The sequence below is a fragment of the Genypterus blacodes genome, unplaced genomic scaffold (assembly GCF_046128005.1).
Source record: "Genypterus blacodes isolate CSIRO-AG114 ecotype Tasmania unplaced genomic scaffold, CSIRO-AGI_Gbla_v1 ptg000036l_1, whole genome shotgun sequence".
NCBI lineage: Eukaryota > Metazoa > Chordata > Actinopteri > Ophidiiformes > Ophidiidae > Genypterus > Genypterus blacodes.
In genome coordinates this window covers 2,814,295-2,886,383 of record NW_027466849.1, presented here as the reverse complement: position 1 = coordinate 2,886,383, position 72,089 = coordinate 2,814,295, and positions in this window count along the sequence as shown.

Genomic DNA, 72,089 nt, shown 5'->3' with positions numbered 1-72,089 from the left:
ATGGATGCCTTTAAAGGAAGGTGTAATAATGTTATAAAAATTCTGTAATCTAATTACGAAACCCAAAATGGAGATGCAGAGTTCTACAGAGGGTGCAGAACCTTGAGTCGATCTCTTCAGAGCATTTTCATCGCAACCCTGTTTCCTCTCTAAAACTATTGAGATAATGTCCAAGAAGAAGCTCTTGAAAATGATCGAAACTGAAAACTAGATAGAGAGAGAGAGAGAGAGAGACAGAGAAAGAGAGAGAGAGACAGGAAAACCAGGCAAGTTAAACACACACACATAATAGGATATTAAACTTTAACTACCCCATATTCATTCCAATCATCCAGGAGAGAAACGGCCCAAACTTCGGGCTCCAAATTTCATTTGTGTCTCACTGGAAAGGTTGAATTTATGAGGCCTTTTTGTTAACAGAGAGGTATGTGCTGGATTAAAAAGTTCTCCAGGCCGTTTCGCCTCTCTCTCTCTCTCTCTCTCTCTCTCTCTCTCTCTCTCTCTCTCTCTCTCTCTCTCCCTTAGTGACATATGTCTTCATTTGTGAGGGCTCAGCTCATGCCAGGGTGGAACTTTTATTGGCAAGAGCCTGTTTCCCCCAGGAGAACTGTTAAGCATTGCACAGGAAATAAAAAGAAATGCCAAGTTACTTCCTAATGTCGTGAGTGATTTCATTACCTCAGACACTGGACTAATTTAGGGCGAGCAAAGGAATGGGATTTCAACATGCAAAACAGCTCAGCAGCTCTCACCAGACACTTACCCACCAGCAGACGGCCAAAGAAAAAAGACTTCCTGCAAAACGGCGTTCATAAATGAAAACAAATGGAGGATCTTAAACTGCGGCAGGGTACAATGGAAAAGCCGCTTCAACCAGCTCACATCCTGAAGGCGATGTTTGAAGCTGAAAGGGCCCAGTGTTACAAACCGACGCCGTTAAGAGGAAGGAGAGGAGGAAGGGGAGGAGGAAGAGTGACACGAAGCTTTGACTATACCGGCTGAGGTTTTGTCAGGAAGGTGAGGTCGTCGTCATCGTAGATCTCCCTCCTCCCCTTAACTAACCTGCATCTCTGACAAGCCAATCGAGTCCGTCCCCGAGCATAATTAACTGATAAGTTCATATTTGAGGGACGATTGCGAGGCAGCCTGGTCAGAGAGCGAACTGTCATGGTGTGCCGCTGGCGTGACGAATACCCTTATTAACAGCCACACTGCAACCTGTCAAGAAGAAGGCTAACCGTGTGTGTGTGTGTGTGTGTGGTTGCGTGTGGTTGCGTGTGAAGGTACATTCTTGCGCACACGTTGTCCATCACGCCAGTAGCAGCATAGGCACTGAAAACACGTCGTTGCACAATCAGACTAGTCGCACGCACACACGCACGCACGCACGCTATAACAAACACACACTGGCGCGCCATTGCCACAGCCGCCGGTGATCATTTAAGATATGCCCACAAAGGGCAGATGGAGGTAAAGGGGACATGCACTCCAGCGTGTCAGCGCAACATGCATCTCCCTGTAAATCAATGAAAGATGATGTGAGCTCTGCGTCCCAGCTGTTTGATATGCAAACGGCTTTTCTATGCAAATCCGTGGCGACAGCTTTAGACGCATAGGAGCGAGCGAGCGGGCGAGTGGCTTGGAGGCCCAGGTGTACCGCAGGAAAGAGGAAAAAGAAGAAAGACAAAAAGCATCTCGTATAGAGACAACATTTTGTTTTTTTAGTTTAGTTTAAGCAGAAACCTTCAGCGCTTTGCTCCAAACTTGCTTTTCTAACCTTCCATTCACGCTCATACTGGGATCATCTCTCAAAAAGCTCTTCAGACACAATACACCCACAGCTATTATGAAAGGGCAAACGTTGCACTACTCGCAAAAAATAAGCCTTTGTCACACACACACACACACACACACACACACACACACACACACGGCAGCGGTAGCTTTTGTGTTCTATTCTCTCTCTTGGTGTCTTGATGTGCTTTGCATAAGTGTTTGTATGTGTAAGTGTTCCCTCCCTTCCCTCTTGTGGGGCGGATCTTGGAAGTGTGTGCTCACAGTAATCCTGCGTGCTTGTGTGTGTGTGTGTGTGTGTGTGCATGTGCATGTGTGTGTGTACGCTGCTCGTGTAGTTGTGGGCCCCGGCCTCGGCAGGACTCCCATTGTGGCGTTGGCTCATTGTGTCTGTGGAATAAAGCTGCCTCTGTTGTCTCGCCAGCTTCCTGCTTCAAAACGCCGCCCGGCTGCTCGCTGGATATCTCCCTCCTCCCATCTTCTCTCTCGCTCTCTTGCCCTCTCTCGCTTTCTTCTTCCTTCATCTTTCACTCACTCTCTCATTTCAATTGTTTACCTCCGTTTGCCGTGATCGCCCCTCCCCCATCTTAAGAAAACAAACCGACTCTTTAGAGATCAAGCGCTACAGTGGAAGGAAAGAAGGGGGAGGAAAGAGGGGGGAGGGCAGTGGGGAGAGAGAGAGAGAGAGAGAGAGAGAGAGAGAGAGACACAGCCAGAGTGAGAGTTGGTTCAGAGGTGAGGGGGATGAAATGACACCGACAGCCAATGAAAACCAAACACCAAAGTGGAGAAAAATGGACTGACACACAGACACACACACACACACACACACATACACACACACACACACATACACATACACACACAAGCATGACTCACTTCCCATGATTGCTTTTCAAGCAGTTTTTCGGAGCTGCCACTCGACGCTAAAGTAAGAGCATTAATGTTCATCTGGGGAATTGTGGAGACAAAACACATAACACACACCTATAGAAACTTGTATGAACGTCTCTCTCTCGCCCGCTCCCTCTCTCTCTCCCCCTCTCCCTCTCGCTTGCTCGCTACAGGTGTTACTTTTCGCCTCCCTCTTGCATAAAACCAAGTGGCACAGCAATAAAGAAATCGGCCCCACTTTAGATTTCAGGTTAATAAATCACAGAGAGGGGGGGCTTGTTAAATTGAACTTTATATAACTTCTGTGTAAAGGTCAGCACTCTCTTTTTCAGAGGTAATTTAAAGATCAGAGGAGTCACTCTTTCCATCACAGGTATGCGCGCACGCACAGGCGGACACACACACACACACACACACACACACACACACACACACACACAGACGCACACACACACACACTTCCACATATGCACACACGTGGCATTCACATTACGCAGCAGGACTTTGGCGAAACAGACCCAAGGTGAGAATTTTTAATTATTTCTCCTCCGGTGTAAAATAAGCTGGACACATTTTCTTATGTACCCGAGGAGCAAAGTTCAAATCTAATTCCCACAGCAGCTAATGATTAGAAAATGTGCTTCCTTTCTTTTTAAATCAAATCCTTGTTTCACAGCTATCAAAACTCCAACCTGCACAATGATGTCATCACAGGCTGATCTGTTGAAAAGTTTAACTTATCAATTTACTTTATTGAGTCATTTGCCAAAGCTCAAAGTTCTCTCCCTTCAACTGCACTTTGTCATTCTAAAATGAAAAAGACAAACACCAACAGAGCATTGTATCATCTTGTTTTACATGAAACAATAGGTCTCTTCTTCAGGACATAATCATGATATGTTATAGTTTCACAGATATAAGCAGAGATGTTATGCTCTGAATCGTGAAACCTTTTGTCAATGCTGAAGAAGCAATTCATAAATCTGATCAAAATTGATGAACTGATTTCCTTTCATGCCAGTCATTCTTCATACTGCTCAATTGTTGTACTGGGAAGCTTTTTGTCCATTTGATGTCTTCATAAGGGACAGCGTTGGGCTATTTCTTCATCTCCTGAGACTCTTTTACTCCATGGACCCACTGTGCTCCCCATGCAGTGTGTTATCATCTTCATGATGGACCAAACGGGAAACAAACCCTGGCCTCCTCCCAGGTGTTATCCAGGTGCTCTACCCACAGTTTGGTCCATCATGAAGCGAGTTGGCGGCAAACAAGAAGCTGGAGAAAGCAGGCAAGTAAGCTGGGTCCCAGGAGAGGACACACAGTGGGCAGAACACCAAGATGAGACATAGGAGGCTGAGGGTTGGGCAGCATTTATGGAACAGGAATCCAACCCAGGCCTCCCATGAGCACTCACATGAGGGGGATTGGGAGAATTGCATTTACATCTAACACTTTTAATTTCATTTTGTAAAACTAAATCTAAACTGAGCAGAAAATTACATGTCAGCATAAGCTAGTACATGGAACATCCTGTTTGTAAGCCAGACACTTGAACCAGTGCACTTTTGTGGCTTCGGAAAGGGTCAACAATAGCATAACAGAATGTGAACCATGACCACAGGCGGATGAGCCAAATGGAGTTCTGTAATTGTTGTTTGACCACATTTGGGGCTCAAGCTCACTCTGCTTGGCCCGTCGACAGATCCACAGCACCATACATGCAGATACAGAATACACACCAGCACACACAAGCTCACAATAACAAACAGTGGCACCCTCAACTGAGCGAGAGAGAGAGAGAGAAGAGAGAGAGAGAGAGAGAGAGAGAGAGAGAGAGAGAGAGAGAGAGAGAGAGAGACTTTATAATACAACAAACACAATCATGCAAAATCATATAATAATAAAGTAACCTCAGGGTCGTGGGCTATACAGAGTAAGACAGATTTGGTGGTGAAACTCATCCAGGCCCCGTTTGACCCCAGAAATGAGAGGAATAAAATAGACCAAATTCATATTTTAGGTTCAGATGCAGCATGCATTTTGGTCTTCATGCCCCAACCTGTTAATTAACTCTGTTCTCCTGGCGTACCAGGTGTAAATCAGACACTGATTGCTAGAATTAAAACCAGACACCAGAGAGTTAGAGCTCAAACGTCCATCAGAGTAATACTTTATACTCAAAGTACCTCTCCTCATGTCTCTCTCTCTCTCTCTCTCTCTCTCTCTCTCTCTCTCTCTCTCTCTCTCTCTCTCTCTCGTCTCTCGTCTCTCAGAGAGGCTTGTCACATACACTTTGTGCTGACGGCTGACGGATCGGGCCAAGACACTCGTCTCAGGGCACTCCTCTATATATCGTTAATATAATGCATGATGACGTGGCCAATTACAGAGGGCCTGCACACTCAAATAGCATGTCAAAACCTGTGTATCAATCTATTAGGTCTTGTCTCCTTGCACTTTACAAGGCACCTTAAAGCCCATCCCCCGCTGCTGCAGGAAAGTGCTGACCTCATGGGAAATGGGCCTCCAATCCTCTCTTTGGCCTGTTAAAATTTATATATTTATATATATATATATATACATATGGCATGAAAGCGAGTTCCTGAGTTACAGTGAGGTATCACTCTGTGTATGTATGGATATACCACATATGCATATATTTAAAGAGCAGTGATGCTGTCGCACCAGAGGCTTTTTACCTCTTAGTATTTGCAGCCTGCGACGCCAGCTTAGTCTGTGGTAATGAGGATGGGGTGGTTGGCGTTTGCTGCACTGATGGGATGAGCCGGTTTTCCTCCTTCAAAAGTTCCCTTTTGTCTCTGCTTCTTTCCCTCTCTCTTTCCTTTCCTCCGTCCTTATGGGAATCTCTGGCTGACAGGACTAGCTTAGCTCAGGCTTTGATGCTATCACTTCCCATTCACTCAGAGGGTTCAAGGCCATCAAGGTCTTGCAAATGAGGGGGGAAAGTGTGCTGAGTGGTGGAGCCAGGGGCATCTTGGTCCATCATCGCCTTATCTGAAATGTTGTCTCAACAAAGTAAGAATGGTATACTAGCAGCCATCTACACCCTAACCCTAACACCCTGCAACACAACAACGTTTACTTTCATAATCATTTTATGTGCAGATTCCTAGAATTGCTATTTTGAGCAGCTTTTCATCTGATGATAAACTACTAGGAGGTTGATATTGTTGTGTTACAGTTCACCAGAAAACTTTTAACTTCAAACATGTCCATCCTTTTTCCAAGTCAATCAGTGAATTACTAAATAGTTTAGCAAATACCTTTTGATTAGTTCTTGTATGTTGTTGGGTAGGGTCTGAGTGTATGTTCAGCACTGGCTAGTTCTCTATTAGTGGTAGATGCATCTAATTATCAATCAACCACTCATCTGCCTGCTCTCTCCTGCTGTGAGGCTGAGGTTCCCTGCTGAGGCACTCAGACAGACGTAAGGACTGAGTGGCCTGAACTTTTAAGTGGCATTATCCTCGTGTGACGTCTGTATCTGCAGGCTCCTTGGTTTTCCTGGAGGCTTCAGTGTCGTCAGGGAGATGAGGTTTACCTGCTCTGATTGACTGATGAGCTTTATAAGCTGCAGCCAGTCAGTCAGTCTGTCAGTCTCTCTCTCTCCCTGGCAGCCATTTGGGAGCATTGCTGCGAATGATTTGAGTGATCAGTGTTCTAAGGCAACAAACAGGAAATCTTCTCTGAATACTGTGAACAGGCCTAAATAAGATTTGATGAGTTCATGTGGATAACAATTTCCTGAATGCTGCATTTATGACACATCACTCAGCTCACCCATACTCCCCTGTAGCCTCAAAGGTAGCCATAGGCCGTACACAATAATGTGCGCGTGTGTCTGCAAGTGTGTGCACTTGCAAGCTACACTGACGAGTGCCGATCTCTGGAGTGACAGGGCTAATCTCTCCAGTTACTGTCCCGCTCTCCTCGTCCTGTCGTGCTCCAAGTGGCTCTCTGATCAGCTCATATTAGAGTTAAACACTTTGACTGATTTGAAAGAAAATCAAAATCAATTTGCACCACGGCCCTCTATTCAGAGCCGTCCCCCCGGGCCCTCGGGCTTGTCACATCCCTTTGGTACAGAATTGACATTTTGACATGCAAAGTTAGATTAATAAAGAGGCGCAGAAAGAGGAGGGGGGCTGCGGGGGCGGGAGAAAGAGAGAGAAAGTTACCCCCACTGCTCTTTTCCATCATTTCCTAAACCATCCCTGAGATCGAGTCTCACACATCCGTCATTGTGTTACTGCTGAACAGGTTCATCATATGATGTCAATCAACACTGTCAAGCTTTGAGCTCCTCGGCAGTTCAATGTGGCAATCGTACTATTGGTGTCGGCATATGGTGGCATGCGAGTAGATCCCACGATACCGAGAGGAAACCCACGTTAGGCTCTCAAACAGACAAATTAACCCGCTGGCGTGATGGATCAGCACAACCCCCATGACGACAAAATGACTGACAGGTTGATTGACGGCAAGGCAGAGGACCACAGAGGAACAACAGGGCTGACATGAAGACGGTGTGTGAAAAAGCTGGTGTGTGTGTGTGTGTGTGTGTGTGTGTGTGTGTGTGTGTGAACCTGAACATCGTCAGACATACGGCAACAGCGGTGGGACAAGTGTAGTGTTTTGACAGACAGAAGGATGTCACAGGGAGTAAAAGTAGTGATGGGTGATTGGCACGGCGAGTCTTCATCGTGTGTGTGTGTGTGGGTGTGTGTGTGCGCAAGAGCAACAGTGTGGAGCGAAAGAGGAAAGAAGGCAAATTGAATTTAGGTGACAAAAGCAGAGATGTGGGATAAGAGAGAATGAAAGAGATACAAGAGAGAGAGAGTGAGATCAGGTCATATAGAGGTGAGTGCCCTTATCACACACACACACACACACACACACATACACACACACACACACACTTAAACCCACACACAGAGGATGTGGTCCATTTGCAGTGACACGCGTGGTGATATCTCAGCTGGCGGCTTGGAGGAGACAAGCTGTTTGTTGGCCTTGACAGTTTTGGGTGGGCCCAGCGCATCACACCAGCTCCTCCGTCGTGAACTCTGCCGAACGGACGTCAATCTCCCGCTGCCTTATGGGGATTTTAAACTTAAACAAAACAGCGAAAGACAGGGCTAGAAACAAACGGATAGAAAAAATGGAATGAAATTATGCTTTCTATGTTTTTTTGCTCCATCTGTAGTGGAGGAGCTGCAAATCCTAGCACTTGCCAAACGTATATGAAGGTGTGTGTGTGTCCTGATCCTATCTGCTTTGTCAGCGTATCGCCTGCGCTCATGCTGAATTGTGACACGGTCGTGACTCGTGTGTAAAACAAGCTGTTTTGCGTGTTTGTGCATAAACTCATGGATCAACTTGATTTTCAGGCATCAGCGACTCTTGATAACTGCGGGGTTTCCGACCACCCCCTTTTAATTAGCTTGATTATATTGTTCAGCTTTTTTTTCCCTCACTTGCCGACATAACCGTAGCTCTTTTAATTAGAATTAATTGCGCTCTAAGTGGAGGTCTTTCAATGTACATTAATATAAATTGTTAACTAATTAATCATCCTGTTGCTGACTCTTCCCTCACATTAAAGCTTCTGCTGACCTCACGCCACCTCTGGTTCCTGCCGAGCGTATGCTAAACCGTCCACGTCTCCTCAGTGATTAATTCAAAACAGAGCAATGACTCCGATTTGGCACAAAGGGGATGCGCATTAAACCGTTTCCCTATAGGTATTCATTAGAGCAACTCCTCCTTGACCTCTTGACTGATATGATATCATGGTCATCCTGTGAGCGAGCAGATCGGGGCAGTCATGGCGGGCGAGAATGGTACAAACCAGTCACAGCCGCTAATGGCAAACGGCTGTGATGTCCACCACCGTCACATGGTTTGACCCGGCAATGTCACGGCGCTGACAAGCCTATTAGCTGCGATAGGATGGGGGCGCAGACACAGATAGCCCCAGACAGAGAGTGCCAGTGTAGGGTCTGCTGACAGAGATCCCCGCTGATAGGAACAGCATGGATGGGGGGGCCCACATGTAAGTGCAACGTTAATTTCAAAAGATGTAGGTGATCACAGGGTAGGTGAGTCACTTTTCCCTGCCAAATAAGATAAGATAAGATAAGATAAAAGTTTATTATCCCGAGGGAAATTACTGTGCAACAGTTACAGTACAGTGCAGATTGAAACAAGAACGAGAAATCACCTATACTGATGCAATAAAAAACGTGCAAGAATGCATGCAGATAATGAAGTACACATCATAAGGGGTGCAAAGTACATACAATAGGGGAACAAAATACATAAATGGAGGAGGACAAGGGTACAAAGTTGGGGCAAGGCCTCAGATCCCTATGTCCCAACTGTCCATCCCCAACCCGAGGTAGATTTATTATAAAGTCTGATGGCCACAGGGAGAAAGGATTTCCTGTTGCGTTCAGTAGTACACCTGGGACGAATGAGTCTGTTACTGAAGGTGCTTTTGTATGAGGCCAGCACCTGGTGGTGATGCTATGTGGCTTGCGCAACATCCTCCTCTCCAACACTAGCGCCAACAAATCAAGTTCAAACCCCAGGACGGAACCAGCCTTCCTGACGATCTTATTGAGCCTGTTGGCGTCTGCTGACCTCACCCTGCTGCCCCAGCACACCACAGCAGAGAATATGGCACTGGCTACCACCGACTGGTAGAAAATCCTCAGCATGGTGTTGCATACATTGAAGGACCGGAGCTTCCTCAGGAGTCAACTCTGTCCCTTCGTGTACACTGCCTCAGCTTTCCTAGACCAGTCCAGTTTGTTTTCCGATTGGACTCCCAGTTAATTGTATACCTGCCAGTCCACAGACACCCCATTGATGGACACAGGTGTGGGGGGTGACTTCTTCTTGCGGGGGTCCACTGCCAGCTCCTTAGTTTTGTCAGTGTTGAGCTGCAGGTGATTCAGCTCACAACACTCAATGACGCCCCTGTGCTCCTCATCCTTCCCCTCGGTAATACAGCCCACTATTGCAGAGTCATCTGAGAATTTCTGCAGGTGGCAGGATTCAGAGCAGAATTGGAAGTCAAAGGTGTACAGGGTGAACAGGAATGGTGATAGGACCGTACCTTGGGGGGCCCCAGTATTGCACACCAAAGTGTCAGACACACATCCCTGCAGTCTGACAAACTGTGGCCAACCAGTCAGATAGTCCACTATCCAGGAAACCAGGGGAAAGTCAACCTGCATCACCAACAGCTTACTCCCGAGAAGAAGAAGTTGATGTAGTCTGTTACACAGTCCGTGAGATCATCAATGTCCTCTCCATGCAAGTCACAGAGCACATCCCAGTCTGTAACCTCAAAGCAACCCTGCAAAGCCTCGTCAGCCTCCTATGACCATCTCCTCACTGTCCTTGTAGTCACAGGCTGCCGCTGGACAAGAGCCTTGTACAGGGGCTGCAGGTGGATCAGGTTATGATCAGACCTTCCCCGTGGAGGAAGGGCCACGGAGCTGTATGCCAATACAGCCTATACACAATCTATTGACAACTCTGAACTCTCTCTATCTCTCCCTCTCTCTCTACTTCAACTACATTGAATTTGTTATGAACATTTCCAGGGCCTGAGCGTGTTCACTTTTCCTGTGTGTTATCATGGCATCCACTCTACATGCAATCAGCTGTGATTGCAGACACCTGTTGCTCATTGCCTGGTTTCTATTAACATCACACCTCTTAATCCATAGATGTATACTTTATATGTGCACCTAGGACTCAATCAGTTTCTGTTGTGTTCTGAGTTGTAGTCTATTAACGCTCAATTGCCTTTTATACCTTCTACCAAGAGGAGGTATAAGCTGTCAAAAGCTCTCTTTAGGAGCCCTGCACAGTGTTTTTGCTCTGAAAAGTTATAATATGAAGTATAGTTGTGCCCGTGAGAGGCTGATCACCAATGTAGAGGGAAGACAAGGGGTCAGAGTTTAGGTCACCTCGAATTAAAGGTGCAAGAGTAAGTAAAGGATCAGAGCTGTCAGAGGCACACGGAGGAGACGCTGGTGATTTAAGGAAGAAGAGCGGCATGTTGAAACGGAAAGTTCTCAAGCAGTAACATATGAACTGTTCAGGGCGGAGAGAAAAATGGAGAGGAGGTAGCGTTTGGTTGCAGATATACCAAATGTCTATGATAATGGTGAGACATACCCATAATGCACTCGGAGCTCTAGGCTAGGCGAGATGACACGATCTCAATCATGCTCCGCCGACACAAACACTGTCATGTTTCCCAGCTGGCCTAGAAAGACAGCAAGGTTAGATTACAGACACACAGACAGAGAAAACAGGATGCTTATAGCTCAGATTCAGTCCCTTCCCCCTCTTGGTTCATTTAGATGCCTTGCACTGCAGGTAATGGTGATTATAGGAAACGACCAGCACCTAATAAGAGCAGCAGCTAAATGACACACTTCATCTCTGTAGCTCATCTCCAACATCGCTTTTCTGCCCTCAAATTGAGCTGTTCGACTGCAGTCTTTCCTCTGATCTGTGTAGTGGGCCATGTCCAGTGGGTTCTAAGGCATTTTTACCAGCTTAAGTTTTATGCAGAGCCTTTAAATAGGAATCCATCATTTTGAAGAGGTGATATTATAGTTCAGTTTATATAAAAATGCTACTTTAGTCAGTACTTTGAGAAAGTATAGCTTGCCTTCATTTTAGAGAATTTCATTTACCTTGTTGTAGTAATAATACACACCAATATCAAATGTGATGATGTCACACACACGGCGTGTTACAGGAGCCTATTTCAAGCATAGGTGCAGTGTGCGGAACAGGTATGGGAGCTCTCTTAGATATACACATTTCATCAACACTTGCTACAACATATTTTCACCCTGCAGCTCTGAGCTCTAATCAGTGAGCAGATGCAGTTCTCAGGATAATACACTGCTTGGGCAAAAAAAAAGTTGCCACCTAAAAAAAAAGGTCACACACTAATTTTGTTGGACCGCCTTTAGCTTTGATTATGGCACTCATTCGATGTGGCATTGTTTCGATAAGCTTCTGCAATGTCACAAGATTAATTTCCGTCCAGTGTTTTAATTTGTCCATTATTTTTTCACCAAGATCTTGTATTGATGAGGGGAGAGTCGGAGCACTGTGCAAAGCCTTCTCCAGCACATCCCAAAGATTCTCAATGGGGTTAAGGTCTGGACTCTGTGGTGGCCAATCCATGTGTGAAAATGATGTCTCATGCTCCCTGAACCACTCTTTCACAATGTGAGCCCGATGAATCCTGGCATTGTCATCTTGGAATATGTCTGTGCCATCTGGGAAGAAAAAAATCCATTGATGGAATAATCTGGTCATTCAGTATATTCAGGTAGTCAGCTGACCTCATTCTTTGGGCACATAATGTTGCTGAACCTAGACCTGACCAACTGCAGCAGCCCCAGATCATAGCACTGCCCCCACAGGCTTGTACAGTAGGCGTGATGGGTGCATCACTTCATTTGCCTCTCTTACCCTGATGCGCCCATCATTACATTACATTACATTACGGTCATTTAGCAGACGCTTTTATCCAAAGCGACTTACAATAAGTGTGTTCAACAAAGGTAGATAAAAGAACTTCAGGTCACAAGAAATCGTAAGCGCATTTCCTTCCTAAACCAACAGCTAAGAGCATAACTAGAGCTAGAGTAGAAGTGCAATAAGTTAGGTACTATGATGAATGAGAAAAAACAAAAAACAAAAGGACAGATTAGAAATGAAAGATTAGAAAACAAGAGCATCAGAAGAGCTAGGACAGAGTAGGTGATGTCCTAAGAGGGAGGATCCGGGTAGTGTTTCTTGAAGAGATGGGTCTTCAGCCTGCGGCGAAAGATGGGCAGCGACTCCGCTGTCCTGACATCAGTCGGGAGAGCATTCCACCACTGAGGTGCCAGAACAGAGAAAAGCCGTGACCGCATCGATCGCAAGCAGGGGCCGCTGAGCGCCGGGGCAGCCAGTTGCCTGGAGGCAGCAGAGCGAAGTGGTCGGCCGGGGGTGTAGGGCTTGACCATAGCCTGGAGGTATGAAGGAGCTGTTCCTTTCACTGCCCTGTAGGCTAGCACCAGAGTTTTAAACTGGATGCGAGCAGCTATGGGGAGCCAGTGTAGAGAACGGAGAAGGCAAGTTGTGTGGGAGAACTTGGGAAGGTTGAACACCAGACGAGCAGCAGCTTTCTGGACGAGCTCCAGAGGTCTGATGGCGGAAGCCGGGGCGCCAGCAAGGAGGGAGTTGCAGTAGTCCAGGCGGGAGATGACAAGAGCCTGGATCAGCACCTGCGCTGCCTTGTCGGTGAGGAAGGGACGGATCCTCCGGATGTTGTAGAGGAGGAATCTGCAGGAACGCGTCACCGAAGCGATGTTTGCCGCGAACGACAGTTGGTCGTCCAGGGTCACACCCAGATTCCTCGCGGTCCGAGTAGACGTCACCACGGAGTCATCTATGGTGATGGCCAGGTCTCGGTGCGGGCAGCCCTTCCCTGGGAGAAACACCATCTCAGTCTTGTCCAGGTTGAGCTTCAGGTGGTGCTTCGACATCCACCCCGAGATGTCTGCCAGGCAAGCAGCGATGCGCGTCTCCACTTGGGCGTCAGAAGGAGGAAACGACAGAATCAGCTGGGTGTCATCAGCATAGCAGTGGTAGGAGAAGTTATGGGAGTGGATAACCGAACCAAGAGATGTTGTGTAGAGGGAGAAAAGAAGAGGGCCCAAGACCGAACCTTGCGGAACCCCAGTGGTGAGCCTACGTGGCTTCGAAACAGAACCTCTCAGTGTTACCTGGTAGGAGCGACCTGTCAGGTAGGACGCGAACATGGAGAGCGCAGAGCCAGAGACACCCATTCCCTCAAGGGTAGAGAGAAGGATCTGGTGGTTCACCGTGTCGAATGCTGCAGACAGGTCCAGGAGAATCAGGACAGAGGAGAGAGAGTTCGCTCTAGCAGTTTGGAGTGACTCGGTCACTGCCAGGAGGGCCGTCTCGGTCGAGTGGCCCACCTTGAAGCCGGACTGGTGGGGGTCCAAAAGGTTGTTCTGGTGGAGGTACAGGGACAGTTGATTGAAGACAGCACGTTCAAGAGTTTTAGATAGGAAGGGTAGAAGGGATACCGGTCTGTAGTTCTTGATGTCTGAAGGGTCAAGAGTTGGTTTCTTTAGAAGCGGAGTGACTCTAGCAGTCTTGAAAGCAGAGGGGAAAGAGCCAGAGGCCAGAGACGTGTTGATGACGTGGGTCAGGTAGGGAAGAAGATCCGGTGCAGCAGACTGAAGGAGAGAGGAGGGGACAGAGTCAAGAGAGCAGGTGGTGGGGCGGCTAGATGTGATGAGCTGGAGGACCTCCTGGGCAGAGAGGGGAGAGAATTGGGACAGAGAGGGAGATGATGGAGAGGGTGGTAGAGACAGGACTGCTGGCGGATGATGGAAGGAGGATCGGATGTCGTTGACCTTCTTGTCGAAGAAGTTGGCGAAATCGTCTGGGAGGAGAAAGGAGGAAGGAGGAGGGGGTGGGGGTTGGAGAAGGGATGAGAAAGTTTGAAAGAGTTTTTTGGGGTTGGAAGCAGAGGTTTGAATTTTCGTGCAGAAGAAGGCAGCTTTAGCAGCAGAGAGAGAGGAGGAGAAAGAGGAAAGTAGCGATTGGAATGCATGAAGGTCCTCCAGGAGTTTGCCGTTCCTCCATTTGCGCTCAGCCGCTCTCAAGCTCCGTCTCTGAGTGCGCACCGAGTCCGACAACCAAGGGGCCGGTGGAGTTGGGCGTGCAGGCCTAGAGATAAGGGGGCAGAGATTGTCCAGAGAGGAGGACAAGGTAGAGAGTGGTGAAGATGAGGTCCAGTTGGTTGCCATCACTCACACTAAATCTGGACTCATCAGACCACATGACCTTCTTGCATTGCTAGTCCAATCTTTATGCTCCCTAGCAAATTGAAGCCTTTTTTTCCGATTAGCCTCACTGATTAGTGGTTTTGTTAGGGCTACACAGCTGTTCAGTCCCACTCCCTTGAGTTCCCTTCGCATTGTGCGTGTGGAAATGCCTTACCTATTTGCTTAGTTAAATCCAGGTGGCCAGGCAGTGTAGAAAGTATTGATCCCCCAGCATTCAGCTTAAGCCTTAGAGCAGGCGTGGAGAACCTCGGGCCTGTGGGCCTTGCGGGAGAGACTGGCAGATCGCAGCGCTAATTTCGAAGCAAACATCAAAATGGCCAGGGATAGGAAAAAGGTTCCCCACCCCTGCCTTAGAGCAATACACACACCAGTCTTCAAGGATTTGGAGATTTGGCAGTACCTTAGTGGGGAGACGGGCACAGAAATGGGTGAGTCAGATCGAGCAGCGCGGGTCAGATAGGCTGAGCAGCATTAGTATGATTTGAGCTCTTGCTTGCCTGCTTGCAGTCGTAGTGTGTTTTATTTTTGCACCTTTTCGCCATGATGTGCGCGGGAATTTTAGCTTTTCAATATTTCAATATATCTTTTATATTTCATCAAGCCTTTGGGTGATGGGCGATGAGTTTTTCAAGAGGGAAACCGTAAAATAAAGCAAACTGGTAGGCACTACCTGGCTAAATGCCTTATCCAAACAAACAGACGTACCTAAGAGATATAAGAGATTGTTATAAGAGATAGTAAAAGTATGTGGTCTAAGGGTGGTTACTTCGCGTTTTAGTTCTTTATGACCCAAAACATAACAAAAGTAGAAGTATTTCTCCCTCCGTAGCTTTGTCTTGAATAGAGAAAACATAAACGAGACGCAAGCCAAAGAAATCAGTTCCTTTTATTGTAACAAAAGTAGGTGACGGAATTTCTGAAGGCACCAAGTATTTCTGTATTTAAAGCTTGTCATAAAAATATTTAGCTTGTTATGGCTGATGTTACTGCCATGACCATCTGTTCCAGGAGTTGGGTTTGTTTTAATGCAGTTGATGACCATCTTGCAACAGAAAAATGAATGAACTTCAAGTTGACACGCTGATGTGAGCTGGATAACACGAAGGCTGTGGGAACACTTAAGCAATGTTTGTGCTGGAGAAACAGTGGCGTCCTTCTTTGTCATTGTTGAAATATATATATATAAATATATATATTTATATATATATATCTTTTTTTATGAAGTAATTTGGCAGATTCCTCTAAAAAACACACAAGACCACAACATAACAAATCATATCCTAATCTCATTTAGTCTCATTTGTTCTCAGCAGCAGTTTCTCAAAATGTACTTTGTAAACACTGGCAGCAGTCACTCACGTTGCTTTTTCTGCCTGTGTATTTTCCACCAAGTCAGGCCAGGTTGACGTTTTTGTGCATTGTGGGTATTTTTAACCATTATCTGCCATATTTGCCATCCCACTGCTGGTTTGTCTACCTACTTTCCATCTCTCTGCCGTCGAATGCCTTCTGTCTGCTGTAACCACCCATCGTCAGTTTCTCCCCTCAGTGCTCGGAGCATACAGGCAGACTCCCTCCACTCACCAGGGTGTAATCTCTCTTTGTTTACACTGCCAAGGGGTTATTTGGCTGTCTGTTAGAGTGTGACACAGACAGCACTACACTGTCAAAGACAGCCCCAACATGCCGAAGACAAGCTGATTCTGCATTCGGCGTATCTAACGTGTCAGCCTGCACTGACAGTACGTGATGGCCTACAATCACACAATACATGCTGAACGACAGGATCCATCATATGCAAGAAAATGAACGGAGAGGAGTCATTGGTTGTGGTTACACTTGTCAGAGTTTTGGGGAACCTGATGTTCAGATGGGATTTTGTGAGATCGAAATTGCTGTTTGCCCACATTTGGACTGATCAAAGCTGTCATGGAGCTGTGGCATGTGGATTTATTTAAATCTCTGTTTGCATTATTGTACCACTCTGTCCCTTGTGTGTACATGATTGTATGTATCTTCATTGTGGCTGTATTGTAACCAGACTCAACTGAGCTCATATCAAAATGAATTCCTGGTGTGTAAGGGCACACTGATGATGCAGTGTGTGTACACAGGTTTGTAGTCCTTCTGTCAGAGATCTGATTCTCCACAGGTTCAGATTTACACTCATCTTACAAAAAAACAAGATAACATGTTTCACATTGGTTCAGGAATTATTCTCTTTGAAATTCAAAAGCACACTCGGAATCAGCTTTTATTGCTAAATCAACAAACCTTTTAATATATCGACACATACTTGAGAGAAACTTAATATCTTCTATTAATGTTTTCTTATGCTGTAAAAAGATACATTAGCATCAGTATTATGTGCATAGAGCTGTAATTTATACTGCAAATATACTGAATGGTCCTTTAAGTTCACATTCAGTCTGCAAGACGTGTGACTTGACAAATCATACATTTGCGCAATTACTGGAAAAGTAGCTGTAATTCAAGAATGCGTGATCCCTCCACCATGACAGCTCAATGGACATCCTCAAAGAGATATGAAAGGTGTGCGTGTAATAGCCATTCAACAAAAACAATGAAGGTTGTTTTTGCTGGAGGAGGAAGGTGAACAATTTGGAAAAGCGTTCACACAGTAATGAGTCACACTTAAAAAGAAGTGGCGAGCAACGTTATTTTTTTCCCCCAGAAGAAATCGCCCGTGAAGAATGAACTCCCACTAAGGACACCGCAGAGAGAGGAAAGAGGGATGTCCCGTCTTCCACGGGCCACACCGCCAGTTGACTAATAGGATATGATAAGATAACGTTCAATAAAGCTTCAATGTCACACTGACTTTATCTGTTTGCTGTGGGACTCTGCAGCATCATACAGCAGATAGGTAAACAGCCATATGTCTGTCTGTGTCTGGGTGCTGTGTGCGCTCATGTCTCTGCGCTTCCAGTGTGTGCATGCATGTGTGTGTGTGTCTTCCTGTGTGCACTTGTTGGGTTACAGGAGATTTGCTATTCATTAAGGATTCTGGTACATGGTGTGTATTTTCATTATTCACACAAAGGTGTGTGCCAGCTAATCAGACTGAAGTGATCAGGCATGTCTGTGTATGTGTGTCTCTGTGTGTGCGTGTGTCTAAAAAAGCTCAGAGACAGATTTCAACCATTACGTCAATTATGAATTAGCACCTCCCTGCCATCTCTCAGCTCCCTCTCTCTGTCGACTGCTGTCTTAATTAGCCAAACACAGGGCATCAAGTTGTTCTTCCTGCTGCAGGAGCTGTCCTAACACACTCTCTCTCACACACACACACACACACACACACACACACACACACACACACACTCACACTAACTTTGACAACGACAGGTGCACATATTCATACAAGTACATGGTGTACATATGCACATGCTCCCTATGCAAGATGCAAATTTGAGCAATTTGAGTTACCACACATTAGCAAGTGAGCAGGGAAACACACACACACACACACACACACACACACACACACACACATACACACACTCCGGGGAAGATGCTGGTTTTAAATGGTGTGCGGGGACCCATAATGAGACAGTCCTTCACATAATGTCATGGTTTGACGATCTGTTACCAGTCTCCTTTCTGGCCTGTTTGAGGTGTAATATGAATCAGGCCCCGGCCAGCTGACAGGGCTTTAGCACATAGACCTGTCAACCCTCAAATTGCTGCGCTGCTAAAAAAGTAAGCAAAGTTGAAATATGGTCTCCTCAGCTGAACACGATCTAATGTGACTGACAAATCAAATGGGGCCTAAGAAAAGCCACGGTTTGTTTATAAATGGACGTTTTGAATGTTTAGTTTTTAAAGTTTGAGATTATTTTTGCCCATTAAGTAAAGCACAACCAAATTATCTTGAGGGCGTAGATACTAAGGCACTTTAAAGAGGCTTTAAACGGGTTTGAAGAGGCACAGCTCCAAGATGTAAACCTTCCATTTAAATAAACTGAATAATCAACTGAATGGGCCTAGATATGTCATTGAATTACAATTGTTATCCACATACAGTTAAAATATCCTCCAGATATTGTTCCACTATAATCTACCAGAGGACGGAAAAGGTCTTCATTTTTATGACGGCTTTCAAGGAAAACTTTATTAAATATGTTTCTGTGGCTGAATAGCTCCTGCTGTGTCACACCAGCTAGTTGTACATCCATTGTCCATTAAAAGCAAAATGATGGTGATATGGTCGTCACTTGCACGTGGCTCACCAGCATGTTTGAGTTTTGTGACTGCAGCCAGATTACAAACCATGAGGGATTGCAGTTCCACCCCCCACCACACGCACACGCACACGCACACGCACACGCACAACCACGCACACACGCACACAATATGACAGTAACCTTCCGATGATTAAGATTTTGAAGTGTGATAGCCACCGTACCCACTTTGGCTGGTTAACGTCCACTGTCCAGCCTCAAACGTCGCCTCAGAAGATGCCTGGTGACTCATTTGATTGTCATCCGACCCAGGAGAGGGAGAGAACAGGAGAGGTGCAAGAGAGAGAGAGAGAGAGAGAGAGAGAGAGAGAGAGAGAGAGAGAGAGAGAGGGGAGAGAAGGGAATAGAAGAGAAAAAGCAATTGGATTGGAACAGTGTAAGGGTAGGTGTGAATGTGTGTGTTGGGGGGTGGTTGTCAGATAGTGGAGATGAGGGAATTACTTCATTTGATAAGGAAAGTATAGAGAGAAGAGATGTGCAGAGGTGGAAAGGTCAAGGGTCAATTTAAAAATTAGAAAAAAATTATAAATCTATTTAAAGTGTTCTCAGCACCGTTTCATATTGAAGGTATTTACAAATTAAATATCAATTCAGTTTCCAAATATCAGCTTTGTTGTGGGCAGACAATCAAGCAGAATCCATGGCAGCTTCATTTGAATCTGTCAGATCCAGATCAGTGTATTAAACAACACAGAGCAAAGCCTTTATGTAATCAACTTTCAAATGTCACCATTTTAAAATACAGAAAACTGAACACACTTAAGGAAAATGAGTGTAAGTTTAACCTATTACATTACATTACGAGCATTTGGCAGACGCTTTTATCCAAAGCGACTTACATTACATTACCACCCTACGCAGAGGGGGGAGCAATTGAGGGTTCGGTGCCTTGCTCAGGGGGCACCTTGGCAGGGACTCGAACCGGCGACCCTCCAGTTCCCAAGCGGAAGCTCTACCCACTGAGCTACTGCCTCCCCCCCCTATGAATGTAAGCGTAAAATTCTACAAAAAATTCTACAAGTCGACTTCAAACATTTTCCTTGTTCTGTCTCGGGAACATTTTCTGTAGCGTGATTGACATATGGACGAAGTATGAGACTGACAGGGCTAACCAGAGTTAGGCAGGAAACATTGCCTGCAGCAGGGAGTGTGTGTGTGTGTGTGTGTGTGTGTGTGTGTGTGTGTGTGTGTGTGTGTGTGTGTGTGTGTGTGTTTGTGTGTGTGTGTGTGTGTGTGAGGAGTAGCAGGCAGTCTGACAGGCTGTGGGGCCACTGAGCAGAGCCTCCTGCACACTAGGCTAAGTGAGTTAGCATAGGGCTGCTGGCTTTGTAATAAAGCGTTTAATGGACACACAGCTTCTCCCCGCCGTCCCGGGGCTAACACTAAATCCCGCTTTACTGTCGCTCGCCCAGATGTTAGTGAGTTATCCATTTCTCCCTTCACTCCGGGGGCGAGTGCATCCGTCTCCCAGCTGAAACACGCACACAAAAAAAGACGTCTCCTCACCTGCACACAAGCGGCCACGAATACACACTGAGGCACACGTGTGATCGTACTGTAGCATCATTTATCAGGTTTGCATTTATTTGAATTTGTCTCCCAATGCTGGGTTGCATTTTCGGTATTTTAGTGCTGCTAAAACTGCACATGCACCCAAAAACACAAAATCAGCTGCTAACACTCATATTGGTTTGCCATATCCAGTGTTTTGTGGTTATTAATTTATGTCAAATTAAAATTAGCTTTTCATATTGATTAGACAAATAAACATCAAACTACTAACCTTTAGATTTTACTGTTCTTCTTGGAGTCATTTGAAACAGAGAATGATTCATGCTGATCAGATTACCAACATGATTTACCTCAGATGGTGTTTCAGCAGACATGAGCTTTTTTGCGATGGTAGTGTGAGCTGCCTCCCTTCAATTTAAAAGTACACTGAAAATGGCAGTGATAGCGAGCAACGTGGGCCCTTTGAAGGCTCTTACATCCCCAAAAAAGATCTGATCGTTGCCTTAAATATCAAGAAAGAAGACGAAGAACTGAGTTGATCTTAATATTATTTGAGGCCATTTTAGGTCATGGACTGGTGTCCAAGTGGAGCTGCGTTGGCTTTCATCTTCCCAAACAGTCTGAAACACAAATTAGAGACATTAAACTATGTAAATGTGGGATTAGATTAGGTGGGTTAGAACATATCAGCATAGACCAGGCATGAGTGGACAGTTTGCTACAGGCTCCATGGCCACAAGGGGACTGTAAGTTTGCATCAGGAAAGGACAATTGGACAGGATTCACATGCACAATCATGAGTCATTTGATATTTTACTCTAAAATATTCTGTATCACCTGTGAGTCCTCAGCCTGCACTTTGAAAACTCCCACGTATGGAGGCGTCACGTTGATTTACTCATCTGCAGGATTCATTTGATAATGGTGGGTTGCTTGTTTTTGCAGCGTGTGCAGGCCTAAGATGCGATATAGTGGAGCCTTGTCGACGCAAACAGCCCTCAGGCCTTCATCACGGTAACAAGATTCTCCCCTGTTGAGCTCTCACACACACACACACACACACACACACACTCATCACTGTATTTCTGCTGAACCTTTTAGAAAACAAAACAAAAACAGACCACATAAGAAAACGCAATTAAAGCACCAGGACACGGTGAAAAAGGAGCCACGCCATCACGCTGTGATGTAAATATGAATCACTCCTACGTCCGGATTAGACCTAATGCACGCAGGACGGACAGAGAAAAGGACTGATCTGATTTAGAAAGAGATCCAGGGGAAAGGGGCCGCTCACACACATACACACACAGCTCAGATTGGAGCCCGAGTGTTCTGACTACGCGGCAGACGGTCTCAAGGGCGCTGTTTTGTTTTTGCATTCTCTCTCTTTCTGTCTCCCTCTTCTCTTCTTCTTCTTTTCCTTCTTCTTCTTTTTTTTCACGGGTTTTGTTTGGGTCTTTATTTCCTCCCCGCACCAACACAAAGTGGTGTCTGGACAGCTCTGATGAGCCGCGCGTCTCCTGTATTAAACATGTAAGCGGGACAAAGAGATGGAGGGAACGTGGGAGGGAGGAAGGGAAGAAGAAAATAGCGAGACGGAGTTGGCATTCAGTAAAATGCAGACGCGTCGAATCTGGAAGCGTGACAAAAATGTGTCCGGCCTAATGATGTCAACTAGTGTTCTCACCACCCCTCTGCAGCGTGTGTGTGTGTGTGTGTGTGTGTGTGTGTGTGTGTGTTTGTGTGTATGTGGCAAGTCGATTTCAGCTCTCCTCTGCGTGTGTGTGTGTGTGTGTTTCCTCTGTCCTGTCTGACAATCTGGTTGTCAGGGCGAGGCTGCACTGCTGTAGGGATGAGACATCACTCTCCACTGCTGCACCCCTCCCCCAACACACACACACACACACACACACACACACACACTCATACAGAAACTATTGATATTTCCGAACATCTATCCCTTTCGGCTTTATCCTCTGAACCTAAAACGTGGAAAACTTTGAAACCATGAGACGGCAGCCAGACGCTGTGAGTACACGGCGCGCACAGCTTGGTGTGTGTATGTCTGCATCTTTAAGGCTAACTAGGTGCTAAGGAGTGGAAGTTAGTGAAGAGGCTATGGAGAGGTCACGGAGAGTTCAGAGCCTGCCGGGGGATGAGTGATGGCCGTGGAGACGGGGCTCTTTTGCCGGGCCTTGTTCTTTTCTGTGCTGCCTGTCGGCCCGCACAGCGGTAGACTGAGCCTTGATGGATTGGCAGCCAGTGAAAGGAAATGTGCAACCCCCCCACCACCACCTCCAAACACACATACACACACACACGCTCCCCTCCCACCGCCCAATTCCTCCCTCGCCTTCCTCCCTCCCAGCGTCATCTCTGCCTCCTCCCCTTGTCTCTTGCTTCACTGCTGCTGGGGTTATGTACATGAATTGTGATGACTTCAAACACACACACACCTACACACACATGTACACACGTACTAACAGAGACCCAGTAAACAACACAAGCACATGCCAGTTGCTTGTGATTGCTGTGTGTGTCTAACCTGAAACACCACCATAACTGCCATCACAATGCATACAATCAAAAGCAACATTGAAAGTTTTAATGCACATTTTGAAAGCAGAAATGAGGTCATAAAAGAATCAAACCTGCTGAGACAAACATTTGTGGTCATTTCCTTCATGCTCCCCTCCTGTAGGGTTTGTGTGTGTGTGTGTGTGTGTGTGTGTATACTATATGTGTGTTTGCGTGATATGCAGTAGGTGAGAGTCAGATAGGGAGGATGAGGAGAGGGGAGGTGTGAGAGAGGAAAGGCAGGAGGGGAGGTCTGCAGGGTTTAGGGGGTTTAAGTGCAGGACATCCCCTGACCCTGGGGTCAAGCTCAGAGGACGTGCTGGGCGTGCTTGTGTTGTGGAGGGGAGGGAGGGCGGCGGGGGAGCTTGTTGTACCTGGACGGACACAACGGAGGCCGGGAAGCAGGGGAGGTCGGGCTTGCTAAAGTAAACATCAAAGCCTGCTGGCCGTGGCCTGCTTTTGTTGCCTGCAAATGGCTGGTTCCCCTCAGGGGGGGAGGAGGCGAGAACGGGTGGGGGGTGTGGGGGGCAAGCAGGAGAGGAGGAAGAGGGGAGGAGGGAAGACGGGCGAGCCAAACGAACACTTGCTCCCTCTTCTTCTTCAGCCTGCCAAGCTTCGCTCTGGGTTTTCTTCTCCTCTCCTTTGATAAATAAATCACACAGTCTTTTGTAAGCATTTAGCTTCTGCTCAGCTCAGTCCAAATCTGCTTAACAAACCGCACTCATCCAAGCTCCTCCGCCACTTTCTCTGATTCTCCAGCTTTCAACATGTTTTATGTGTTGACGCAGACAACATCAGGAAGCGATTCGAGCGTTTCGAGAGTGATTAAACACAGCGATGCTTTCTTGTCTCAAAATGTGAGGTGGAAATTTCCGTCCTTTACTTTCGATCAAGCTTAAGGACAAAACAACAGCACAACATCACTGAATAAAAAGTACAGTAAGAAGTGTATACTGTCTGTGTGGATGATAGTACTCCACTGTTCTCTGTGTGTAGATCACCCTTAGCTTGATGTACGAGGGGCGTACGGCGAAATGCAACATGGACGTTGCAGGTGCAGATTGATGGTTTACATGCTTGAATAAGTCAATTTGACATTGACCTTGATTTATAGTAAATTCGATCTGATTGTCCTTATGGAAGAACAAATCCAAGCATTGTAAGAGTAAAATTTAAGTTTTAAAAATGAAGTTCAAAAGCTGAAGACGCAGATTCTTGTGCTCAAATCTGCATCACCAGTGCGGATCGCTTTGTATCACTGATTTGGATTAATCAGTATGACAGTATGACAAAACAGAATGGTTGAGTTAATATTAACAGCCAGAATGCTGGAGTGAAGTTTGGATGACAAACAAACATAAGGTAGAGGTTCCCATGACTCTAACAGAATATAATTGTTTTTGTCAGCTGGACCACTGCAGACAATCTAAACTCTGTGACTGCTGCTTGAATAAGAACGCCGTACGAGTTTACTCGTTTTACAAATGTGTGTGTATGTGAATACTTCAGCAAGGATGAGGGGACAGGAGAGGGTGTGTGTGTGCCGAATGACAGAGGGTGGGGTGGGGGTAGCGAGGGAGATGATTATGCCCATCTGTGGAGGATGCCAGGTGTGCAGCAGCCCCTCCTACCCCCCTTCCTTTCTCTGCTTGCTCATGATGATCCCACACTGCTGTCTCTCTCTCTCTCTCTCTCTCTCTCTCTCTTTCGCTCTCTCTCTCTGTCTCTCTTCCTCTCTCTGTCTCTGTGTCTTTCTCTCTCCCTCTCTCTGTCTCTCTCTCCCTCTCTCTGTCTCTCCCCTCATCTCTGCCTCACACTCAGAACAGAAAATGCACACACACTTGCATACAATCACACTCCATCAGCATTCTCCAGCTGGCAGGAAAAGCAACAGCCACAGTCATTGCTGCTCTAACTGGTATCAAGGGGCCGCAGTGTGTGCATGCATGAACATATGTGTGTGTGTGTGTGTGTGTGTGTGTGTTCCTCCCTGTGTTAGTTTGTACGCCCATCCACATGTCACTGTATATATTTGCGCGTTTGTGCCTCTCTCATTGTATTGAATGACAGTGTGTGTACTAGTTTATTGTTCGTGTTTTAATCTCTTCAATTAGCACAAATAATCTCAGCCACCGCTGAGGGGGGGGGGGGGGGGGGGGGGGGGGGGGGGGGGGGGTCATAACAATGACATCAGAGTCAGAATTGTTTGGTATGATTTAACCCCAGAACATTTTTATTTACCTAAAATGTAACTTGCGCTTGAGACTTGTTACATGACACCTTTGAACATTCGTCCCAAATTAGCAACAAATCACAACCACAATTTAACAACACAATTGCCAGACGTGATGTAAAATCTATCCTGCGAAGTTGTCATTTTTAATTATTTTAAACGTGTAAATTGTAATTACCAACGTCCTTCAAACTCTCCACTGTTTGAACTCACAGAATTGTCAGATCGGCAGTAAACCAATCAAAATAACCAGCAGAACAGAAAATCATTTAGTAAGAAAATCAAGTGGCACATCGTATAAGGCATACAAATGATACATTACACTGCTAAATCGGAAGAATTAAGCTTCATACCCATTTCCAAAGTCACATGTTAGCACAACTTTCCCTCCAACACTCTGGAACATATAGGTAGGTAGTAATGCTGTGTGGCCTCCCTATGAGGTGGACTGCAGTGATCACACACTCTCAGTATATATTGAGGAGGCTTTCATCTTCAGTGCCTTAACCTGAATTACCTCAATATAACATATCCCAATTCTGTAATTGAATTATAAACTGTCTGCTAAGCCTCTCAGATAAGGGAGGCAGCTAACCAAATGGAAAAATGATTTGTTCAGGTTTGCTCTGAATTATGATATGCAGATAGTCTGTGGTGGACTTCAGAGTGAGAGAATGGAAGGTAATGATTACCCCGTCTGCTGGCCCAGAATTAAATGGGCGAGCGGTAAAACTGTATAACGACACAACACAATCCATGGCTCGATCCTGTTGGTTCCAATCGGATTTGAGCCCAGACCCAGAAACTGAAACAGTCCAGCTTCAATGTGTGCCTGGATGTTGTGTGTTGCTGGGGGTCTCTGATGGTAGTGACAGGCTGATAGATCGCCTGGTGCCCAGGACCCACAACACACAGAGGTGTGTTGTTGTTGGTTCCTGGGAGCTTCTTCTTCTCTGCGATGACCCTTTTGCTGTTCCCTCTTCTCTGTCACCTTCTTGATATTGTCCATTTTTTTCCTTGGCTTTCCGTCCACGCACTGGTGTACGAGCAGAATGAAGGGTCCATTATTGACACAGATGGAGATTGTGGGTTCAACTTCAGGTTTGCATTTACAACCCTATTGTACCTTGGATTCTTATTCTGATCTTTTGCTTGACAACGTTGTATCTATCTATCTATCTATCTATCTGTCTATCTATCTATCTATCTATCTATCTATCTATCTATCTATCTATCTATCTATCTATCTATCTATCTATCTATCTATCTATCTATCTATCTAAACACATGCACACACTGATAACACAAATACACACACACACACACACACACACACACACACACACACACACAAATACACAGTGCGGGCCCACAAGCGGAGAGGCCGCAGCTCGTAAAGCAAGCGGTGACGGGCTGATTGATCCCCTGGTGAAAATGGGCGATATTCCCCCCACATCGATATCAATAAAGCCTCTTAGGCTGGAGGCTTCTCGGGGCCTGCCTTTGTTTCTCTTCCGAGGAGAGCTAAGAAAAATCTATAGACAATTGATGGTGTCTGGGAGAAAGGCTCTATTGGAGTATATCAAATCAACGTATCGGAGAAGGGAAAGTTTGCCCTGTGAATTACACTGTTTTTGCTCCAAGTTTTAGCAATAGAGTGAGAAAGATAGAAGTGGCATGTTTTCAAGCCATGGAAGAGGTGGACAATAGGCAAGGAATGGAAAAAGGCGAATGTTGTTTTTCAGCCTTTAATAAATAGGTGCCATTATGTTCTCTTTGGCTCATAGTTAAATGGAGCAGAGTTGTACTTGCAGTAAGTCAGTATATCAAATCCATGGCACTGCAAACTGTGACCACATGTTTTGGTTTTGACTGGGAGAGTGGCTGGTTGAAGTGCTTTGACTGTCACAATTCATCTCTTGGTTATCAGGTGATAAGATCCAAACAAAAGACTCACTGTCAGCAGGTCGCTATGCTTCCTGACCATTTACCAAAACCCTCTAGGAATATGAGGAAAGATCCCTGAAAACCTTAAAGACAAAGTTAAGACATGTTTAACACTTTCATTCTAATTTCAAAAACATTAACAGACACAGACACAACAGGAGACCCGTGAAGAGCAGCATGTATAGAGGTAACACAGTCCTGTCTTTAGAGCTGATTAGTATCTAGATTTTCAATTAGCTGAAGGCAGGAAATTGTCTTTTTCGTCACAAAAGGCCAAATGTGAAGAGACGAATGCCTCTATGACCTTTACAAGATCAGAGAAGGTCAGCAATGGCTTCTTTTCTGTCATAGTTTTTAGCGTAACACAATGCCTGAATGCATTCTTGCTCGCTTCTCACTTGGTTATTGAAAGAGTGATTCAAAAATGACACCCAGGCCGTTTGACATATGTGGATATACGAGTCTAATTTAGAATGAAAGAGAGAGGGAGAGCCACATAAAGGGATCTGAGGGTTTGATTCACTGAGCTGTGGGGCGGTTCTGTGCCATCCATCCGTTTAACAACAGAAAGACGAGTCATTACCAGTTACTTCTGCTGATTCATCAACTTTTAGTGGGAGGTAGTGCTGGATATCATCTGATTAACAATGTGTTATGGAATAAATGACCCAGTAGAAGCACAAACAGAGAACGACTGACTGACAACTGACTGACTGGAGTTTTTGAAAGATGCAAAAATTCCTGGAGAGGCTTAGACGAAGGGGTGACCATACTGGCTCCATTTAGCATCTGCTGCAGAATGGCACCACTGAAACTCCAGGGAGATGGACCAGATGTGACAGAGCGTTTACTGAGCAGGAGCAGAGATGATCGCCAAGTTAATAGTTTGAAAGAGAACTCTTTGATTGTGTGAACGAGAATGATCAAGAAGATCAAACATAAATGGGTAAAGTTGGAGGAACTTGGAGCACTAGTTTAAGAATTTCAAAGGATTTGTTTTCTTTTGTCAAAACCTACTGTTGTATCAAGATTGTTTTGAGTCACTAGCATTTGGTATTACCTTTAGCATCAGTATCTCAGTGACCACCCAAATCAAATCAACTCCTTCCTTGACACCGCACCAGAATGAATGCAAGTGGATACTATGTACCCCCAAACAACTCCATTTGAGCTAAAGCTAAAGATTTGTTTTGAAGGATGCGTTCATGCATGTTTGTAAAAGCGTGTCAAACTTCGAGTATCAGTTACATTGCTAAGCTGTAGCAAATATGTGAAAAATTCCCAACTACCACTTTAAGGAACCAGTATACTTCAGTATAGTTGGAACTTTTACAGCAAAAATCTCTGTGTAATTATTGAAGATGAAGATGACTCGCCTTCTCCCCCCCCCCCTTGACCTCCTATTTATCCCAAAGTTAAGCCTTAGTCACTCTCTCAATCACCCCTCAGGTAACAGGTGTGCACTACGTTCTAAGATGCGTTCACTGACCTGTTCTTTGGGTTGCACCATCTTTAACTTTTTTTGAGTCTTGCTAGGGCATCTTCTTATCCTGTCCAAACCGAGGCAACTGCAGAAACTGGGACATGGTAGCCAAATTAATTACGGAATTTGCTGAACTGTACAGAAATTTAAATAGAAAAATGAAGCGAGAGAGAGAAAAAGAAAGTATGGGGATGCGGACGACCAACAACTGCTTTGGCCTCGCATGCAGAACAAGCTGTGAAACAATGTGGTGTTTTTAATTGATAATTATGTTCAGTTTTATCCCTGCTGGTTGAAATAATGTTTTATCCCCCTGCATCACCCCCTTTCTTTTGATTTATTTATTTTTACTGGGGGGCTGAGTGGTTGAAGAAGCCCTAAGCAGACCAGCCTCCGGATAATTATTCTTTACCCATCACTGTGACTGACTAATTGCGTTCCTAGCTGCTGATTTATGCACGCCTTTTGTTTTCTTCAAGGAATGCATTTCAAAAAAACACATCAAACGGTTTCTGATATGTAAAGACGGCGGCAATACAAACACGCCCTGCATTGGCTTTAAAAATAAATTTGTGATTATTTTCATGTGATAATAAGTCACGGAAAATGAGGAAATCAAAAGAAAGTCAAATAATGATATATGGGAATGAACATGGCACTTATTGTATTTTTTTTGTTTTTTTTGTACTCGCCTGAATACATTAACATATTTTGAGCTGTTTTTATTTGCCTTAAGCTGGATGTTATGTAGGACAGCTTGCTGACCATCATTCACAAGCTGTTGGCATTTCCGCTCATAATCTGTCAAGCGCACATCTCAGGCACGTAACTGGCTTTGTTTTTAATGTGAATGATGCCGCTGTGATAAAGAAACATTTAATGCACGCGAATAAACACACGCACACACATAAATATACCCACACACACACACACTGATGCAGAGATATCAAGCTTTAACCACACAGACGTACACACACTTTGACACCAGTGCACATGGGAATGTCAGTATTTACTTTATGCATGAGGACAGGTAAAAAACACACTAATCCACAGTGGACACCGGCTGTAATTGAATGTGACTCCCTCTGTATACTATCCATAGCTCCAGGATCCTGGCAGCTAATTGGAATATACAGCTCCCTAAACCGGCAGTGAACTCCGCAGAGAGGCTCGGTTGTCAGACGCCGATGGCCTGCCGTGGATTTAGCTATGTTAAGGTGGCGTGGGACTCTCATACCGCTAACATTGAAGATGAGGGCTAGAATGGGAGGCAAATTGGAAGCTCCAAAAGAGAGTGACAGGACGGCGCGGCTGTGTTTATACATGTGTGTGCGTGCTTGTGTGCGTGCTTGTATGCATGCGTGTGTGTGTGACTGCAGGTGCGTTCGCGCATCTGCCGCGGCGCATTTTAATGGAGTGTGAATAGAAAAAGTCGGCGTGGCTTTTGTCGCTGTCTATTATGGTTGCCGTCAAAAAGACTGGCAGAGTTTTTTACTTCAATTGCCTCCATGCAGATAGCAGCTTTGGGGAAGTTGTGCTAAGTGGCGTGTTTGAGAGAGTGCATGTGTCGAAACGGCAAACGGCGCCGTTGGTTTTTGTTTTTAGGTCTTTAGGTCGAGGCCCTTTGACACTGTTTGTTCTGCAGTCCCCTTTCAAGTTTAGATCTGCAAACACTAAATGCTGAACACATAGAATACAAATGATCCAATTGACCACTATCCTTTAATGCAGTATATTGTGTTCAAACCTAAAACATGAGCTTAGATCTTAAGCCTAACCAAGGACAGATTAGTTGCAGGGTTGTTGGGTTTTTATGGGTTTTGAACCCTCTAGAATGCCGGCTGTTATCTGCCCTTTCTCCTTTGTAGTCCCTGAAATGCTTATCTTCCCCTCCATTGTGCCACCTCTACCTTTCCCAGCTCCGTTGGCGTTTTCAATCAGAAGCCACCGCGGTGCCTTGTATCTGCGCCACATAAATAATGAAACGCATAATTATCATATCATAATTGTGGTAAAGATGGCTTTGACAGAAATCATTTCCCGTATCTAATACCGCACTAATTGAATCTGTTCCCCCACTCACAAACACGACCTCTCGTGATTGAGTTTTGGACATTTGTTTGTGTGTACATGTATGTGCCCACCAGTGTGTGTGTGTGTGTGTGTGTGTGTGTGCGTGTGTGTGTGTGTGTGTGTGTGGGTGGGTGGGTGGGTGTGTGTGTGGGTGCCTGCTGCTTACACATCTGTAGATATGTGTGTTTGGTTTGTTGTCTGTACTGTCATGTGGCCATCATTTCTGATGTGTTTTATACTTTAATGTGGTGCGTTCATGGTCCCTCATCGGCATGCAAACTTCCCAGTGTGCAAAAGACTTTCCCCTACATCTACAGGTCATTTTAGGTAATATGACACTTACATCTAGCTGTGGTAAAATATTGATCTGAACCTGGTCATGTCCCGCATTGACCTGATTATTCACATGGAAGCTCATTCATTAATGTGGTAAAAAGTGAGTGGGTGTCAATTCGTTCCAAGGATCTAAACTGAACTGAAATATTATGTCATGTATATTATGCACAATATGTAAAAATACCTATGTACCTATGCATGATTCCCTCTCTCCTTTGTTTGATTGATTGACAGCGCGTTTGATGCTGTGGAGCTCGTTTCTCCACGTGACCCAGCAGATGGCTGAGGAGGCGGCTGGCGGCAGTGTGTACATGTGTGTGTGTGTGTGTGTGTGTGTGTGCGCGTGTGTGTGTTTGTTTGAGGGTGTCAATTGGTTTACCTGCATTTGGCTTTCCCTTTACATGCACAGATACAAAGAAGAAGAGGCAATAAGTGAACCCCTGCAGATACATAGATAGATAGACAGACAGACAGACAGGTGTATGACCTCATAGGAAGGGATGGTATGTACATGAGCGCAGATAGACTTGTGTAAGAATAGTCTGAAAGGCCAGATAGAGACGGCCTGAGGACAGGTCTCTAACAATGACTGATTACTGCACTAACAAGGCTGGCGGCTGGAGGGGATGCATGTAATGTGATTGGTGCTGGCCGCCATCTATCTTGACCAATAGACAACTGACCTGGCGGTGCCCCCCTCTCCTCCCCCCTCCAGGTCAACCAGAGTTCACCGTGCCGGCGACCAATAGTGTGTCCTCACACACACACACACACACACACATACGAGAAGAAATGTGAGGAACGACACAGATGTGGTGAGAATGTGCATGAAATTATGGCACACACACACAAATGCAGACATGCTACATATGCAAAGGGGCATGTGTGCGGAGAAAAATAGCTTGCGCGCTGAAAAAAGACACAAGGGTGTTTTCTCATGTAAAACACTTTTTTAACTTCAGTTGTGGCAATTTAGCATTTTTTCCAAAAGGCTGCTAAGGTGCAACAGCGACAACATTCAACACTCACCTCATCCAAAGCTTTCCACATTACATCAAAGTGCTGTTTATATTCAAAACTTATAAAAGATAAAAAAAAAAAAATCATCTCTCCAGTCGCCCCTCCTGATTACTTTCTCTCTTTCACGGAAACTGATTGAAAGTTGGAAGAGGGAGAATCGGGTTGGTGGCGGCGGTGGGTGGGGGTTGGGTGGCGGTTCTGTGAAGCAGATAAAGAAGGAAGTCAGATAGAAATAAGGCACAGGGAGAAGAAAGAGACTTGCATAGAGCGACAGAGGGCAAGCAAGGCACGTTGAGTAATGAGCGCTGTTGCTCCCAGAACAATCAGGGTCTCCATTTTGCCGCGTGTTCCTACCTGACGTATAGCGCGCGCTGTGGGAGCCGCTGTAATAAGACCATTTGGGCCTCTCATTGGCGAGCATTAGCTGCAAATATCTTCCACGGGCCTGAAGTCAGCCTGCGGGGCTAAAGAAACACACACGTTAGCTCTCTCTGCCGCTCATTCGGTCCTAGGTGATGTAAGTCGTAAGGGAAACTTCCTGTCAGCCAGTACACACTAGATTAGGCTGTACAGCTCTATGCGGCCACGCTGGCAGAATAATGTCCGCTGGAACACGTTGTTTAATATCGTATTGAGTCTTTGGATCTATTTTTTTCTTGACACTTGAAGTAATCTGCCAATACAATAAAACAATTTCATTTCTGCTCAGTATAGGTGGAAACATGATATGTGGCGTTAATAAAGGTTGATTACCAGTACCTACATGACATCACACAAGCACATATGGTATGTGAAGCAACAATAAGAACACAGCATATGTTATATTATATGATTCACAGTTTTGCTTCCAAAGAAATTGAGTAACAGCCATTGTGTGAAATTGTGTTAGAGTGCTTATGATGTATTCCATACAGTGTCATCATTACTGCTGTGTGCTGTAATTGTTGCTCTGGAAATTTAACGAGCAAACAAGGGGCAAATGAGGAGCTGCTCCATAATGAATGAATGAATGAATATCTAACAGGTACTTCTCCAATATCTGACTTAATGTCTCCATGGTAAATCGGTGGTTCTCAAACTGTGGTTTTCTCTCTTTATGATGATTAATATTTTTGTTGGAAATAGCTTTGCTCTGAGTCTGTGCTTGATTTCAAAACTCAGAAGAACTGTAGTGTATAATGATGAGTTCATTTAAAAAATGATTCGCAAAATGTTTAAATCATACAGTCACTGATCATTACTTCCTTAATGCTTCCTTATTAGTTACTGTTCCCCTCTATTGAAACAACCTGACCCCTCATGCAACCGACGCATCACACTGAGCTGTTACCACACATCTATCACAAGTTCACAAACGTCACATTGTTGCTCACAATAAGTAAAGCTGGTATAGTCACAACATTAAATCAGGGAAATTAATACTAAGTTACTTCTTGATGTACATGGAGCATTAGTAACTCATAATTTCAAAGATCTTAATGTCAAATCTTACACAGAAAAAAGTCATACTAGATATATGTTACATTGTGTTGTCTCACATTAGAACAGAGACCAGCTTCTATCTCATGGTGCTGCTTTCTGATGGTGGAACACGTTACACCAGTGAAAGGAGACTCGCTTTGTATCTGAGTATTTCGTGACACAAAACCCGCCACGGAAAACAGATTGGAGGACAAGACGGACAGTGATGTGTGAAATTTCCTGTGTGATGTGTGAAAAATGATATTCAATCCCAAAGGAAACACACACAGAGCAATTCCATTTACACACCAAAATACCAAAAACCAAATACATTTGAAAATGTTTACGCACTTGACTTGTGACGAGTGATGAGCGTTTTTTGGTGTCAGGACAAATAATTCAAGCGAGACCCATTCCAATATTTGAAAAACATATTTGAATATCCGCTACATGCCGGCCAGGATCGGGCAATCAACGTTTCGCACTCGCTAGATTGCGCGGCATGCAAACAGAGATGGCGAGCTGATGGGGGAGATGAAAATGAATGAAGGTCTTGGCGGGGGGAGAAGGCGTTTATATCTGACACAAAAGGAAAGAGAGGGGGATGAAGAGAAAGAGAGAGGGAGAGAGAGAGAGAGAGAGAGAGAAAGAGAGAGAGAGGGGAAAAAACAGAGCTCAATTTTATGGAAAAGTAATCAGATTGTTGGAGGATTATGCGCATGGCAGGAAAAATTGTGTTATCAACAACTGAGGCATCATCATAAACGCACGCGGCATCCTCTCCCTCAGTGATTCAACCGTTGTTTCATTGTCTGACCATTTATTCCAAAAAGCAGAAAATGACTGTACGGAAATGTCTCAGCAATTTTTTGCTTTGTGTGTGTGTGTGTGTGTGTGTGTGTGTGTGTGTGTGTGTGTGTGTGTGTGTTTGTGTGTGTGTGATAGCAGAGGGAGGGAGGGAGGGAGGGAGGCATTTGCTGCAGAGGGAGAGTGGAAGGCGATAAAGACTCTGTGAGTGGCAAGTGTACATGGATAGCTTCACATCAACTGCCAATATGTTGTGAGGCGGCGGTAACAGGCGAGGGTCCCGGGGGAGGGCTGCGGCAGAGCAGGCCAGCAGCAGACAGAGAGGAAAACAATTTCTGGTGCCAATAACCCCGAGCGGCACAGATGAAAAATGTTTTAATATTTCCAGCTGCTTTATGGCAGCCTGGGTGACAGTGATGGAGTCAATGTCAGCTTTTTCCTTTTAAATGTCATGCTCTGTCTCAGCCTGTCAGGGCGACCGCGAATCTGTGTGTGTGTGTGTGTGTGTGTGTGTGTGTGTGTGTGTGTGTGTGTGTGTGTGTGTGTGCGTATGTGTGTGCGTGTGCGTGTGTACGTGTGTGTGCGTGTGCGTGTGTGCGCGTGTGTGGGTGTGTGTGTGTGCAGAATTGATCTTTTACTCTTGTAAAGTGCCCAAATGTGAGACGGCCCCACCCCTATTCCCTACACCATTTTACCCCTAAACCGCCCCCTTTTGGGTATCTTTCTCCTCCTCCCCCTCCTCCTGCTCCTCCTCCTCCTCTATTCCTCTATCCTCCTGTTGTCCATAAAGACAGTGTGCTCAGCTGTCAGATGAAACTCCCCAAACCCAGCAGCCATCATTTAGAAAATCACTTCCTCCTCTTTGCATTTTATTTAGATTTGATTATTTTTCATCTGCACCAAGATGGAAACCATAAATTACATGGTGTCCCTGATGCCTTTGCTCAAATCATATGTGCAGCCAGAATCATAGAATCATCAAATAGAGAGAAACACGTGAAACACATTCAGATGCTGTAATTGCACACAACGACACGGCTGATATTATTTATTGTATGGACGAAGGGGATTACTAACTTTTTTCACCTGCTTCTATCTTTTACATGATTCCAGACATTTCTATGATATTAAATAATTATTTCAACTTTTTAGTTTATACACTATTTTTGAATACTGTTGGATCGTTTTGGTTAAAAGAAAAAATAAATAAATTATAAAAAGAAAGAATTCACCTGATTAGTCAATTTTTTATTCTATTTCATGACTTTTCCACAATTAATCTTCAATATTTCAAAATCTTTAAAATTCAGGGCCAAGAATAATAGCCAGGTTTTGGTTTGAGTTTGGAAGCACGAAGACGTGAGACAAAACAATGTAGTATATTCTGTATACTCCATATGTACGCGCTATACACACATGCTACATTCCCACAAAATAACCATAAAAGAAAATGACAGCTTGCAACCAAGTGAGTGTTGACAGTTATTGATTCTTAGCACCAACACGTTGTCATTATCTTGATTACAACGTGTTTATATTGGCTTAATGTCTCAAAATGGCTTCATAATTCCTGCCTGACTAATTTGCCTAAAATGTCTCCACACATCATTGGTATCTTTTGTTATTCGAAGCCTCACTGTTTGCTATTGTTCCTTGACCTACTGTGGATCCTCTTGACCCAGACTTGCACCCACTTAGAGGGTCAGAGGTCAGACCTGCTGCTAGTGGTGAACCCCCTCCCTCCACCCAAGTAACGCATGTAATGCAGCTCAGCTTTTAATGTGACAAATAAGACCATCAGTTTCATGATTGAAGGAAAAATATGCATGTTTTTATCTGGAACTATTAACTTAACACAAAGGAAAACAGACAAGGCTACATTTGACATGTTAGAAATTTGAAAACAAGTTTAGCTGCATTCGCAACTGAATATTCATGCACACCAAATATTTGATTCTACTCTGAATAAGGACTTAAATGAACTCTATAATCAGATTGGAGATGCCGCAAATTGCTGTAGTTGCACTAGATTATGTGTCTGTAACTTGATTTACTGAAGCATATAAACAAACTGTTGGAGTGAAAATGCTGTTAGGATTCTGTGGAAGCACTTCACACACCTGCTGTACTTCTACATATACAGTATGGACTATATTTGGCAGACAATGGGATCCTATTTGACCCATTTATACAGTCGACCTCACATTGTTGCCTTAATCAAAATACACAAAAAATCAACGCTTGTAAAGTGTCACTTGTTTAATGCAACAGCATTAAAACAAAATTCTAAACCAAACTGTTATTATTATTTTATTGTGTGTAGCTACATCCCTGCACTGTGTATGTTTGTGTGTGTCGTGTGTGTGTGTTAGCATGGGCCAATGTTTTCCTGCATGAACAGCGCTGTTTCAATTAAAGCTGTTTGATCCAGCAGCACTGCGGGACGAGCCTGGGCACAGGTTGGCTGCAGGGAGGCAGCGTTGCTTATTTGCCCCCCTGCTGGGCATCTCTGCAGGGGGCTGATGTGTAATCCAGTGCCAGGCTTGTGGGCCTTCACAGGATATCTCACCTATAATGGCAGCATATTCCCTGAGGCCGGACTCCTGCTGGAGGTGTAAGAGGACCAGCCAAGAAGACTCCACGGCCACCAGCTCCTCCAAATGTAATCACCGCAACTCGTCCTTGTTGTACTGTAACAAGTAAGACTGACCAGACTTTAGAAAGCCAACAGCAATACTTTTAGTCCGACTTTGCCGATACACTGTGTCAATATCTCATATCGTTTAACTCAACTAAACTATATGTTTCTTTCTAATTGTATTTGTTAGTAAAAGGTTTGTTTACATGCACACTCAACTCAGATCAGGCTGATTGTAAGCTTGAATGTCTCTAATACCTGATTTTTTTTTAAATTGTAGGACACTTAATTCTGGGTTGCGATTAAACTACTGCAATCTTTTTGATTGCCAGTTCTCCACCTTGGGACGATGGCTTCTGACCAGTTAGCAATGTTCTGTCTTGCAAGCTTCACCCAGCTGTTCCTACACCACTGGAGAAGCAACTACCCTGGTTCATTTTCATTTCATTTTGGTTCCAGAACCCAAAATAGTTCCTATAATTCTTTGGAACGAAACCAGTACCAGAAAAATTCACAAATAAGGTTTTTTGAAAAGGCTTCGGACATATGAAATACCTACATGACATCATTCCTCCCATTGACATTCACTGCTTCAGAAATACCTAAGTAAAAAGATGAACTCTGCTGAAGCACACATATGGTTTCGAGCAGGAATCCTCAAAAATGTGTCCAGAAGAAAAAGTAGAAGAAGAAGAGTGACCAAGCATTGTATCTGTGCATTGCTAAGGCAAACAGAGGTTCTAGATTTGATGCCCCCATCATTCCTACTTTTATCATTCTTATCGCTGGGTCTTGGTCTTTTTTGTTGTGCTTTAATTTGGATTTCACCGGTGCCGTGTCTCCACTGTGCGGCCTAATTAAACTGCTTAATCAGTTAACGACTCCAGCGAACACAGTTAAAAGCGAATTAAGCGCGGAGAGATTGAAGAGAGGAGCGGCGGAAATGCTGAGGAAGACGCTTCGGCCGTCTCCTGTGTAACATAAACCCGGGGATGGAACCGAAGAGAGGAGGCCATTAAAAAGTGAACAGAGGGTGCTGAACTGTTTGCTGTTGTTCTTGGGAGGGCGAGCGAGCCAATGGAGACGCTTGTTTAAATGGAAAACAGGACGTCTTCGCAAAGTGGCAAATTAAAAGCACTTTGCTCTGTTAAGCAGAGGGGAGACGAGGGAAAAGAGGAGGAAAAAACAACAGAAGTGAAATGCATCTTGGATGGAGCTGCGGTCCTTCACGGCGTCCTTATCGTTCTCAAGTGAGCTCGCGCCGGTCGCACTTAATAGACTTCAGCCTGCCGAGTTATTCTGCCATTGTGTTTTGGCAGAAAATCCACACACGAGTCAGCTGGAAAGTGTCGCAATTTTTCTGACGAAAACGACTTTTCTCACGCGTTCGTTCAATGGTCTTTGAGGAGCAAAACAGGAGAAGTGGACTCCGTCTGCTCGATTCTCCACTCTTATCTCTAGTAATCTTTTTTTATGATTTGTTTTATCAGGACTTTAAATTCTTCCTGAGTTCTTTGGTTACTTCCACTGTTCAGATTGTTGCCTTCCACTCTGTTTGAAACTTGGTCAAAATATGAAACCAACCAGCCGAACATTCTGACTGCAAATGCTGCTATAAATCTGTTATATTGACCCTCTGACTCGAGATGAATCGCACTCTTCAGAATGGTCCAATCTCATCCCACGCTGATGTTAGAGCCCATGATGGTGGCTCACTTTAACTCTAACACTGGATTCTAACTTTTAGCTTGAAGCTTTTCAGATTTTAGGCAATTTGGAAGCCTGCGGCCTCTATTTTACTCCTTACAGCTACATTTCCTCCCTCCTCTGCTCCATCACTCCTCCCTAATCCCCTTCTCCTCTCCACACCACCAGTCTCCTTCGCTCGGCTTCACATGCTTCCCCGACTTCCTGGATGGAGGCCAAAAATGAGCCGGGCTCATTATGCAGGACACCGTATGGGGGTGGGGGGTGAGGGGAAGGCAGAGAGGGAAAGAATGGGAACGATAATATAGGGAGGGATGGAGAGAGAGAGAGAGCGAGCTAGGCAGCATCTGTTGGCCTCCAAGGTATGGCAACCAGCATCACACACACACACACACACACACACACACACACACACACACACACACACACACACACACACACTGCAGAGTAAGATCACATACTGTAAAAGTGGTGTGTATTTGGTCAGCAACATTTGAGCTTTCAGATTTTTGCTGAATAACAATTCATCACACACACACACACACACACACACACACACACACACACACTGCAGAGTCACATACAAACATGTGGACACAAGCAAACCAAAACAGCCCTCCTGCTCTCTCTTTTAAAAACATTTCTGCACAAGTGTGTGAGTGTGTGTGCGTGAAAGTGTCTGAGTTGCTCGTGCCTATGTGTGCGTTTACACCTGTGTGTGTGTGTCAGGTGTTTGCGAACGCTGAAGGGGACTGAGTGTTTTCTGACGCCTGTCGAGCTGCGCTTGTCTCACTGGGCCATAGAGGTGTCATCTGCCCAGACCTCATTGCTCGTTCTCGTTCTTTCTCTTTCTCTCTCTCTCTCTCTCTGTCTCTCTCTCTCTCTCTCTCTCTCTCTCACACACACACACACACTTACACACAAACATACACACACACACACACAATTTCCATATGCACAAACCCATCTTCTATTCTCATACTCTCACCAGTGAGGAACAGAGACAGCCCCGAGCTTGCTGTCATCTCATCTCACTGCAGGTCCGGCCATGTGCCTGTGTTTGTGTGTGTGTGTGTTTCGGGAAAATGAGAGAGACAGAAAAAGAGAGAGAGAGAGGGGAATGGAACAATAGCCATAGACGAAAAGGAAAACCTAATGGTGCTGCTAATCAGCCATATTCAGTCTGCTGTCAGACTTCACACACCAATCAATAATAACTCTCATGCCACAAAATTTGAAATCCTCTGTGTTTGTAGCCCTAAATCTAATCCTTCTGCCTTCATAACCTCACTTTACAATCAATCTGCACGAAAATTATTACATCACATAATTTCCGGTAAAAAGCCTCATTGTGTTGCCGGCGTCTCTCACTCATTACCAGCAGACCTGTGTTCTAATGGAAAACCCAATTAGCCTGTACGTGGGTAGAATGCTAATAGCGATCACAAAAATTCTTGAGTGCTTAACGGTGTGCGTTTATGTAGTGGTTGGCTGCACAATTCATTTGGCACCCATAAAGGAGTAATTTGAGAAAAGGTGAGAAAGACTGCACACTGATTAGAGGGAATGTACCTGTTTATAGGCTGAATTCCCGTAAGTGCGAAAACTCCACTATTTCATGGATCAATTAAGTTGAAAAGCATTTGTGAAGAATTGCCACTGTTAGATTAGAAACAGATTTGAAATTGAAATGGAGAGTTTATAATAAAGCTTAGAGTGGTCTAGTGCATCATGTGGGAAAGGAGGAAATGTTAAATTTACTACAATTATAAAAGCAGAGGTATGTGTATCATGTGGCACACCAGCAGGGGGCGCTAGACGCACCAATGGTGTGCACATTTTGAGAACCACAATACCACTGAATCCAACTCTGATGTACAAAACACGATGCAATGCAGCTTCCAGCCACATGTGGCAGCACTGAGCGCAACACTGTTCAGAACAATGTTGGATCAGGACACATGTCAACAAACACATTTTGTTTTTGGTGTATGCTTGTTTTGTCTCTCTCTTCCTATTTGTGTGTGTGTGTTATGTGTTGTCTTGTCCTGGCAGTTTGCTGCATTTTGTCGTGTCTCCCAGGACGATTTGCAGTCGCGTGTCGTTCCTTGTTTCGGTGAAGTCTGTTAATGTATTTGCTGGGAACTTTAGGAAGCGTTTTTCCCTGACAGGCGTAAATTTGGAACATTCTAGCAGGAAAACACTCCTCTTGTCTCCACAGCTGTGGTGCTGGCAAACTCTCTGTTTGGAGGCCATGATTTCTTGTGTGTGCTGGTTGCAAGTATAGCGCTGAGTCTCTCAGATCTCTGTGGACTTTAGATTCTCTTTGGGAAACTGGACTCAGGTGATGTATTTATTATATTTTCTTGTATTATCGCATCTCTTTTGTCCCTTTGTAATGTATGTCTTTTCCCACCTTCGGCTCCTATTGCACACCTGGCCGTTGGAGGAGAGGGAATCTCCCTTTGAATTGCCTCTCCAAAAGTTTCCCCATAAACAGCATGTTAAGGGTTTTCCACCTCTTCCTCCAGAGCTTTGGGCCGTGCCCAGAACCATTTGTCCTGTGGTCCTGTAAAGCCCTTTGTTACACTGTATGTGCTATTAGGCTGTACATATAAACAAACACAACAAACATCTATTCCCAGAGTGTAATCATTTCCTTTTCATGAACAAATACACCAGAGGAGCCCTGCACCCCCTCTGAAATGCATGTGTTTGTGTGTGTGATATGTAAGAGGGGGTGCAAGATAAATTTCAATTGCATGTAATTTGTGCGTGAATTGCATGCAACATGATGAATAAACTTAATCTAAAATCTTAAATCTTAAATATCAGTCCCTTTGTCTGATCGTTACCCTCTGTGGTTCCTGGGTGGCTGGTGGCCATCAGGAGTGACCTGCTTCCTGTCTGCACAGGCATGATGGCCGTTTACATTCATAACAATAAAGGAAGGAGGCAGGAGGAGGAGGGATGATTGGACTTAAGAGGGTGATATAGCAGCCGAAGAGACAAGGGTCCCTGCTTTCCATCATCTGGTCCTGTCAAGCAAACTTTACCCCGTGGAAGAGTGAAGATAGAGTGAGGTAGACAGTAAGACAGAGACAGAGAGAGCAGAGAAGTGCAAACCCTCTGAGATTGTTGATGCATGCCAATAAATCTGATTTTTAATTATCGGACATATGACAAGAACTCGTGACAGCCCTCTCCTGTTCCTTCCCTCGCTCTCTCTCTCCCTCTCTCTCTCTCCCTCTCTCTCAGTTTGTTCTTTCTATCAACTTTCTTCAATCAATCCCCCTGCATCACCCTCCTAACCGCCCATCTCCTTTCCTTTCGGCTCCTTTGCTTTCCCTCTCCACCTCTGAGATCTCCCTGTCTGCTGTATACCGAGCACGAGCCGAGCGTTACCCTGTGAGACTGACGGCAGCTACCTTGCATTGTGCTAATAACGGCGGAGCAACTAGGAATGCATACATGTCATGTAGCGGGCTGCTGCGCTGTCAGCTCGCAGCCGCCCGCAGCAGACAGACAAGAGCGAGAGAACACGATGCTGCTAATTCTCTCCGCCTCTCATACACATCCTCAGACAAGTGGACAGACAAGGCTGCTTTTGTCAAGCGCGGCAGATGGTATTTGTTTCAGGCATGTCAGGCCAAGGCAAGGGAGGGGGGGGTGGAAAGGGTCGGGTAAGTTGATTGTTTCAAAACGATAACAGGCAACATTTACACATGCTGGTTATTAGTTGAGTCTAAAAAACTAAAGTTAGAGCAAGGTACTTAAGGCCCAAGTAGAGGTGGTTGATGAACACGTCCTAGAACACAGTTGGCAACCCATTTCTCGGTTCCCTTTTGGTTCAGTCTAATTTTGGACCGTTGCGCCAGAAACCAGGACACTGAAGGGACATGATGTGTTCTGCCTCATATGAAGTTTACTGGCTTGCCTGTGGGACTTGCATAAATATGACCCATAGAAAAACAACAGCACAATACTTGCTGGATGGTACTCACCATGGCGCCTGCAAACTTGGAGGTTATGGTGGCATTCAGAACTGAAGACGCTGGTACAGCAGCACTTGACACAAGAAAGACACAAGAAACCCTTACACAAGAAAGTGTGAAAGGACACTGAAACGAGAGCTGCTAGTTAAAAAGAACACCCAAGTTGCCTTTGATTGCCAGTATCAATCAGTCCATAAATGAACATTCTACCTGAAGCACTTCTCCGTTTGTGGTAGGTTTTGATCGAAAATCCACCCACAAGCAAAAATGTCACCTTGCTCAATTTCTTGACACTTCCTTCCATTGCATAAGAAGGAACTTGCTGATTTCTGATCAGATGTATGCAGAAACTAGAATGAGAGAAAGCTTTTTAATGCAAAGCGTAAATGCAATCCGGGACTACAAGACTGAAGACAGCGGCCATGTTTCCAACAGTAAAGGTCACTAAAGCAATACCACTGTGATCAAGGTTTCTTTTGTTTGAATCCTGGACCCCGCCACAGGCAAACCAGATTATGACAGAGGGCGTCTCCTTTCCAAAGCCAAGGTTTAATTGAAGCACTGAATCAGCAGTAACAGCACCGCCGTGCAGCATGTGTTTCCTGCTCCTCATGGCTTGTTTAAACATCACGTGTTAAGGTGTTTTCCCTAAGTCTGTCTCCCCCCAAACCACAAACTTACGAGCCTTAGATCATCCAGAGGAGATTTACAAGTACCTCCTTTCTCCTCCTCCTCCTCCTCCCTTCCCCTATAGACCAACTCCCCCCCTACCCCATGTCTCTGTCTGTCTGTCTGTCTGTCTCCAGGAAGAGGAAAGATCAGCGGGTCTGCTGATTTATGACTGCTTAGCGCTCTAATTCTTCCCTGTGCTGGGCTTGGTGTGTGTGTATGTATGTATATGTGTGTGTGTGGGGTTAGGAAGGGGGGTTGGGTCGCGGGGGGTGATAGGGGATGCGTTGCGTCGGTGGTGTGTAGTTGCTGATGCATTGGGTTGATCTCACTTCCTCTGGATAATTCATGGCAAATACTCACACATGCAATATAAACACACACACACACACACACACACACAAGTACATACAAATAAATGTGGGAACTCCTCCAACCCCACCCTCCCCCTGGCACACACACATTCTTGCAGGAGGAGCTTCTAAGAATGAGGTGTTGTGTTTTGCTTCAGAAATCTGTGTTATTTAGCTTTGTTTTAAGACATTGTGACAGTGTGAGACCTAAAAGGCGTGAACGAAATTCTCTCACCGGATTGACAAAAATCTTTGGAAAAATAAGATGTCAAGATTTAGTGTGTTAGGGAATGACTTGTTTTTATTGACTTTTTTTCCACTGCGGAAGCAATTATGACATAAATGATCTCCAGTGTAAATAGCAGATCCAGCCCTCGACACATCAGAGAATCAATTCCACTGTAAGCAATTTGTTTAAGAAAGAGAAGCGAGTGCATCAAACAGTGTTTGATCAGCACTTAGAGTGAGTGAGCCGATAAAACACACTTTCCTGGGCTTTGAGGCACACAATAGCGACGGAGAAGACAACAGAGGGTGAAACACAATACATATTGTTTCTTCTAAGTGAAGCAACATAATGTGTGGACCTGTGGGAGAGAGACGGATGCTCTGAGGCTTCTGCCTGGATGTGCTGTGCACCAAGGCTCAGCTGTGATCTACCGCCTTGAATCAGCTTTAATGTGCTGCCCTGCCATCACTAAATGTGACGGCACACGTGAGAAAGGGCTAATTTTGCACAATTGACTGGCGAACCTTTTTGGTTCACTGGAATTACAGCCTGATTAATCAGCCATGATTAGCATTTAGCGAGGCCTCGTGGAACGTGAGGCCCTGATGTAGGATTCTTATTTATTTATATACCTCCGCTCTCCCTCCTGTGGTCATCCTGCATTTCTCCAACACATTAAGCTGCTAGTCTTGTCAGGCTGACAGGGTCAGAGCCACCGTTCATTATGGGACCTGGAGAAGGGAAGAGAGAGCTCAAAGCTTGCTGTTAACTCACAGTTTCCCTGTCATGAGTCCTCACATGTCTTCTTCTCTCTCACTGCCTCCCTCAATCCTAACAATATAAACACAACTGGAACTGTATTTGGTCCTTGTTTACATCTTGTATTGCAGTAAATGATAATCTCTGTCTCCAAATCTCTTACCCAGATAATGATATCTGCTGTCTGACTCACATTTAAACCAATATGTTAAAGGAATTCTTGTTATTAGGGTTCTGATTGGATGGTTCCCATTTATAGCAATCTGCTACACCTGAATCAGAATCATTTTAATGAGCGATGTGTCCTGGCAGGTGTTATGATTGCATCATATGAGGTCGTAGATCTGACCACATATGCATTTATTGTATTAAGTAATCACTGTTTGTTGCTGTCAGAGTATCTCATACAGTTATTGTCAAATTTGGATCAAGCTTGGCAGGTTGGTTGGGGTTAGTGTCAGGACCTCTGCTATTGATTTATTTTCCTAGCTGTCAAGGTCAAGGTCAAGGTCAAAGTTCTAGCCCAGTGCTAATGAGTGAGGAATATGCTGAAAGTGTGGTTGTAGTTGGCACACCGGTAGATCACGGTCAGAAAAGTCATCAGACTATGTTTGGAAAAGGTCAAAGGTCACAAGGGAGTAAAAATACACATTCAATTCTGATCATTACTTTTGAGTCTTGTTGGTTGCAGTCAAATTTCTGCTGTCCCTGGATTCTTTGGGCCAAGCCAAGATGAATGCAGTCAATGATGTCGGTTTATTCTACATATTCACCCATCATCAATCTTCACAAAAACAGGAAATGAAGCTGTATCTGAGCAGCACAACAACACATGAAGGTTATATGTAAGCTTTTATCTATGTCCTGAGGTAATAATATCAACAAGTTCAGGCTTTTGACGTGTAAACGAAGCGTACAAAGCCCTCCCTGAGCATATTTCTCTGATCACAGTTTAGTGCCGTAAATGGGGCCTTGTTTAACATTAGAAGTTATTTAGTACTTATGTTCCACCTGTGTTGGACCCATTCAAGAGTCTCTGGGGGTGTCACAGGTTCATTTCTGCTTGTCACTGCTAACAGCGACACCAGTCTGTAACTGTACATACACAATCCACTCAAAGCTTCTAACCTGCACTGCCTCTGATTCCCCTCCACTCACCTCTCACAAGTGGATACAGACGGGGATGCAAATGCAAACTGGGTAAAGCCCTCAACACCAAATCACTGTTGGAATTCAGCAGACTTTGCAGATTGATGAAAGCTAACCTAGTGGGAAAGTATGTGACGATGCATTTTCTCAAAGGAATGTTCTTATGCAGGTACTTTACCACCTTTGAAGCTCGCAGATGCATCCTCCATCACATATTATGAGGCAGTTAGTAGCCTTAGTGGACGTTAAAAACATATTCGCATCACATCAACGCAATATGTTCTGTCCTCCCGCGTACACCTCGGCTTGTACGCTGTCATCATCAAACTGCCTGAGTTTGCAGTTGTCTCCTGTATTTCTGCGAGTCAGTTTTATTTCTCTCTCTCCCCATCACTCTCCGCATGTCTCTCTCCCTCTCTTTCAGCTCTTGGTGCAGGGCTGTAATAGTGGCGGCTGGCCCTGGGTGGCGATGCAGTGTTCTCTCCCAGGACTTGAGCAGACCTGGAAATATGGCTGCCAGGAGAGGAGGTGGCAGATGGCTGACAAGGCATTTTTACCCATAACGCTCCAGTAAAACTTTAACTCCCAAGATTTAGTGCTAGCATTCTGCACTTAGCAAGCTGCAGCCGCTGGCATATTTTTTCAAAAGTCCCAAACTGATGGTTTTGCAAGCTGCGCATAAACATGCTTTATTGATTGTGCTGTTAAAAGATTCAAAGGGTCAGTATCATTTAGCAAAAGACAGTTTTAGAGGACAAATAAAAGCTAAAAATTGCTCAAACGTTGTGGCGGGCGTCATTGATTTTTAGAGGAAAACAGAGAACACTGGATTAAATTATTCATTGTGTCATAATATTGACTGATGAAGATGCTAGACAATAATTTAGAAATTTAAAGGTTCCTAGGCAACAATGGCAATTAGGCAATTTAATTCACCCAGTTACAATCTCTAAGGGCCTGGCTAGAGTCATATCTCTCAATTTGTCCGGGACAAGAGCACCATGAAAGTCATGCTCACTTGCAAAATTGTCCAAAGACGAAGCTTTATGCTCATAAACCATGCCGAGTCTGGCCGCTTTGTTTATATGGAACAATCGGAACAATCTTCACAACTAAATCACTACTAAATTCTCATCTTAGACTAATGTATATGAAAGCATCAGAATCTAAACAGCATTACTGCTGCTAGGCCATACATTGTGTGCTGACCGCAGGGTGTTTGAAGGACTAATTGGACCCAGGGTGCATGTAAACCTGCCAAGATGATGGGAGAAGCTTTGAAGTGCCATGGAGGCAAGCGAGGGTGAGGGTGAGAGAGAGAGAGGGAGAGAGAGAGAGAGAGAGAGAGCAGACAAAGGGGCGCTTCTTGGCCTAGTGAGCCGTATTGTGATGCTGAATGAGGTGATGTTATGGGACTCAGGTGAGACACGCTTACATCTGTGCCCACGAGCCACAAGGGTGTGGGAAAGTGTGTGAGTGTGTGTGTCTATGCACAGTGATGTGCACAGTCATATGTGCAGATTTGGGGCTTTTTTTCTCTTATTTACTGCACACATCTGCCTCTGTATCTACGTGGGACCTGTAAACGGGGGAACGTGGCTCCATGTGTCTCCTCCTAAAGGTATAAAGAGAATCTTCAAAAGCTTTCAGTATGGACATCAGTCATGGTACTAGCTGTGTATGCAGAGTAGTTTCTGCCTAGCTTTTTTCTCTCAATATTTTATACAGCAACCTGAAGTGAATTGAAGTTACAAATATGATGACTCGATGTGATTAAACATGTTACCTGGTACAGAAAAGCAACGATCCATCTTATTGATAAAGTTATTTTTAATTGGGCATACATCGGTACCTGCACCTGGAATGATGGCAGTAACAGCCCGCGCAAAAATGTTTTGATAAATGGCTTTTCCATTGTGCAAGGAGGAAACATGAGATCCACATCAGATCCAAACAGAATCCAGAATGCAGATATGGAGATCACATTTTAATACAAGGTGTAACTGTGGCCTAAACATGGAGATGATTTGTAGGAAGTGTTGGGGCATACACTGTTTTTTGGCTTGTAAATATGTGGGGACAGGCTTCAAAAATGTGTTGTAGGCCTCACCAACACATTTTTGAAGCCTGTCCCTACATGACTGACTCTGATACGGCATGGAATCCCTTTGTCACAAAACATGCTAAAAAACTACAATCCCCAGAGTTGTAGTGGATCAACCCCCTCTTCACACCTTGATGTGAATATGTCATAGACTCAGCTGCCGCGACATTGGCCAAAAGGTTATCCCTTGTCTGTGAGGTCATTTGCAGTATAAAAAGCCCACCAGGTCCACAAGCTGACTCTCTCCAGCTCAATTCAAAGCAGAAAGGGGACCTAAGAACTTGCCCTGGATGTTCCAGTGAACTCAGAATTCTCTCCAGCCCAACCAAGCAGTAAGGAAGAGAAAGAAACCCAACCCTGGATTTTTCCAGTGAACACATAACCTCTAAGGCCTGCACCTCCGTTTGCTTTCAAAAGTGTCTGACCGTAACTCAACTTGTGGACCAAGCAGCGATTCACTGAAGACTTGGAGCAAAGCTCACCACAACGGACAAACCATCAACTCAGTGGACCCTCAGTGCAGCTGTCCTATGGATGCTACAGAGAATCACAAAACTGAAGTGATTCTATTAAGTAAGGCTTTGATGTTTGGGCAGATTAAGATCTAGAGTCAGATTTTGATCTAAGTAGATATATACACTCTATGGAATACTATATTTTCTATGTTTAATATTTCTGTTATTGTGTTCCTTAAGTTTTCTAAACGTGCTTTTCAGCACAGAACCTGCATGCTGCATGTTCTTTCTCTCTCTCTCTCTCTCTCTCTCTCTCTCTCTCTCTCTGCTCCTCTCGGGTGATAAACCCCCCGTGGTGTTGAGACACACACATGCTCCCTCACCGACCAGGTTCATTGACACAAAACTGAATCGGCCATCTTGGTTGTAAACCTTAGCTCAAAGAACTCCACCCGTGGGTGTGTTTATAACTTCGCCACTGTACATGTCACGCACACACACGCACACACACACACACACACACACGCACACACACGCACACACACACACACACAAACAATCTTTACTTCCTGTGTGATTGAATTTGTTATTATCTGAGCTTCTTGCAATTGTCTTGTGTCTTTCCGGTTTATTATATTTATCTTGATGAATCTTAGTTATTATTGTGAGTTAATAAATCCTTTCATATTATAACAAGAAGTGTCTGACATAGTTTGCTTTGAATATTTTATGATCTTAGCCTCTGCTCACGCCAAGTCTCACCCTTCCAGGTTGATTTCGAGCGCAAAACTAATCTTTAAATTATTCCCATTTAATTAATTAGTTAATTAATTAGATAACTTTAAGATTTATGGTGAATCTTTGAGGCTTAGGTCAATTATCTGCTATCCTTTTTCCACTTGTAAATAAGGGGTGGTTCCCCGAGGACTTTAATTTATTAAAGTTATTGTTTTTATTTTATTTTTATTTTATTTTGATAGCAATATTTGATAAAGTAATTACACCAACAGAAGCACAGTTGCAATAGTGGTGGTTGAATCTTTGGTCTTCCAGTGTAATTGTCACACGTGCAGCACTGTTCTTCCCGATGTCGCCACCTTTGCAGACCTCCATCTGTTTACACACAGACAGAGAGCAATGGGCTGGCCCGCTGGCCCCAAACGGCACACCGGATGCAACGCTTTATCTCCACGCATTAACATGATAGAAAAATATGAATGCTGGAATCTTATCGCAGCCACACTTTAAAAAGAGCATTCATCATGGAGAATATTATGTATTTATCATGTCAGCACAGGGAAAAGATTGTGGAGGTGAGATCCCATTTACCGGCACTGTGGTCAGCACCAGGCCCGCTGTATTGTCCACATCTTAAATATATAAAAAGATCAAATATCTCATCCGTTTGTCCCCCACATCCTTTCCCCTTTTCTTGCCATCTTGGATCCGGATTTAATGCACACACTCTTGAGTCTGTGACTTAATAGGATAAAAATATAAAGAAATATAAAAAGGACCTCCTTGGGATAGGTAAGATTTACACTATATATTAAGTGAATGCGTAGCTCTGATGTGCAGACTGATAAATGTGCTGAAATTACTCAATTCTTTCTCTTTTAATAATTCTGTCATCCTTACCCGCCATTTGACCATTACACTATTGAAGTCATTTTTTACAAATAGGTAATATCATCAGTCATCACAATCATTTAATACATCTTTTTACCTTCTATGTGTGTGTGTGGTGCTACCTCCTGGAATTACACTTTATCAGACTGCAGCAAAATCGGGCTGCTTGCCATGTTTGTACTACATATGCCACATATTGGTGATAAGATGCTGTGTACAAAAAGGCAGCAGGAAATTTAAAAATGTGGTGTGTGACTCATTGGTTTGTATGAGCAGAGTTACCGTGACCTGAAGTTCTTTTATCTACCTTTGTTGAACACACTTATTGTAAGTCGCTTCGGATTAAAGCGTCTGCTAAATGATCGTAATGTAATGTAATGTACCAGATGAGCTGTGGTAACATTGTTACTCATTCTGCAGTATAAAATATGTGCTCTTGGTGATAATAAAGATCATAATATATGATAATGTACAACATGAGCCTGGGAAAAATTCATAAAAGTTTTGTGCCAATCCAGATCCAAGGGCAGATTTGGGAATTTTAAATATGATTCCTTGAATTTGCAAGATGGGTTTTCTTATTTTTTACAACAATTCAATTAATAACAATTTCAAACTACAAGGACAAAAGGGAATATTTATCCCATGGTACTGATAATTGCCGGGTGGTACAGTGAAGCTATGGTTTGAAGCCCTGTGCAGCCTCTGACACGCAACATGTGTGATTCAGTTAACACTTCTGCCTCTTCTGAATGTGGTCCCATAATGCTGTACTATGGCTGCCCGCTGCTCCTAATAGCTCAGATGGAGTAAAAACCCATTTCTTTTACATAGAACTATGGGATCAACAAAAACGCAAAATTAAATTATTACTTTTAGGCTTTTGGCTTTTTCAGCCTTGGTGGAGGTATGCTCTTCTAGGAATGTCATTACCAATGCCTTTATTGTTCTGTCTCGTCGTTGAATATGTTCCACAACACTCTAAAAAGACATAGGTTGGGCAACTACTAATTGGATGGATGGATTATGACGGATGCATGTCACTCAAGGAATAAACAGCATTGGTTGTCCTGTTGGTATTAGAAAATTCAAAAACAAACAACATGTATAACATCATTTAATGTATGTGTTTGATCACATGTGGAGCAGGTGGATTACACAGAATAGAATAGATGGGCCTTGAACTGATAATCCTTCACAGCGTTTCCACCTCCTTAAATATGCAGGAGAAATGTACACAGTTAATCTTCCTCCCCTTTGATTTGATTGTGCTCACTAAATACAAGGGGACTTAATCAAGCTTAAAAATAACAAACAAACAAATAAAAGAGAGGTCCTGGGAGAACTCATTAGAAGCCTTGTCAAACTCCAAGAGACTACATAATTACTTTACCAAAATAAAAATGCAAAGCTATTTCATTTGTATTTGCCTTTCTTTCTAAATTACTGCTGAACTAAGGTCAACTTTCACTTTTATCCCTTTGAAAAGTTTGATTGAACAGGATGAACCTAATGAGCAGGACGGCTCCACGGCCCTTTCTTCTCCATTGTCACTCTGACTGACTTGAACCCATGAGCATGGATGCCTGCCTGCTTATGCTGCCATAATCCATTGATTGGAGTGGGACGAGTGGGAAGATGAAAAACTCACACACTTCATTTCCTTCATTAAAAGACAGAAAATCAGGGCCTTCTGACAAGGAAATGAAACAAGTTGAGCAAATTTCTATAAATAAATCTTTTTTTTGTCATTTTAATTACCGGATCAACAGCAGCTCAGATGAACGGCCCGGCCATCAATCTTTAATTAATGTCACGCTTTGCGGATTGCGGCGATGCTGGGCCTGATTGAAAAATAAGCCCAATGATATTTCTATTAGAGTTTGTTTTATTAATAACGCGTCAGGGCTTTAAAAACATGTCTGAGAGAGAGCCAATCACAGGCCGGAGACGGACAGATTTTACATTCACTCTTACAGGCACACACACACACACACAGCTGCTTAATTATTTTTCTCTTGCATTATTTAGCCTCCCCTCTCCTCATTCCAGTTTAGATTTTCACAGTTTAGTTTTAACTGCGTGGCTCCCATACAGCTGGCCAAGCTACAATTTCATTGCTGGCACCCGGCACAGTAACATATCACTTTGCTCTGCCTGTTATGTTACATTAAACAGGTTAGCGAGAAACCTAAAACAATTCCATCTGACTGGGTCTCAGCGTGGAAAAGTTGCAGTGTCGGGCCGTAGTGTAAATAATGATTCTAAGGGTTCTCCACCATGACAAGAATAGAATCCGGGAGCGAAACATTGTACCGCACCGCATATAAACATTTTCCATCATCGGAACGGGTTGCAGGCACGAATCCTCAAAAGACAGCAACACCTGCAGCCTTACAGCCAGCTGCTGGGGGAGAGAAGAGGGATGGAGGAGGAAGATAGAGAAGGATGCAAGTGTCTTTAAATGCTGACAGTGGAAATCTCTTCTGTTCTGTTTTAGTGCCGGAGTCTCTTGGATCTGGTTTTTGGCCTCAATCTGACTCGATATTAAGAGAACTGCTAGAGCTCGTCTGTGCTGGAACTACTGTAAAGTCACCAAGCCAGGTAACATGCAGTGTGTGCATCTAATCAAGGTTAAGGAATGCCAGATGATGGCCTGCGATTGCTGCTGGGCCCCTGAGCAACACTATGGTTCTGTTCAAAATAGATTTTGAGGGTGTTCAAAGTAAAAGATGGATGTTTCCACCTCTTGAGAAATTGTCTTCATCGTAAAGAATGCACGTGTCATCACCTTTTCCTGCTTAAGGCTTTATAAAGAAACGGGATGCGACGTAGTTGCGTTTTTGGGTGATTTTGTTTTTCTCCAGCCCCTCATGAGGGCCGGTGCTTTTTCTTTGAGTCATCAATTACTCAAAGTTGGCCTCGACTATCTCTCCCCTACCATCTGGGCACCACACCTCTCTGTCCTAGGGCCCCTGTGTGGATAATGACAACCTTCCTCTCTGCCATTAATTTATGAGCCCAGCCAGTCATTTTTCATGTCTTATCATCTGCCGCCATTTGATCTTGCTGTATCTCTCTCCTCTTATTCTTCTTCTTCTTCTTCTTCTTCTTCTTCTTTTTCTTCTTCTTCTTCTTCTTCTTCTTCTTCTTCTTCTTCTTCTTCTTTGCTTGCCCTTTCCCCCCCCCTGTTTTGAAAGCAGCTTACCGCTGTGTTTGCATCATGCAAAAGATCATAAATCTTTCAGTCTCACGCCCTGTCATCGTGTTCACCAGAGGATGTGCAAACACAGCTGAGGTTGTTGTTGTTGTTGTTGTTGTTGTCACCGGCTTGATGTATTTGTGCTGTGGACAATAAAGGGCGAGAGAAGATGTTATAACAAACTAATCTGAGTGGTGTAAGACGAGGATGAAATTTGACCAATGAGATCGAAGCTGGGATCTGTTTTGATATCGCAATTTTTGAGCATGTTTGCTTTTGGCACATATGTACATTTTAACCCTAAAACTGTGGCACAATTTTGAATCCAGGACATTACCTCAAATTGAGTATAAGTAAACTATGTGCAAGAAATGGGTCATTGACAAGTTGACCATACATTCAAAATATCTTATCCCCCCCAGAACTGAACCCACAGCAAACTTGCAGAATAAAATGTAAAATACCAACATCAGTGCATTCATGAACTTTATGGAACAACATATTGAAACTTAAAAAGTGTTTGTCTGATATCTGCAATGATGTGCAATGATCAAATATTTCTCTGTGCTGTTGAGAGGCAGCGTGGCCGTGTGGGTATAGGCGAGTGATTGTGGGTAATAAGAGCACAAACTGCACCGGCGAAGCGGCTGCACTTTGCATATATAGGCTATATTTTCCTTTTCATCTGCCTGTTATTTTGGTTCCTTAATGAAATCACAGGCAAATCACCCAAAGTGCTGACAACACAAGCTTCTAGTCCGGGAAAAAGCCAAATCCTCTCAGGGCTCCGGGTGGATCGGAGGACCCAGAGCCTCTCAAAAAAAACAAGAAATAGCTGTGAATTAATCTATATCTAAGCCGTGGACAAAGACTGTGGGGAGAGAGAAGAAGAAGAAGAAGAAGAGAGAAAGACGGACAGAGGGAAGGGGAATAACCTCAAAGTTCTTCCCGTATGGTGGCGTGGTCGTGGCTGTATTTCCCTCCCCAAAGTGACACTTTAATTAAACAAATTACCGCACCTCGGGGAAAAGGACCTTCAAGAGTAAGATAAGGCCGCGGGGAGATAAAAGCCTTATAGGCAGTGTTTATCAGAGACGCGAGGGTTTAAACCTTTAATAGGTAATGCCCAGATAAGTAAGCCTTTGTGGTGTTACTGGCGCAGAGATATTTTACACAGAGGAGCTTACCAAAGAGAGAGAGGGGGGGGGAGAAGCTGGATCAAACCAATGACTTAAAGAATGTGATTAAGGACGGGGGGGACGCTGGGAAGTGTCCCTCTGCTAAACTCTCCTCTTTTATTCATCTGTATCCACGCCGAGATTCCATTCTTACAGTCTTAACCTCGGCCAGGATGCGACCATGCCCTTTTCATTATTTTCACTATTAATATTATTTTTAGCAAGCCAGTATTTGTGCTAAGAGTTTTTACCAATTTTCATGGATTAATGTGCGACGGCAACAATGACTGGTGCACACACACTTGCCTCGGATTTTACCTGTCATACACACTCACACACACACACACACGCCGCTAAGAATCGAACTTTGAAAGGGAGAAAACCATCCGGATACCAAAAAGTCTCCATCTAGGTCAGGCTGCTTTACTACTTCCTTTTTTTATTTTAAAGCTTTTTACTTCTTCTTATTTTTTTTGGGGGGGGTGGGGGTGGGGGGGAGTGGGGCGTCTTAGACGCTGAGCAGCAAAAACTACAAACGGACATTATCGCACCGTTGACATTTCTCATTTCCTGCCCAAACCTTTTTGTCCCTTTGTAGGTAATGTAGCTGCACATTTCATTCATTTTTTGAGGGATTGTGCGATGAAAATACAGAATGACATTGTGGAAATATATTTCTCTGTTACAACACGCAGCTACGAACACAAACCAGTGATATTGCTGCTATACATGTCTAAGACACACAGCTCAGCTCCTTCAATTCCTTATTTATTCGTAATTATTCATCTAACCTGGAAAGATAGAAATAATCTTTTGTGAAAAACCACATATTTCCAGTTGCTAATGCAATAACATGGACAAGGGACATCAATAAAGTTACATTCTGAGTATCTTAGTTGTGGTATTCGAGCTCCCAGTACCTCTGCCAAGCCTGTCAAAGCAAACTGATTATTACTTTGAAGCACAAATGTTATATAACTTTACAAACTATTAGTCTTGTCTTTAAGTTGAAGTCTAAGCAAAAACAACAGTAATTGATGCAATTACATCATTTCCAATAAACCCCAAAAGACAGGAAGAGGCACAGAGGCGGCAATGATGTCACTGATATTGTAAACGCTGCCAGGTCTTAACTGTGTGCTGGCTCAGAGAGAGAGAGAGAGAGAGGAGGAGGAGGAGGAGGAGGAGGAGGAGGAGGAGGGTGGCTGTCAGAACACACTGCATGTGTTTCAGGTTAGAGGAGCATGTGGTGGCGTGACGCTACAAGACACGATTAACCTGACTGTCTGCAGAGCTGAGAGGGTGAGGGAGGGTGAAAGAAAGAAAGAAAGAAAGAAAGAAAGAAAGAAAGAAAGAAAGAAAGAAAGAAAGAAAGAAAGAGTGCTAACTCCCAACGGACGCAGCAAACATACACCATCTCCACGATACTAAAGAACTCAGCAGTAAGTTAACGGCCCCCCAGAGAGAGAGGAAGAGTGCTGCGGACACTCAGATCGCTTCCTGTACATAACGCCCCCCCACCCTGTGTGTTGTGTGTGTGTGTGAGAAGGAGAGGCCTACTACCCAGAATCCATCCCAATCCCCTCTCCTGAGAGGGGTCGAGGACCACCGTGGAATGTGTTCAAAGGCCTCTGGTGGTTGTGGGAAATGATCCCTCTCTGTAAATGTTTTCCTTTTATTTCCCCTCTGCTCCTTTTTGGCTCCACAGCTTCGGCTTCTCTCACCGTCCCAGAGTGAATCTGGCCGCGCAGGACGGACGGCGTGGAGATGAGAATTGTGTAACAGCTGCAGACGGTGCAACGTGCAAGCTGCTGCGATCATTTTCATCTCAGCACAAATCATTTACATTAGAATCCTGAGCGGCGTTGCTTTGTTTCCTCCTGGCTGGGGGTGTGTTCTCTGAGTGTTCTGATGAATAGAGCCCATGTATCATCAAATGCTCTTCCTCCGATCACCAAATCCATTATTCAGGAGATAAAAGCCGGCATGAAAGAGGAACGGCTCAGGTTTGTCAATGGCAGCCCAGGGCAACGCTCTCTGCCTGTCACATACCTGCCGCTGCCACTTTGCTTTAGCATAAGCAAGCGTGAAATGTTTACTTGAACGCGTTTCTGTAGGAGAGTGTGGAATGGAAACCGGCAACAGGGCTGCATACGAGGCATGGCAATGTGACAGATATATAAAACAGGGTGAGAAGAGAGGTAGAGAAAGGTGGAAGACGAGAGAGGAGGAGACGCTAAGTGAGTTTGTGTTTGTGTGTGTGTGGAAAGACGGGAATACGTAGCAACCGCCACTCCGCTCGTTCATTGTGCTGGCTCTGCAGCAGAGGTGAGTCTTCAATGTGGGATAAATCCAACCTGATGCGACCTTCAAAGCGTTGCAGGCATCGTCATGCTGTTCACGTTACAGGACAGGCACACATTAGCTGTCAAACTACGCTTTCATCTCACAACTTCAAAGGGCCCCATTGATTACTCTAAATGGCCATTACCAAACATCCTGGGCCTGCTGCCGCCGCCGCTGCTCCTGCTGCTGCTGCTGCTGCTGTCAGAGGCAAAGAAGAACACACAACAACCCCTGCAAACGGTGGAGTTCTTCAGCGCGGGCAAAGGAGGCTGAAGACAAGACACAGTGTGGTTGTGCAATCAGAAGAAGAGGAGGGGGGATCCAGACGGCAGTGGCGAGAGCGTCACTTGCAAAAAACAACAAATACCAAACAATGACAATGACAAGCGCTTTGTTATGTGTGTACAAACAAGGCTCTCTTGTCGAACATGTGGTAGGACAGCGATGCGAACACGGGATCCCCTGAGAATCCCCCCCAGAGATGATGGAACAGAGCGGAGACAGACTTCTGCGACATTCCAGTCTGAGAGAGGGAGAGAGAGAGGGAGAGGGGAAGAGACAGACTGGGGCATGATGGGATTACAGGGGGATGAGTAAGGCTGCGTTCACAAATGGAAACGACGCCACAGAGGCTTGAGGATGCAAACACTTCTTGGAATTGAAGGCCTTTCATTTCAAACTTAGTGACACGAATGTGGACAAAGTGGACAAAAGGTATTAGCTAAGAACCCAGCAAACCATTAGAAAACACACAGCAAAGTTTGTTCAGATGTTGTGATGCATGCGTCCGGCCCGGAGAAGCTCGAAGCAGCCGTCACAACGAGCTCTCACTTCCTCGTTTGTGCTCAATGATGTCATCTCGGCCCTGGCCTATGAAGAGGAGGCAAAGGAGATGATGTCACAGAGCAACTGAGTGCGTGCGTGTGTGTGTGTGTTTGTGTTCGTGCGTGTGGGTGTGCATATCTGTCTGCCACTAGCTCATCTTAGCAGGATGTGTGTATTGGTCATCAGAGGGACATTTGGGGGAGCAGCAGCCCGTGCATGTGTGTGTGTGAGTATGTGTGTGTGTCAGACAGCTCCATCTCTGCGGCAGGGAGGAAACACTGATTTATCTGTCGTCATTAAACTGGTGCCATTATTACAGTGCCCTGCTCTCCTATTACAGCACAGCCCTCTGCTCCAAAGCCCGCAGCACACACAACACACACATACACACGCACACATACAAACACACACACACACACACACCTACATAACCTGCGCACTATTGTACACAAGACACAAGCAACTGCGTGAGCACTGACACAGGCGCATGGTACATACAGCTAACATGCCTATAAATGCGATCCACACACACACACGCACACACACATACATGCGCACACACACACACTTAAACAAAAACAAAGACATTTATAGATGAAAAAGCGGCAATACACAGGTAATGGGATGTGCGCACACACACACCGACACATACACACACACACGCACACACACACAGACACACAGACATAGACACACAGACACAAAGCTCGAGCAGTTATAGTGGAAATCAGACAATTTTCCATTTCAGCCCTCAGACAGAATCTGATGACTGTTAGAATCTGGACACTAATGACTTAAAGATGACATCAGGCAGTTTGCAAATGAATGTGGCCTCACTTGTACACATGACGTGTTTCGCATAAATATGTGGTTTATGGATGCGTGATGAAGCTTGGTCTATATTATAAGTTTGAATCTATACGTTTCTCTGTACGTGACTCCTCACTATGACCTCAACCCTCTTTATACTAAAGTTAAACAGCTATACACTCATTTAAAACTAACTCTGATATGAAATGTCCCTGTTTTGTGGGATTTTCCTGATTTGGCAAGCATTGTGAGGGACCTTTAATGCTTACATGAAAAGAAGGAAAGAATATTTACAACACGCACACACACACACACACACACACACAGCTCCCCAAATCCTTAGTCCCCTCTTCCTCTCCTCTGTACGTTGTATGTGGGAGGCAGATGGCGCTGCCAGGCATGTATATATTTTATGTTGGCGGCCCCGCCCCTGACTGAAAGGCTCGGGTTGCTAAAAAGCTCGTAAAAAAAAAAAGAGAGGTAAAAAAATCAAAGATCAGCGGATAGGGCTAATAATATAATCATTGGGAACACCTGCAAAGTTGCAGATGGGCGATTTCAGGCCGACGCTTCGTCAGTTCTGAGGTCCCGCCCACCCATATGGAGCGCTGGGGCGGCGGGGACGCTGTCACTCATTCTCCTTCACTCCCTCTCTCCCTTGCTGCCCCGCAAACCCCCACCCAGACTTCTTCTCCTTTCTTTTATATTAAATAGAACTATGAGCCTGGCGGTGTGTCATTATGCACCACGTGTGAATTTGTATTTTTTGTCTGTCTGTGCGTGCGTGCGTGCCTGCGTGCGTGCGTACATGTTGCTCTATTCAAATCAGATGAAGTCCACCTTGAATTTGCTCCACAGTGACACAATATGTCAGGGTGAGCTTAATTGCAGTGTTGCACTTTGCTCACGCTCTACTCGACGAAGCACAGATTTGTTTTTCCTTTCTTCTTTTCATCTGCGATCGTCAGAGGGGATGTTATCTTACTGCTCAGCTTTTGGGCTTTCAGTCTGTACATCGTCTAACCACCGCAACTTCAGCACAGCTGCAACCAACATAAATACGTCCTGTACAAAAACAGTGCAGAAAAGCGCCGTTAACTGCTGTAAATCTGGTGATGCTGGTGAGAATCGTACTGTCTACGATGAATCAATATTGGCAAGGAGTGGCTGTTAGAAAGTGTGTGTGTGTGTGGGGGGCCCTTTGTCACTTTTCAGCGTTTGATCTCTGATTTGATAAAGCTTTTTGGGTTTTGTCACAGTCTATCTTCTTCTCCTTCTTCTCCTCCTTCCTCTCTGTCACTCTGAGACATCTCCTTTGAAGATATTTAGCATAAAGTAAAGCGCCCCACTGCGAGGTGTCATCAGTCACGTCTGGACGTGAAACGCTTCACATGGATGTGACATCATGACTTTCCCACTTTCAGGCCTTGAAATGAACACCATCATTTCCAAGGCAGTGGGCTGGCCACATACATGCCTTGTATATGTGGTAGTGGTTAGCATGCGGACAAGATAACACCTTCGTTAGTTTAAATCAGCACGTGTAAAAATGTAAATGAAGAAGTGCTAAAATGTACATGTGACATCACCTGGAACAGAGACCTGTGTTCTTCTGATCCTGTAGATCAGGGGTGGGGAACCTCCAGCCCCTTCGGCTGTTTGATCCGGCCCGCAAGACACTCTTTCGATGATGTCATATAAATGATTATACTGTGATTACAATCCCCCCGTCAGACCGACAGATCCCCCCCCCCCCGGTCAACAAAGGTTTTGTGTTCAATCGCACCGCTATTTTCAAAGCGCAAAAAAGGTTCCCCAACCCTGCTATAGATCTTCCATAGGAAACAGGTCTGGTTTAGTCTGTATGTACATTGTGTGTTTTCGCTACATGTTTTGAAACTTTAGAATAGTAAAACAATTTCTTCAAAGAGACGTCTAAATTTAATCAATTTTAATCATTTTTCAGATTTCCCCCCAGCCTTAGATTCTTCATGAGTTCGTCCACGTAATTCATCTCAGACCAAATTTCAAACAACAGCTTTCATCACTAATCACTTTTGTTGTGATTTGTTGAGAGACTTAAAACAGCGAGGCTAATGAGGCTAACAAGGCTAACGTCAGGTTAGCTGTGTTAGCTCTGTTCTCCTCCTTGTCCAATCATATCTGCAATTACAGTGTGTGAAACCCAAGCTCCCCTCCCAGTCGCCCTTAACTGTCTCGGCGGCCATTGTGGTAGCGCCATCCTTGTTTCCCTTCCTAGCAGATTAGCGCAAGAGCGGCGTTCATTTTTACCCGCCGCAGCCTGTATGGGTGGTCACATGGATTTATTAGCGCGGACTCTAATGCACTTGTTGTTTATGGGAGTTTTAAAAATGGATGAAGCTCGTCAACGGAGCAAAGGAAGAGGAAACGTAGGAAACCCAAATGCCTAATGAGCGCAATTTCTCAATGTTAGAAAAAACATTGTAGCTTCTCTAAGCAGAGTAACTGTGTGGGCACAGAGACACGCTGCGGACATTAATTGTCTCTGTGCTAATTATTACTCATTTTAATTGTGCTTTTGCTCTGCACCTTCCCAGAATTCACTTTTTGAGTACAGTTTCTATAGATGGCACCCTGGGCTCTGTGCGATCCTCCGCCTCCCCTGTTTACCACGAATAAACAACCTGACGTTTCACTTCCTGAGGGCTCACCCAGGAAATCAGGGAGTTTAGAAAGTGTCAAAGCTTTAATGAACTGGCTGCAGGTTTGTCATATGGACTCGGACTAGACAGCACAGAAAACAGACACTGATACCTGCGTGTGAGGGGACATCACGTGGTCTCTTCATCCGACGGCATCAGATGTTACTTTCACACACACACACACACATACACATACACACTCGCAACTGTCGACTCAGCATGCGTCGGTCCGCTTGGTCCTCATCTCAACTCGCAGCACAGTGACACATGCCATCTGATTAGTAGCTTACTGCAATGTCAAGATGGTGTATTTTTATATCCGTGTTTTGGAGTGCGTGTGTATGTGTGTGTGTGTGTGTGTGTGTGTGTGTGTGTGTGTGTGTGTCTGTGTGGTGCTGGGCCCTGCTGCTTGCAGACCACTGACAGGTGTTGGGAGTCAAGGACAGCACTGTCACTTCACATTAACAGACACATAAATCCAGACAGGGAGTGAGCAGTGCAGCTAAAGTTGGGTGCTGATAATTCTGATTCTATATCCATGCAGGTATAAATCCAACAAGATGTCTGCTCTCTGTCTGTCTACCTGTCTGTCTGTCTGTCTTTTCAGTATGAGCACCAATCTGTCCAAAGATACAACACACGGACACAAATGCACACGCTGTGCACATACTCCACAAGAGGTCACACACTTAAAAAACCCAGAAAGAAGCGACACTCTCCTGAGGACATTTTATTCCAAAACGTCAAGGCTTACTGTACATTCGGCACCAATGTATGTGTCCACAGAGACGAGTTGGCAGTCGGTCAAGCCCAAAAGATAATCCATGTTCACATATATAAGGCCTACATGCTTTAAGTGTTTTCATGTGGCGTCAAGTGGCGTCAAAACGCAATAATCGACCTAATCGAGAGACGGCTGCAACTGCTTTCAGACGCTATCACAAGGGTGGAGTGTGTGTGTGTGTGTGTGTGTGTGTGAGAGAGAGAGAGACTAATTAACTGGGTGGGTTTATCCATCAAATACAGTTTACATCACCTAGATCTCATACTGATGAAATTTACGGTTGTGTAAATGAGGAAATAATGCAGTCACGCCCCACTCAGTGCAAACCGAATGAGAGACTAAAGAAGAGCGAGGCATGTATGAACTAAAGGTTGCCACCACTGGAGACGTAAAAGCTCCTGCTAGGCTGAGTTCAGCGATAATCTTTGCATGTTTGTTATTTTACGTCTTTATCCACGTGTAAAATATCAGCAAAGTAAAATGCATATCGCTGCAAATACTGTGGCTATGCTTCCTCTTCCTCTGCCACATATCAGCCAACTGAGACTACATTTTGGTGCACGGGAGACTTTGACACGGTGAACTGGTGCTGACACACTGCAGAGGAGTTAAGCAACTAGCAGCAGCAGTGACAGAGTCTAACTAACAGGGCCGCACATTGTGTACAGCGTGGCGCAGAAGAGCTATACAGCACCAAGACACACTCAAGAGCTGCTGGATTGTTACAGTTTTGCACCGACATACAACACAAACACTCACAGAGAGAGAGAGAGAGAGAGAGAGAGAGAGAGAGAGAGAGAGAGAGAGTGAGAGAGAGAGATGTTGAGATTAGCAGGCCTTTATTAGAAAGTACCTATTATTACAGCCAGGCCCTCTAATTCGTCAAATATATTTCATTACATTTGAGTAAAATGCTTCCCCGCTCCCATTACCGAGTTAATTTGATGTTGCTGCCGTTAAAGAAAAGTCAACACATATTTCTACACACTGCACTTCAATGTCTGCTGTGGTATGTTTAGCGTAATGTTCCTTTTCCGCAGCATTATTTCCGCCAGTCGCCTACAACATCATACGAATCACAACTTCTGCTCGCCTGCACGTCTCCATTTAGCCCAAACTGTTCTTAGTTACTGTTTTCATCGATTCCAAGTAATTCTGCTTTGGCAGAATTTGCAGTCCACGTTAAGGTAGTTTCAGTGATACTCAGAACTTCATACAGAGGTTTCTCAATAAAGGCCTTCTGGGAAATCGATTCTGTTCTCTGAAGCAACAGGAATCAGCCACCAAAACAGAATTTGTGTGAAAAACTGAAGCAGCACAGTGGAGAGCGAGTCACAACGTGACTGCTGCTGGTGAAATGTATGCAGAGGATACAGACTCAAAGCTAAATATACAATGACAGCCAGCATAATGCAGGTATAGAGGGCATTTTTATGCCTTTACTTTCCCTGCCTGTAGACAGACAGACAGACAGACAGACAGACAGACAGACAGACAGACAGACAGACAGACAGACAGACAGACAGATAGATAGATAGATAGATAGATAGATAGATAGATAGATAGATAGATAGATAGATAGATAGATAGATAGATAGATAGATAGATAGATAGATAGATCTGTGATGGCCAGTGGCCATAGTAATTAGAAAGGCCTGGACATGCATTTGCAATGTCCTGCTCGGGCCCCAATCACCAATAACAGCATTTATTGTTTTCTAATCAGCAGCCCTTTGGCTGCTCCGATCACTCAGTAAATAATGGAGATGTCAATATTCTCCTGGTCCTGTGACTCTGAAGCCCATCACCCCGCAATACACACACATACAAACACACACCGTCTGCTCTCACTTTCTCCCCCTCTACTGCCACTATAAAGCAGCCTCATTAATCACACATTACGTTTGAAGAGTTCAAACTGTCAAGTGTTGAAAACTTGCATGCAAGTACACACTGCACACACGCACGCATGCATGCACACACACTTATACATATGTACAATGTGAAAGCTAAACTATATATATGCACATTTAGTGTTTGTCCACAACAACTACACACAGGAGAAAAATCACATGCGCACTGTGACTCTGGCAAACAACCCCTCCCATCCGACATTAGTGGTCAAGCAGCCAAAATGTCCTCTCGTCAGTGAGGCAGCTTCATTGATTAGCACTTCCAGCTTCTGTTCTGGCCCAGGAATTACCCCTCTAATCTTGTAGTGAGTTATTTGCTGGAGACCAATCAGCCCGATCAGACGAATTACCCTCTTTGTAACTGCCTGGATGCTCGGTGAACTCCACAAACACCTAAACACACACACAAACACACACAAATAAAGTGGTATGTTTCCATGGGAAAGATTTGTGCACATGCATGTGTCTTGATATACTGGGTGGAAGATGGATCGCACTAATACAGTAACAGAAAGAAACAGTCACAAGCAGATATCCTGTGTTCAAAATTCCATTTAAGTTAAAGGAAGTATTTACAATCTAGATTTACTCATGTATTAACAGTAAAAGTACTTTTTTTTTTGAAGAATGGTTTTTGTCACATTCCCAAAGTTGGCTGAGGAACCCTGTTTCTTGTTCCTTATTACTTAATGGGCTCACAGCTCTTATCTGTCCACTTCCTCCTCCGCCTCAGTTTACTGCAGGTGTTTCTTTTTAAAGGGAGCGAGCGAACGCGTCGGACAACCTCATTAACCAAAGACACGAGTCAAACCTCAGAGGCGTGAATGGGACACAGCTGACATCAATCATCTTAGCCCAACTCAGAATACACTCAGTTTTACTCACGCAGTCAACTTCACTTATCATCTGTGAACATATTACAGGAGTAATTTGAGGGATTTCTTTCTTCGAAGGGTTTTTGTTTCTTCTCAAGTTTTATACAGGTTGACTAATTCAACAACCTGCATCATTCCTCCAACTCTTTCTGCAAATGAGTTGTGTTATTGAGCGAAGACAATGCTGAGATACTAGGTTGTAGTCTGACGATCTGATGATTTTGTGTTTACTGGCAAACTTCCGCCGACAGCTTAATGTGAATTTAAAAAGTTTCTCCCTGAAAACTAGTGGGAAGTAAAAGGAAATTCCTAAGTAAAGTACAAGTATCTCAAAATTGTATTACTTTCTCGAGATTTAATTGGAGATATTTGCTTGTATCTATCATGTATGCACAGATTCAGTTACTGATGTAAACACTTTTTGTCTGCTTGTCATCTATAGGCTGTTCTAAGAGAATATCTGTGTATCTAAATGTTGATATAATGTTTCGGTGCAATTTTAAAGCATCACGTTTGGATAAAATGACTTAATTCTGAGTAGTGTGTGTACATTACATATATACTCATGATGGCCTTTCAGCTCTTTCGGTTGCCTCCGACCCATTGACTTTGTTCTCCTTAATTGGCTACAGAACCACATGAAAGCTACTGTGTATGTTAACGTGGCAGGAAGTGATACAACATTTTCCCCTGTCAAGCCACCTTCCTGTTTCACAAGACTAATGAGATTTAGGGTTTAGAATAAACTGTTGTTTAGGTTGGGCTGCCTCCATTTGGCATAGGGTCGTGTGTGTGTATGTGTGTGTACTGTATGTATGTGTGAGAGAGAGAGAGAGAGAGAGAGAGAGAGAGAGAGAGAGAGAGAGAGAGAGAGAGAGAGAGAGAGAGAGAGAGAGAGAGAGAGAGAGAGAGAGAGAGAGAGAGAGAGAGAGAGAGAGAGAGAGAGAGAATGCTTTGTTCTGATCTTTGTGTAATTATTCAACCTTCACATCATGAACTAATTTGAGAGCAGACCAGGATATGCTGTTTAGAATAGAACAGAACAGAACAGAATACCTCTTGTGCCCATTCTGTTTTCTCCTCCTCCTCCTCCTCCTCCTCCTCCTCACCCTTTCCCATCAGTCTCCTCTCTTCCTTGTCGCTCATCCCTCCATCTTGGAAACAGTGGCGCCTGATGACTCGTGGTTATGTGGCATAGTTATATTTGGTCGTGTCTGCAATACACACACTTTGCTGTCAGCGTCTCACGTTTGTGTGTGTGTGTGTGTCACAGTGATCACACATCATGGAAACATGGACAATGTGTTACTGTCTTTATTCACTAGTCTGTGTTCTTAATATCAAATTTACAAAGCAAAATAACACTGGGGCATTTGGTGTGATTTCAATGTTTATCACTTCCTTTGGTCCTTTTGAATAACACCGCCAATATTGTAAATTGGCACATGTTTAATCACTTATCACTCGTTTCTTATCAATTGTTTTCTTACAGGTTTTGGCAAGATTGCAGGCAGGTGCTTGTTTTAAAGGGAGGGACAGGATCTCATTCCAAAAGAGACAAACAGCCGGCGATTCTGGCTGATGTTGATAATCTGAATGTGCTGCCAAGAAATAGAGTTTATAACACCCGCTCATCTGTCATGTCCCGCCAGATCATTTAATGTCACGTCTTCAGTCATAGTCACGCCATGTTATAGTTTAGTTCATGTGCAGTGTTTAATGTCTTGTCCTCTTCTCTCACGTTAAATTACCGTTTCTCGTGTCTAGTGTCGTCTTGCACTTCCTGTTTTGTTTTGAAACTTACCTTTCCCTCTCGTTCCAGGTCACTTAACTTCCAGCCTTTGTGTGTTTTCCCGCTCTTGTGATTGTCTGCACTGCCCCTGACTGTTGTCACCTGTGTGCCCTTAGCTCATGTATAAGTAGTCCATGTCTGTCCTTGTCCTGTGCCAGTTTGTCCTGTAAAGGTCACTACGTGTGTTAATCCAAGTTTAGTGTTCTAGCCTAGTTTATTGTTTCACGTATATATTTTGTAAAGCTTTGTTACTTGAGTGTTTGGATCCTGTGTTTTTTGTTCTGTGGTCCTTGACATCTCAAATTTGCAAACGAATACCTTCTCCTGCAGATCTTAAACAGCCCCAGTTAAGTCACCAACTGTGAATCAGACCCAATAAACATAGAACATGTGACATATCCCTCATTGAGCTTGATCAGCTTACAGATCAATCACTTGCCTTGTAGTTGGTTGAAACTACCACTAAAGGTGCAGGATGAACAGCAGGAAGATTATTATAAGACCACAGGCACTTCAGTGAGGGCCAACACAGACGAGGAGGAGGAGCTTCTTCCCTCGAGCGACTGGGATCAGTTCCTCATTAATCAGAACGGTGCCCAGGGCCATGTACCATCATTCATTCCACCCTGAGTTTGAGTTTGATGAGATTTGCTGAGTTGGTGTGCTGAGATAAAGACAGGAAACCGCTTCATTCACACTCTCAAACTACTTTACAGCTGCCCAGTGAACTTCAGTGTTTGAACGTCTCATTTCATCGACTTGTCCATCCTTACTGAAAAATAAAAATAAAAATTCCAAAGGATGAAAAGTGCCACACCTTTTTTTTCCTGTATCTCCAAATTGTTTTTCCATGGGTGGTACATTATTAGACCCCTCGTTCAGGAAAAAGTTGCATGCCAGCCCCTCAGCATCTGCTTGGGAAACCCTGCGCAGGGCCGAAGCCCACTGATTCCTTGGGAGCAGCGCGGGTTGGGATCGATAGAGGCTTTCAGAAGCGGCTCCTCCATCCATTCCCCTGCCTTAACGACAGCCATAACTCACCGGGTTGGCAGGAGGGGAGGTTCATATATATATCTCACCCCCAGAGCTGTGACCTTTCTGTCTCCAGACTGACAGCTCCTACGGAAAAAGGTGTCAATTAATGACATTTAGAAAATTTCATATCACTCCCAATAACTCTGAGGCTTTTTACAGGAACTCTTCTATTGGCACTGAAGACTTGTGTGGGTGTTGGCAAGGAGGAGGGGTGCGAATGAGAGAGAGAGGAAGAGATAGACAAGGAGAGAGAGAGAGAGAGAGGACATTAATGTCTCTAGGTGTCCATGCCATCATTCTGAACTCAGAGCAGTATAAAGGGCGATACATCAACGTGATTGTGTTCAGAATGATCTATTCGTTATCGCATATTTCTGTGTCCAGCCTCTCATGTTCAACTTGCTTTTCTGTAAATAAAGTGGCAGTGAATATAATGATAAAAACCTTGCGGCGTTTGACAACCTTTTCTTTTACGGTTTGTTGCAAAAGAAAAGCAGGAATGCAAACAAGCAAATAACCAAAGTAAATACTGAAGTAAATCATTTCAGTGTTGCTTTGTTGCTCTGCTATTGTCAACTGTCTTCTACTAGATTAATTAGATATCAAAGGCAAGTGTATAATACAAATACCAGGATGTAGAGATGCATCGCAACACTATTCAGGACTATAAAAAGATCTTGTAGCCCGAGCGAGGTGGGTGTCTGAGTTCACCTTTCAGTTTTGGCCTTTTCACACACTACACACATGCGGTTCTCTCTGATACAAACCCTTCTCACACACACATTTGGCCGTTATCAGTTCTGTATCAGTGCGGTTTTATGGCGAGTAAACAGCCGGCGGGTGACATAACCTTTCATGTCGCTCCAGACTCTGCGTACACAAATAATTGAAGCCCTTGACCTCGTCTAGCAGCGCAGGGCTGTAAGTACAAACCTGACATTTTGATTCTGCTCCGGGGCCTCCTTCTACCACTTATTTTTATATTTCAATAATCCGTGACGGCCGGGGAAAAGGGAAAAGGCGCGGGGTGTATGTGGGAAGTGTGAATGATTAAGATTGTCAGGCTCAAATAATGTACTCAGCAGACAGACTATAAATCAGCTTTTGTGACATTTTCGAAAAAACCACAGAACACTGAAATGTATGTGTATGTGTGAAAAAAAATCAGGATTTATAGCAGAAACACAAACACCGCACACACTCTACTACCCGCCCAAATGCCACTCATTCATTATTAATATAAAGTATATTTATCTATTTCAGACCTTCCTTCCTGGGCCGCCGTACGTCTGTAACCTTTTCTGTTTCATATCCGTCTGTATTCTCTCCATAATGATGCCTGACTGACTGCGTACTCGCTTGTTTGGAACCTGGAGCAGGAACATTAGGTAGCGAGGGTGGAGGAGGACAGTGACCAGTGAGGAAGGTCAGTGGATGATGGTTGTTGAATTTGCTGTGCTGAGCGTATACTAATGCAGCGACAGACAGGCAGTTAAGGACTGACAGCTATTGACGGGAGCAAAGCCTCAGCAGCTCCGTCGGTCCCCACAGCGCTGCTTGTTCCGCCATCGACTGGAGGGCCCATGCAGGTTCAGTCGATGGTTATCTCTGCTGCCTCTGTGTTCACTCTCCTCCACCCTCCTCCTCCTCATAACTGCCCCCCCCCCCCCCCCCCCCCCCCCCCACACACACACACACACACACACTCACACACCCTTTCCTACGCTTCCACACCCCCTCCCCACCTTTTTTTTCTTGCTTCCTTTTACATTCACACTTTAATCATCACAGCTGAGATGTTGTTTACTGTCACGTCCACAGAATTTATAACACCATCAACAGCATTTGCATTTTGCCTAATATAGACGTTTCCAATTGAGGTTGTCCCTCACCCACTCATTGCTTGTGCGTGTGTCTGTATATGTGTGTGTTTCATATCTGCTAACCAACCCCCAACCCTCACACACACCAAACCCCAACAGCTCGTACCTCCATCGCATCACAGTGTCCAGATAAGAGCGATGAAGTTCATTATGTCACCTAAAGCGACTGACTGGCTCCAACCTGCCGTCATTTGCTGGACTTCACATCAGCGTTTGTTAAGCTGCGTTCAGTTTACACACTTAACACATGCCAAAATAGCATTTCCTATGTCTGTGACCCCTCTACCATATTGTGGTGGTGTTGTATTTGACGTCATGATGTTGTCCACCCACACTTCCATACGTTACAATTCAATCTTCATTCTCATTGAATTACATGTGAATTGTCCTTTACTGCGTCTTTTCTATTCATTTTGTTGGTTTTGTCTGCGTCCTCATCAATGGGTGAACATGGAGCCATATTGCAAAGAGGGATCTTACCCTGCTCCTCCACTCCTCTCCTCCTCTTGTCCTTAGTTGCACGTTGTTTTGATACACAGCTGCCATCTGTGTGAAATATTAATGCAGTGGGCTGATTTGGGGTGTCGAGCAGTGTCACTCATTTGGCTTTTAATCATGCGGCAGCTCGAGAAAAAAGGAGGGAAAATAACTTCCCTTCCTGGGTGGCTGTCAAAGTCTTCCCAAAGTCATCCGGCACGTAGGGGCGTCATGCCTGTCGCCTGTCTCTCTGCTCATTGACAGCTGCATTTTTGGCTCATCCCCGAGTGGCTGAGCTATCTCTTTCTCTCTTTCTCTCTCTCTCTCTCTCTCTCTCTCTCTCTCTCTCGCTCATTCTCTCTCTCTCTCTCTCTCTCTCTCTCTCTCTCTCTCTCTCTCTCTCTCTCTCTCTCTCTCTCTCTCTCTCTCTCTCTCTCTTTCAAAAACCAGGGCGCCACCCATGAAAAGTTAAATACGACGCCACCTCCTGAAATTGTTCAATTAACAGACGTAAAGAATAGAAATAAACGTTTTTTCAATATGGATTTGGGGGTAAAAATCTGTTTTGGTGATGAGCGGTTTAGTTGCCAGATCCTGAGACATGAAGGAGTTAAAAATGCGATGGGGCGTTGTCTTACATTAATGCATTTTTTAATATAAGCTACCATTTTTATTCTTTGTTGCTGCTCAGGGCATTGCACATATGAGAGAATATGTTTCCAAAAGGACAAAGGGTCCAGTCTATGATTAATGTGAAGGCATTTATAATTCAGCTAAATAACATAAGCATAATTATTACATTAATCAGCAGAGTTCATTGACAGAATTAATGTTTGGCTGAACTACGTGTGGTCAACTCTCTGGGATAATCTCTGAAAACTATACATCATAACAGGCATAATGAAGACGCGGCTGCACAGATTCATACCTGTCTGCAACCAAGGTGTGACAAGAAAGATTTATATATTGCTCCACTTTCTTTTCTGAATAAAATGGATCCCCCTATGGCCCATTATCTGGGTTTTTAATAAGGGGGTCTAATTAATATTTATAGCATAATTGCCTTTTTTCTACTTTATTTTCCGGGAGAAAGAAAGTAACAAGGCTGAAATACTGTTGTTGTTAATTAAGACAAATGCATTAATTATTAAAGATGCAAACATGTCAAGCAAGCATAACTAATTATTCTAGCGTGTTAACAGTTGTTTAATGTTAGCAGCTGAATTATTTAGAGCGCACAAGCCATATTTGGATTGTTTGAAATGCTGCGTGGTAAGTGGGGTGAGGAAAGTCACAGCAGGAAGAAATGATGCTGAAAAAGTTGAACAGATGCCCCCCCACCCCCACCCCCGAAAACCCCACCCTTCCCTCCCCCACCCCAAAATTTAATTGCTCATTACAAGTGAACGTAAACGGGACGAGGAGGTGGTGAGGAAGATGTCGCGTGTTAATTTAGTGCGCCGCAAACTGTCAAGATTTTGGGTGAGGTGACGCCAAAACATACATGTGCACGTGTGTGTGTTTGTGTGTTTATGTGTTTGATAAGTGTGTTTCGTTGTTGAGGCGTCGGCGAATGAAGGTAACTGGATGTGACGGCAGACAATTTATGCTGTTATGTCTTAATTGTCACCTGATGTGGGTGCAATCTGGAACGCTGTCGGAAACCAAAAAACAAAGAAGACGAAGACGAAGACAATTTCCCCTCTGCGGAGGAGCAGCAGGTTTGGTGGGTGTGAAGACAAACAGCTCCATCAGATTCTCACGCAGCAACAACGCGCGACACACGCGGCCCCCTGTAACAGGTTCAAGTCGAGCAATTTGTAACTGAACTTCTTTACCGTATTTAAGTATCATCACAGTGTCTCTGTGTACACAAACAGCAGAGTGCTGCTACCTGTGAAACCCAAATCTGAATGCTGAATCCAATTAAGCCGCTTTAATGGAAATCACTGCCTTACTGATGTTTTGAGCCCATAAAAACTGTCATAGGAAAATTGTCAATTAAGCGGCGAGCTGAAATAGCTGCCGGTGTTAATCATTCTTTAGCTGTTGTTTTTCCACTTCACTCTCGGATAGAACAGCATGATTTCTGTCAAGTTTGATGATTACTATAAAAGTAATTACACCCAGCTCGATATAATCACTGTTATATAAATCCTCCATATGCTCTGCCATATGTCATCAAGGTGTGGGGATGGATTTGTAGCGCTGCATCAAGGAGGGAAAGCGTCTTGTCTTGTCCTGTATTGTCCCGTCC